Source organism: Gambusia affinis, linkage group LG24, assembly GCF_019740435.1.
Source record: "Gambusia affinis linkage group LG24, SWU_Gaff_1.0, whole genome shotgun sequence".
Taxonomy (NCBI): Eukaryota; Metazoa; Chordata; class Actinopteri; order Cyprinodontiformes; family Poeciliidae; genus Gambusia; species Gambusia affinis.
This window is the reverse complement of record NC_057891.1, coordinates 6903011-6975099: the sequence shown is the minus strand read 5'-3', so window position 1 is coordinate 6975099 and position 72089 is coordinate 6903011. Positions and strand designations below refer to the sequence as shown.

At 37.6% G+C, this 72089-nt stretch overlaps 1 protein-coding gene and 1 long non-coding RNA gene across 2 annotated transcripts; both read left to right on the top strand.

Moving 5' to 3' along the window:
- The first annotated feature begins 31591 nt into the window (after window positions 1-31591).
- On the top strand, window positions 31592-63617 carry LOC122827172 (E3 ubiquitin-protein ligase Midline-1-like). The gene is made up of 10 exons (XM_044109804.1): window positions 31592-31854; window positions 44411-45198; window positions 49458-49553; window positions 54370-54477; window positions 56391-56539; window positions 56819-56946; window positions 57943-58086; window positions 60896-61057; window positions 61137-61344; window positions 61419-63617. Exons 2-10 carry the CDS (start codon window positions 44479-44481, stop codon window positions 61765-61767), a joined length of 2064 nt encoding a protein of 687 aa, XP_043965739.1. The 5' UTR covers window positions 31592-31854; window positions 44411-44478; the 3' UTR covers window positions 61768-63617.
- Window positions 63618-64834: 1217 nt separating this feature from the next.
- On the top strand, window positions 64835-70513 carry LOC122827176. Its single transcript, XR_006369982.1, has 3 exons — window positions 64835-65051; window positions 67563-67846; window positions 70436-70513. It is a non-coding gene; the product is annotated as an uncharacterized LOC122827176 (long non-coding RNA).
- The last annotated feature ends 1576 nt before the right edge of the window (window positions 70514-72089 follow it).

Here is a 72089-nt window from a genome sequence, read left to right as displayed (position 1 = left end):
GAACTCAGACAAAACCAAACAAAAAGCCCACAGGATCACCTCCTCAGACAGATCATCAGTTCTATAAACATAGAAAATTTCAAGAATCCTACAAATGACACATTCTGTCAAAACACCAACAGCATCACTCATGACCTTTTTCCCCAAAGAGAGAAAGTGTCAAAGGTAACCCGTCATCCTTGCATGGCTGTTTGACATGCATAGACTGAGGTGATGACAAGTCCCCGCTACAGTGTTCTCAATTTAAACCCTAAGCTCTCTTTCTTTAAAGTATCTGGACATTTGAGCTAAGAAGCGTAAAATTGAAGAGTGCTCTAAATTGCAAGGGGAGGTCAAAGGAGACAACTACCTCTCCCCACAAAAATGGTCATACTTCCAATTGCAACAATTTATTCAATAAAACAGCCCAAATAATAAAAAAATATCTAAGAATCAAAACAGTCATATAGTGAGTGAGAATTGAATGCAACATTAAAAAGAATATATTCCAAAGCAACTCCAGTGTGTTTCAAACTCCTTGTGGCTACAGGACCCACAAGGCGATGAAGAAGCAGCATTATTCACACCGTGCATTCATGAATGTGACAACTGCAGTCATGTGACATAGGCAGCAGTAACCAGCCAACCAGAACACTGATCTGCCCCAGGAGGTGATGATGCACACATGTTCCTACACAATTTGGCAAAATTCAAAACGCACATTTGCATTTGAAGACCAAATGAGACCTTACTGTATGATTTTTTTTAATCTACAGTTGTTCTTTGTAGCTGGCGGCACACAAATATTCTAGAAAAAAAACAACAACAAAAAAAGGCATTCAGATAAAGTGCTATAATCAGTTATTTTTTTATTGTCTTCAATTCAAATTGGGTGTTTTGCATATATGACCTTCTGTTCTGTGCCAACAACCTAGTTTTTGTTGTTGAGGTACATCTGAATGGCTGCAAACAAAGTCATGAAGCAAGGTGCAAAAGGTAAACCAAAATCAATAGCAGAGCAAATCTGGCTGCAATCAATGAGCAACCAGTGCACTTAGGTTTAATGAGGAAGCACTGCAGCGGTGACCTAAAAGGTATGTCAAGACAAAAGAAGCTAGACTAAAGAGCAAACTCTAAAGAGCCTATAAAATATAGCCCCTCTAAACCTGGAACATCAGAAAAACTAATGTTCTAAAATATTTAGTTAATTATGTTAGATCCTTAAAATCGTGCTTTAATATTTGTTCCAAACCTTAAAAGGTTTTCAGCAAAGAACAAAAGTTGAGGAGTTTTAGAATATTTTCCTAAAACTCTAGGAGAGCATCAATATGTTTGATGAAAAAAAAAAGTAAGACTGTTGTCTGAATTCCTTCCTGGTTTTGGGTTTTTGCCTCCATCATGGATGCTACGTTTGCCCAATCATATGTTTGAATCATGAACGTGACCTAAGCTAAAACTAATTAGGCCTGCAGTGCTACAGAGGTCATTCTGGCTCAATTTTTAAACTCCTGGTTGTGTCATTAGCATGCTCTTAGATTAATTTTGGATTGCCACTACTGGAAAAATTCACCACTTTCAAATTTAATATTTAGTCTATTTGTGAATAACTGATCTCACTTTTGTCTTAAATGCTGACAAATGGCTTTGTAATCATTTGTTTCTTCTTTCTTCTTAATTCTCTTAGATTGCTTGTCTTTGAGATTTTTTTAGCCAAGTTTATGTTGTCAAACAGATTCTCTGCAAGTGATTCTACGTGTCATACACAGGTGAAGTTGTATAGGAGTAAAGGACAACAAAGGATGACCCAGAAGCAGAAAAGAAGCAAAAGATGAAGGACACAGTAACTCTGCTTTGATTGGTCCTCATAGGCATGTAACCAGGAGAGACAATATGACTGATGTTTATTGCTCTTTCGCAGAGTTTTTTTTTAAAAATAAAACATAGTTGCTGAATTAAATATTTGAGCTGAAATTGAAAGTGATGGATTCACATTAACAATTCTTATATTAAGCCACATCAGACACCTATGAATGTGTAATTCCATCCATCAACCTACTGAATTTTGTGATGCCTGGCTTCAGCATGTGGACTTTACTTCTTAACTTCCCTTTAACATCTACAAAAACACATTCCTCATGCTGACCTTTGAGCAATCTTCTAAAGAGACAGATTTTCATCACCCGAGCTCACGTTTAACAGATGAGCCTCTTAGAGAGACGACCAGCTGGTTTTTGTTGAGTCCTTTGTGGATAGAGCTGTGCAGCATGCCGAGACGTGATATTGAGAATATCCTGTTTATAGCCTGGTTTCTGGTGACCATTTGGTTTCAATTCATGTCTTCAACTCTGTCGCCGCTTTCCGAGTGGAATGCGGCTGACATTACATCATTAACTCAGAGATAACCAGGAAACGACTTGAAAGTCCTGTTTTAGGATGTGAAAAATAATTACATTCTGAAGGCTTAAAGGTTGTGGCACTAACGTTGATTTTTTTTTTTCTAATTGTTTTCAACACTTTTTATTAGGGCATTTATGAAGCTGAATGTTAGTTCTCCAACAAAGGAGATCCATGATTAGTGAAAAGGGAAGACATCACAGCTGAAAGGAAAGAACAAAGAGTCTATGTAGGACAGAGAAAGTATATTGACTAAGGTTTGCCTCCTTAGCAATGCCAAACAAATTACAGAAGAAACTAAAACAATCAGTAGAACCTGAGGTGATCTGATTTGTTTTTTTACAGATCTTAGAACTATTTTATTCCAGTTCACATTATTCCTTGCTTTTGTAGTTCAGGAAATGTGATCTTTCAAAGCTATTTCAGTCTTTAACAGACGTTTTGTTTTTCACTTTAACAGACAGGAGACCGTAAGTGCCTTGGGCAGCGGTGTCTAATTTCAGACCTCAGTCCTACAGTCCTGCATGTCTCAGATGAACGTTCCAGGGGGTGAATGCATTCTGGAAAGATGGTTCTCCCGGGCTTTGATGCTCTCACGCCTCATTCTAACAGGTTTTGTTGTCCTGAGCTACATCTGGAGTCCCCCTGGTTAAATAAAGAAAAAAATATATAAGAAAGCTATGCTTTGCCTGCAGAAGGAAACACTTTTCCTCACTATTTTCTTCTACAACTACTCTCAGATTTGCAATATTTGTTATTTTGGCTATTAACTTTATGGTTTCTCTCAGTTCTTTTTCTCTCACATTTTAGCACAGAGCAGGACATCACTAAAAATCCTTATTTGTGAGGTAATGGAATCGAAGTTTTTTTTTTTTTTTTTTTTTTTTTTTTTTAGATAATTCTGAGTCATGTTATGGTAATCCTAATGGCAGACTTATAGGTGTGATACTTGTCCTGATTTATGCCTCCATTAACAAAATTCTCCTCCAGGGTCCACTCTAGGAGATCTTTAAAGTCACTTTGGGTAAAGCGATTGACATCCACTGCCCTCATTCCCATCTAATCAATGAGCAATCGGCCCCACATCTAATTCAAAGGCTATTAAGTAGCCAGACTATGTAACAGTCCAGACCCAGATGATACACTGATTGAAGCAGAGCGATCCTCATCTCATCCTGTTAGAAACCTTAGCACACACACATTGTTTAAGGTCCATGCCTAATTACACGCTGTGAAAAGACATTAGGGAAAAACCTACTAAATGCCATGAAGCATTAAATGTCAAGTTCATTAAAAATCTGCAGTGTGATTTTGAGCCATTCTGTTGAAGCTTGACTATGTTAATTGGATACTTAACATTACAGTCACAGTAGAGACTGAACTATTTTATGGCTTGAGCTTTGTTGCATAAATACTTAAAATTTCAGAATAATTTACTTTGACTTATTATATGCTAGTCATGTCTGATCATTACCATTTATTCACCTGTCCTGACCTGCAACTTTTAGATCCCTACTGTTAACCAAAAATTTAATGGATGGCTCAGTAATAGACTGCTGTCACTTGTGCAAAGAACATAACTTATTTATTTGATGCTCACATTGTCTCCATTTTATATTCTTTACAATGGATTTTGGGATTGGTTTTTAAAATTCTCACACTAACATATGGAGCCCTAAACAATCAGGCCCCAGATTACTCATCTAATCTTCTTACAAAATATACTGCTGTCTGCCGTCTTTGTTCAGAGGCACAGAATTTTCTAGATGTTCCACTCACCAGACTTAAGACCGAAGAGGACAGAGAAATTCAGTCCAACAAGCCAGACTTTGGAGCTAGAGATTGATGCTCCAGAGAAACTCTTGGAAATGCTCTGTCCTGTTTTTTTAATGCGATTCTCATACTTAAAAACACAGATACCAAATAAATTTTGGTGGGCTTATATGTGAACTAGAATTTATCCAGATAAAATATAAACAATAACAATAGCAGTGGGTTTGTTTGCTTGACTCATTGGCATTCTGTCAGGCCGAATGGCTTAAGGCACAATGATTTTAGGAATGATAATGCAGTAATGCATTATTCAACTTGGTTAGCATTAATGTACAAGGGACGGCACAAAGTTACTCAGAGTACCACAAAGAAAAAAAAAATCAAGGATGAAAAGGCAAGTGTTCTGAAAGGTTTTCTTATCTGAAGTGTGGTTTGGGAAAGTTGATTCCCCTGTGCATCTGAGTCAAAGAGGACTGAAAGAGTGAGAGATGAATAATGCAGTTCAGGATCCTATTGTTTGGTGAAGGCCCTCTGCTCACAATGCAGCACAGAAGACTGAAATATTGATTCACCACTTACAAGTTGTTGTTTGGATGTTGTCTGACTTTTAGGAAGGGTTAGGCTCTTTTTACTGGATTCTCTTGTGGAAAGTCCATACAAGATATAATGCATTTCAGACTAGATAAGCATGTTTGAGGTAAGTGCTAAAGCCAACGATTATATGAAATATGATAAAAAACAATTTTGTCCTTGAGAAATTGAAATGACAGATTAACATCCATACCATGCAACTCCAAAAGACCAAAAATATGTTAATTTGCAACTAGAGTGTTGCAGCAAGTTAAAAACTAGTTACTACACAGGGACAAGGAAATTATACTAATGAATACATTCAAATAATTTCAAGTAAAGTTGTACTTCATTGATGAATTAATGTAGTATAAAATTTTAAGGATAATTTTGTCTGAATTGTGTCAGAGTTTATGCATGGATACAGTGAACTCGCTGATATTAACCTGATATTACTGTGCGATAATGGATTATATTACTTTAACTACTACAATAGGCTGCTAAAATTGTTTTAAAGGGGATTTTAGATATTTTAGAGACCACAGCTGCATATGAATATGCAGCTGTGGTCTCTAATCTCTAAATACCAGGGGCTTACTGTACCTTGTGTCCTGCAGTATGCAGCAAGGAAATCTGTTTTGGTCACTGAAACTCAAACTTTACCATACTGTGCTGGAATCTGGTGAATTTAGATCTAATTGCCAACTTTTAATGAGCAAAAATTAAAAAGAAAGGTAGGAGTCTATATAGAATTTCATTAGCGTTTTAACGGCATGCTCAAATATGATCTTTGGTATGTATTGCCATAAAATGTTAAAGACTAATTTTTGCAGGAATAACAATTATTAGAATGAAAATCTTTGAAATAAATTTCTATTTATTATTTTAAGATTTTAGTATTTTTAAACAGTAAATCTCAGGGATCAGTAGCTGCACTAATTAGTTTGTATGTAATTTGGCTCTTGCCAGGTTACGTGTGACTCATAAAACAGAGGTCTTCTTACAGACTGGATGCGAAACAAACAGAAAAAGTATTCCCAAGGGTGAGCTCAAATGTCAAGTGGCCTGGGTGACTCCAGAAGGAGCTGAGAAAGTCACAAGAAAGAGTGTTATTAAATGACAGTTGACAGGGCCGGAGGAAGGAGAATGTGTGTTGTGATTGAGCAGAAGTGTGAAGCCGGGTGTTAAAAGGAGAAATGACAGGACAGGAGGTTAGGAGAGGATATGAGGTGGTGGAGCTGTAATTATGGGATATAAGGAACCTGGCTGTCATTTCCACTCCACTTTTAGTGTTGGGCTTATTTTCCATTACGCTTCCTTTTTAAAAAAAAAAAAAAAGTAGAAGCATTTTATTATCCTGGTTGGATGCATCACTGATCCTAAATTTAGTGTGCCACCATATTGGTGAGCTTTTATTCCCCCCTAACCACACGACTTAGATTCATTGTCATTTGTGACGTTAAACATGCCGTCTTTTGGCTCGTCATGTTAAAAATACTAACTGCTTCAAGATATTTAACATTCAACGTTTTTGCAACTGAATTAGCAGTGAGTTTTCAGTGGAGACTATTTATTTGGCAGAAAAAAAAACAAAAAAAACAACAAAACTATGCATGCTACAGCATGGTTTATACCTACCACATCAGTGTTTGTGAAAACACAGTCAGACTTTATCAACATATTTCAATATAGTCTATGGAATAGCTTAAAATCATCTGACATGTTGACTAACCTGCTTCTTCTCTAACCTTGCAATTATATATTCAGATATTTCCTACATTTCTGATTCTTTCTGGTGTTTTATGATGACTCCTAATAATTTTCCTATCTTTTCTGATCAAATATGTCTGCTTGTTATATTTTCTGAACAGAATGGCTGCCCAGAGATTATTGTAGAAAATACTTTGCATTTTTATTGTATGCTCTTTTTCTTTTTTCTCTTTTTTTTTTTTTACAACAAATCAAAAAACACACAAACAACTGTTTCTTTTATCCTTTTTTTTAAAGAATATGACAAAAAAATATTTACATTACTATTAGTATCACAAAGTTCTAACTTTTTGAGATGTACCTGTGCGATGCTAATGGAAGTCTGGAAAGGTCTGGAAGTCTCCAGTTTAACATTTCATGCCAAAAAAAAAAAAAAAAAAAAGGATCTGTTTGCTACACTAAGTGAGACATCTCTCTTTATGCTTTGGCTCAAAAAGCAAAGAAAAAAAAAACTAAAAAAAAACAAGGCCAGTGGATGACAAAAGCCTTTGGCAGCAGATTCATCAGGACAAGGTCAAAAAACGTTGGCCTGAAACTGTAGACACAACCATCCAGCTGAAATTGAGCTTTTTATTCTCATATAATAAATCAGCAAGATAACTTATAGCTGTGTTTGGGCAATTTTACAATTTTCAGAATTAATGGCTATATATTAAATTGCTTTGCACAGCACTGCAAAGATTGAAATGTATGTGGGCATGTTGTTTCAGTATGATCAAATTGTTGCTGCAGCAAGTGGAGAAAGTGGATTTCTGTATTTCAGCAGCTGAAGTAAAGCATTTTAAAAGCTATTTTTTGTCCCCACACACCAGAAATAAAATAACAGAATGCAGGGACAGAGGCCTCATGTGCGTCTGTGGATTTATAAGAAACCAGAGATTGTTCAAGGCAGCTGAAAATGATGTAGAGCTCAATCTCCTGAGCTTTATAAATACTCCTTACTGTGTAGTAAAGGATGACAGAAGCTAATCTGTTTCAGATATTACTTGAAAATCATAAAATACTTCTGAAAGTTCTACTTCAGTTCTAAAGGATTTAAAGAAAACCACTTCCTCTTGTTTTGTTTGAAATACTTTGGTTCAAATTCTTCATGTCCTCTGTGAGTGGAAACACTTACCATGTGGTTTATAGCAGGGTGTGCCGGTGCACGTCTGTGGTCTAGTCAAAACTGACTTAATCAGCATCCACTCTTTTCCATTTCACCGAACCAGAGCAACTGACTTATTGTTTTCTCAGTGACCACAACCTTAATGATGTAGGCTTCAGATATGTCAAACATTTGTTCTGTCAGTCGCTGATGGAAATTCAAACTGATTATTTGGTAGAGCTCTAAAGGGCAAGTCCAACACATCTGCTACCAATTTTAGTCCAAAATCTATCTTCCCAGGACCTTGGTGTCAATCCCATTCTGTTAAAACCAACAATGGCTCTGGAATTACCTTTGTAAACTCCACTGAAATGCAATTTTCTCCATAAGGATTTAAAGCTAACTGACAAAACTCAGCTTCTCCTGTTTGCAGAAGTGAAAATGTGGGTTTAGTTATGACTTACTCTCATTGGCTGCTTTATTAGGTACATCTGTTTTACTGATTGTTAAAACAGTTGGCAAAATTAATAAAAAAAAGATGACAACTTGACGTGGTAAAGACGATATGGCAAAGTTCAAACAGAGGATCAGAATTGGAAAGAAAAGAGCTTAAATAACTTTGAATATGACATGGTTGTTAGTGCCAGACGGGCTGATCTGAGTATTTCAGAACGTGCTGATCTACAGAGGCTTTAACACAACAGCTGTGAATGCAAAACAGGACCATAAAGCGGCCTTTCCGCCGGCCTCTCAGAAATACAGAAGAACGTCTGAAAATAACGTCAAAGTAAAGGACAAAGCTGACTTAAACATGCTAAAAATCTAATTATGGAATCATCAACAGTTATAAGGTTTTGCAACTCTCTTCCTAGTCCTTCTATTCATTCATTGTTCCATCATTTAATATCCAACATGGCTGAAGTAGAGGCTGATACAACAACTAGCAAGTTTGTACATGGATGCGACTTTATTACTCATGGAGGCCAAATCGAGACTCTATTATACATTGACAGTCTTCAACTGTTACTGGAAACTGACATCAAAAATGTTCACTTGTGTCACATTGGGCTAAATATTCTACGTTTAAGAAGATTTCTGGAAAGTTGGAGCACAAAAGCAATCCTTGGCTTTTGACTTGACAGATAGAAATGTAAGCTAACCGCCAACAAACCAGAGCGGAAAAAGTGACTGAGGTGATGTGTGTCTGCATAAGTGTTGCCCAAAGTACCGCAGACCTCTAATGGATTGGGGATTTCTCATGTCTGCTGAAAGATCTTGCCATTTCTTTTCCCTCACTCTTGCCTGAAACCTTTGTTGCCTGTTAGGGTAAATAGAAGACAGCCTGTGCTCCCTCTTCAAGGAAAATCAATAGGCTTCAAGTGTATCCAACAGTATGGCGCTTTGATAATTAACGAGGCAAACAGATGTTTTACCGCCTGAAAGTCAGGTTGAGGTTTATTTTTCACATTATTCTGTGTTCCAGCGTCTCTGTGTTTTAATTAGCGTCTTACAGAGCAAACCAGGTCATTAGAGTGGGGAAAATTTATATTTTCCACAGAAAATATACTTTTTCTGGGGATTTGTGTCTGGGATTCGGATTATTTAGCAATCTAAGAAAGGAAACACAGATATTTAATATCAGTTAAAGGTGTATCTGATGGAAAATCTTTCAAAATTCACCTCAGGTAGCTTTGGCATTTATCAAAATGCAAAACTACTTAGAGATGTGGACTGACCAAAGTCCAGCCACAAAAGTACAACAGCTTGATTTTTGGTTAAGGAAAACTTTTCAATCACATTCATTACAGCTTGTAATCCTAGAAATCCAAACCCCAAAAAAGTTATTGTTAAAAAGGAAATGGTGAACTGGTGTACTTATCTGGGCTCCATCATGTCTAAAAAGGTTATTCTGGAACAAAGAACCCAGTCTTGCTGAAATTAAGAACTTATTAAATTATGGATCATCTAGGCAGCAGAGATTTATCACAGCTTCTTTTTTCCCCATATTGTCACGTCAAATCTGAAGCAAACTTGAGTGCCTGTGTTGCTTGTACTCCTGTGGCAAGCAGCATGATGGTAAAAACAAATGAGGCTGAAAATCATAAAAGCTCATTCATTAGAAAGAGTGTTGCCTGACACAATGTAACGTGATTTTCAGCTGTAAAAGAGACAAAAACCAAATCTGTATGAAGTTTGATTAAATCAACTTAAAATCAGATATTTCAAATTGCAACCTAATTCAGGTTCTGCCCCAAATGCAGCACATTTCTCTAGAGACGACATACAACTGTGGTCTCGTCACAAACCCTTTGGGTTTGCGCACTGCCTAAACCACTTGCCAAATAAAAAAGCATGAAAAGTGCTGGTCTGGAAAGTCTTTAAGATTTCATGGGGTCTTTTGAGAGCTCTTTCATTTGCCCTCAAAATATGACTTTTCCAATTCATCTGACAGAGGCTAATGCCTCCTAAGAGCCAAAGGCTGCATTGTTCCAAAGCCTGCTGGGTAAAAGTAAAAATACAGACTTCTACAGATGTAGAAATACAGTTTGAGAATCTGAGAAGGTCAAATATGCATGAAGGGAAGTAGAGGCTGTGGTTTGCCTTTTTATTTGAAAAGCTCTTAACATGATCTCAATTGGGAATTTTTGGAGGCAGACGAGATGTCAAAAAATAGAAATGCCATTTTACCCTGTAATATATCATCATCATGGATTTTTAAAGCTGAAACAGAACAAGCTACTGGATAGAGGGGGCAAGGGGACGATTTTTTGATAAATCACTTTAAGGTGAAAGTGGCTGAGAATGAACTCAGAATGAAAAATTATGATCAAAGAAATATTTGAATATTGTGAGAAAGGTAATCCCACCCCACAAAAGACTTTTTGAATAAAATAAAGACAAATACATGAGATTTAATAGTGAATAAAAATGACAGAACTGACATAAATAAAGTCTAGAGCCGGTTTTATGAAATAATCTTTCTATTTGTGTCTTGTTTCATCACACCCTTCTTGTTTGTGAAAATGACTGGAAGCAGAATATACTGGTAAGCAGAAACACGATACTATCTTTCATGTAATGCCACGAAACAGCTTTTAGCCATCCTTTCATTTAGTAAACTCAACAATGCCAGAAACTGAGAACAAAAACAAACGATGGGAAATCAGACCATGGCTAGAGGTACTTGCAAGTTTACTAAAGAAGCATTGACGGAACCAAACCTAAACTTAGCTTGTCATGTAATGTTGTGATGAAACTTACTTGAACACCCCCATCCAGTTACTTCAGTGATTGACAAGTGACTTTCTGTGCTAAAGTATACCTTTTGATAGTGATATTTTAAATTCTATGATGTGTAATAAACATGATTTTTTTTTTTATTCATAGCTTTCTCTGGTCAGAGAAAATCCTGCTATCCATTTCACCCAATGTTGTCATCTTACAAAAATGTTCATTACATCTTACAAGAACGAAAATGAGTGAGAACACATATTTTTATGTCTGAAGTACTCCCACAAAACCATCTGAAAGGTTCAGATTCAGGTTGGAGTACTGTACATTTGGGAAGCTTTGTGACGGTTACAAGCAGGTGAGGATATTCATAATTGAAGACTTCCAGTAGAAGACAGATGTTGGCATACTGTAAAGCTGGCAGCACAGTAATCCTCTCCCATGGCTCAGCAGTGGGACGCACATAGAGCACAAACACATTTAACCAGAAAATCATATCTGCAGATAGAACAGCTAGAACTGACCCCATACACAAACAGCTAAACCAGCCATTACTATTCACACACTCACACACCTGTCTGTATCAGAGCGGTTTGGTCTTTGGTTGACCTTTAATCCTTTACTTTTAGTGCTGAGGGGAACAATCCTCCAGCCTCTGACCTCCTACTGGTGGCTGGATGACCTAGCCAGTGTGTGTGAGTGGTCCTTAGGCAAGAAATGTGCAGTCCCTGCAAATCTTTGTGGATTAATTTTCATGACTGGTTGCAGGATTTCTCTGAAGTTTTAAGTCAAACCAGTCAGTTTTTTTTCAGATTCTGGTACTTATGGGAAACAGCATAATATTGGAGGCTTAGGGGATGAGAGCTTGACTTTTTAGCCTAAAGGCAACATAGACAGTGTAAAAAAGTCTGATCACAAATAATCTAGAATGTTTTACGCTTAGCGTAAGCTAATTGAATTCTGAATCATTCATTGCTTTAAAAAAATGAGATTTTCATAACTCTTTCCTCAAATAATAGGATATGAGGTCTTTTTAATAAGAGGCCAGAGAAAGCAGCCAACATTCAATTTGGATCTAGGATGAACCGATGAATCAGTATGTTGGAAAGCATTAAACCTTTGTCGATGGCCATCTCAACTCCTACATCTGAATCTTGTAGAAAAGAGGATCCAGGAATCTGGACAAAACACTTCTCTGCACAAACAGTAATCTTGTTTGAAACCGCAGGTCACCCAAAATCGATGATATGCATCCTGTTCTTTACTATCTCTTACAATTCCCAATCACTAACAGATTATTCACAATTTTATTTCTGCTTTTAGGTCCTAACTCTTGTTAATTAACCTCGTTACTATCAGAACTATCCTATGGGAACTCAGTCATCTTTGAGCTGCATTTGGTCTGATAATAACCCTCAGTTTTAGCAAAGAAATCCCAAAGTGGTCCAACATTTGCCCAAGTACCATCCTTAGTTAAAGACTGTCATTTAAGAGTGATAAATAGTCTCCTTGAGGACTGTAATCTGATGCACACATGTGCACACAATGGCTTAAACCACAAATGCTGTGCAGTCAATGAATGTGTCACTGTTTTAGCAATAAGTGTTTAGCCTTTTGCACTGATAATCCCTCTTTAATTCTTCTTGGGAATTTTTTTTTTGCTGTTTATGTAAAACTTATGAATATTTAGTGGAAAAAAGGCCAGGTTTGACTTTCTAAATGCAAATTGAGTCAGGATGCCGCCAGGGGATTCTGCTCAGCCACTCAAATGAGAAAAGGAGAACAAAGAGCAGAAAAGTCACCCTTTTTATTAATTGTGTTTGTTCTAACAATTGCCCTTTAGAAAAGTCAGAGGGCTTTATTAAATTACTGCTCATGCTCTGTGGAGTTAGTGGTATGGAAAGACATTGTGAGACAGGGTCTGTTATCTAACAACGAGGGCAATAAAGATGGCTGGCCCTCAACCATGGATTGTACCTCAACCATGTTTCATAGCTACACACTGAAATGTCTTAGAAAATTTCTTCAAGCTCAACCAGATGCCTCTGAAGATCACTTTTCAATTCAATGCTTCTGAACTCGACTTTGACTAGGCCATTCTAACATGATTATGCTTTGATCCATTGTAGATCTTGCTGTATGTTTGGAATCTGAATCATACTGGAAGGTAAATCTCTGCCTGAATACAAATACATTTAACATTTTTTTCAGATTTTTGCTCATAAAGTAAAAATCTTGTTTTTCTACATAATTATGTGCCACTTTGTGTTGGTGTTCCATAAATCTTAAATTTTGTGGTTATAATGAGGAAAAAAATGTTGGGCACACAAGATTTAATTACTTTCACAAGGTACTGAACATATAGAGTCTGCTGTTCTGCATGAGTTACCAAACAGCAGCTCATAGCATTTGTTACCTCATAGCAAACAAGTTCAACTGAGTCTGATGGGAATGATGTTGCAAATACTTGAAGGCCAGCCAGCTGTTATCCCTTATAGCACCCTATAAACCCTTAGGGCCTTTCAGAGTTGAGGCATTCTTTTTCCAGGTCAGCACACTTGTTTGTTTCCCACAGCTGAGTCCATCTCTGGCTACAGTTGGTAAAGCATGTATAGGGTAATTAAAGGAGATCCCCGGGTGGAGGGAGCAAGGCGGTAAGGGCAGGAGCAGAAGAGTAAGTGATCGTGACATTCTTGGCCCTCCCCCTGCACACACATGTTCCTTATCCCTGAGGCGTCGTCATGGGTTATGAAGGCATGGGGATGAGACAGATGCATGCTTAGTAATGTGGCTCATGAAAGTCACATACGACTGGGTAAAGCGGATGTAGAGCTGAAATGTGTTGTAATGCTGTGTTGGAGTGGTGGAGGAGAAAACTGCAACAAACTGCAAGAGACAGACGAGGATGAAATTTGCATGTTTGAACAGTAGGCACTTTCCGAGATTTTTATCATTTGCTGGTAGGCAAATATATATAACAAGTATGCATGTATATATACATGTATATAGCATAGATGCATGTATTTGGATAGAACATTTCACTAGGAGTTTCCCTTATTTTAAAGAATGCAGACCAGATTCAAAATCATGAGGAAGTAGGTCATCCATAGGCTATTGTCAGTTAACATCAACACAGAGTTTAAACTACATCCAGCTCGACACACAAGTCTTGTAATTTAATAATACAGTGACAGTAACTGGTGCCCCTTGGGCTCAACCTTCAACTATCATGTTGTTTCTTTGTAGCTGCTTTTTTTAAGTTACATAAAATTCCAAGTCAGTAGTTGTTCCTCATTATGGTTCATCTGCTTTTTAGAGCAGATTATGTAAAATATCCTTGTTGTTCCTCCAACAATTCTTTTTCTTTGTTGTAGCATATGGCAGTTCCAATGTAGTGGAAACCTTTACCCAGAAAATGGCTTATAAAATACAGAAAATGTCCACATTTTCAAGAAATATACCTAAACCTGAACAATGCTGACATATGAGTAACATTGATTTTTTTTTTCTTATCCTCTGCATTAAAAGGAGCACAAATGATTTGAAAACCGAGATGTCAACATTTTAAAACCAAGGTAACTTATGATCAGCCGTGTCATATACAGAACTGGCATCCAGTAACACTGGCACAAATGTTTTTTCTTCAGAAACCAACTATAGTTCTATTAAAGGTGAAATATTTAAGCCCTCATTCATTTACATTCGAAGAATACCATATCTAAAAATGCTTTAGGATTTATTGTAAGATCCTGTAAATATAGTAAATATCAACTATTTTTTTCTTCAGAATGTTTTTTTTTTCCTCTTTTGATGTGAGTAATGATAGAAAACATTTAAATTGACGCCGACAGTTTTCTTGTCAAATGCAAATTTAGGCCACCTGTGCAAATAATATATGCCATCTGACACTCATAATATTTTTTCTTTTTTTTGGCAGATTCACGTTGATGTTTGACTCAAAATACTGCTGCCTTGTTGTGAAGGCTGATGATGTATGAACAACATTTTGATGAAGTCTCAACAGGCAGTTCGGCTCAGCTGATAAAGTGAAATTAACTATCATGTTGTAACAGTCCCCTCTATGATTCATCTCCAGGAAAAAAAACAAAAAACAAAAAACTTTCTTGTATTTTTTTCCTGCAGCACAGATGGGCTAAATGGGTCAACAGGCCTTGCATATATGTCAGTGATGTCCCAATGGTATAAAGCTGACCCCCCACATGTGAAGATGAAGCAGAGAAAAAAAGCTGCGGATGCAAAATTTCAAGCGGCTTTGACCCGTTTGCTTCTCTTTCAAGCTGTGCGCAGAGCACACCTGGGATGTGTGAGCAAACTGTCAACACAGAAATAAACTTCAAGGATTGGAAGATATCACCTCATTCATCATTATCATTGAAGGATGTTGAAGGTGTTCAACTAATCCACAGTCAAGCATTAGAATCTGTTCTCTAAATTATAGCCTGTGTTTTCAGGATGACCTAGGCATAGTGTACCAAAAGTTTTCAACGCAACAATTGAAAATACACTATGTGGATTCTTCATCTATAATCTTCAGTATCTTTATACATTGTGAAGTAAAAGGGCTGGTCTATAACACAATACGCCTTGTGGTGACTGATGGATATTACATAAATTAGAAATAGAAACTTTAAAAATAAAACATGCCAAAAGTGTAAGACATCTCCATTATTTTCTATAAGACAACCATAATCAGTAGTTTGTCAGCAGCAGAGACACAGCTCCCAGTGATCGTATTCAAACTTTTTCTTTTCAAGATTCAATGCAAGTTTTCACAGTAGAATCCAGTAATCTGACTTGTTTCGCCGCATTGCAGTATAACATGTCCAAAGTGTCTTAAAGGCACTGACTGACTCATATGAATTTGTGAGGCACACTGGTAACACTGATAAGGTGAGGACAGAAATAAAATCAGGTTGAATGGGATGTATACATAATATTCATGTAAAAGCTGATATTTGTATTGCAGCACAAGTAGCTATTATATGACATTTGAAAAGAGGTAGTTTAAAGCAATCAAAAATGGGCAAATAGACTTCTTCAACAGAAGGATAAAAATGTTAAAAACACAGCAAAGGGTGCAGTGGAATGCCTGAGGACTGAATTTTAGAGCTTGGGGGAACAATGAAGACGGCCACAGCCCAGTCTTTATTGTTTCCCCAATGAAGAATGAAGCTGGTCGTTTGGAGCTTCAAAGGAGTTCAAATGAAAAGCAGCTTTGAACTCTGCCTCATCTTAAATGCACTCATTGTTTACAGTGTACAAAAAAAACCCCATATCAAACCAATATGCAGAATAAGACGTTTCAGAGGCAGAAAAACAAAAACAGATTTCTCCGTGACACAAATTCTCCCATCAGGATTATGGCCATATTCATGATCAAGCAATTACACGGAAAATCAGCCAGACGTCCTCTGAAATCCTCACGAAGCTCTAAACGGTCTTCTCTAAAGAGAACAGCGTATCTCATTATTCGGTGTAATCAGTCTTCTCTTCCATCACTGAATCAGTTGATGAATAGGAATGTCTTCACTCATCAGCAGGACACAAACTCTTTGATGAGGCTCAACTTGGCGACTGATGTTGTTTAGACCACCCTCCGTCTTTAAAACCATGTTCCCTGTCAACAGGGGGCATAATTACTGTCCTCATTCAGAACAAAGGGGTTAATCTCTTCTGTTTAGCCATATGGCTTCAGTCCATCTCTAAACATATTTGAGGCAACTTTAAAATATGGCTGTCTGGAACACTCGTGCATTGCTGTTGAGTTTTGTATCATATATTGATTTCATAAAAGTTTTGAAGGAGCGTTTTACCTTATATGAGCTTACAAAAAGTGCACAGTATGCCATAAAATATCCCCCTTGTAAACAGATTGTATATTTTGACATTTTTTCTACAAGAACTCATCCATTTGCAGCATCTGGGCCCACTAAAATACTCTGAAAGCTCAACACGGTATAAATAAAACAGCTGAGTGTGATAGTCTAAGACACCTGTCAGTCAAGTCAACATGCCCACGCATCTACCCCTTTTTTTTTAACCGCGTCACTGACATCCATGAAACAGGCAGAGACATTTCCTGTCTAAAAATAATTATGTCAATACTTGAGACATCATCATTTCATGATATTATGACAAGATGTGTAACTGAGTCAATTTTCAGCCATGTCAACAAGTCAAGTATGGCATTGTTTCGGAAAGTTGGGACATTCACCCAGAAATTCAAGCTGTGTAGAAAGTCAACAAAAGTGACAAGGATGTAGTCCTCTGAACACACTATAGTTTTTAAAATTTGAATTGCTTTCTTGGGTGATGCCTAGTTCAGTTGTATTTGCTTTGCTTAGTTGATTTCATACAATGCCATGAAAATGTGTATAAGCCTTAGATTTTTCTACTCTTTAGTCGTTTTTATTTTCAGCCTGAAGTACTCAAAGTGAACCTGGGGACTATTAATTGTTCTGTTCAGCTGCTCCCCTCTGTGACAGCCACTGAAAGTTAAAAGCAGGTTGGGGAGGGGCAAGCTTTAACCAGAAAAGAGGCAGTTTGCATCATCGTATGCCAGTGACACAGTATGCAAAATGCCCACCCCATTTAGTAATGAGTTGTGACCAAATTGAGGAGTTTTAAAAAAATACATCATCATGTTTCTCCTAATAGAAGTATGACATTCCTGATCTCGAGACTAAACCTCGGTTTCTTCAGTCCGCTTCACGCTTGCCTGAGCCGGAGCAGATGACAAGTCAAACCTGAAGGCGCGAGTTGTGGTGGGGGGGGGGGAACAAAGCTGAACAGAAGGAGGAGGAAAACAACCAGAGTGCTTTGATTTGAATGCTGTGTCTGTGGATGGATAAACTTGCTTCCTATTGCTCTCACTTTTTCTTTTCTACCAAAGTCTCCAACTTGCCGTATTTCTCTCCCCCTCACATCCCCCAGCTCTCTTGCTCTTTCTTCAATGTTTCTATTGTTTTCTGAGAGTGGAGTGACTGCCCGGTTCCTTTATCTCCTGGAGGACCAAGTGAGGCTCTTCAATGTAAGTGCCTCTTTTGTTGCCTAATTCACATTTACTGGGGAAAAAAATAAAATCCTCAATAGGCTGTAGGTTTAGAAGTTTTTCTTCCCCTTTGTGGCACATTACAATGGGATGTCATACATCTAAAGGTTGGAGTTGGTCACAATGGATGATGGGAAATTGAGGGGTTAATTACTCCATTTGGTCTCAGCTTGGCAGTCGAATGTGCGTGGCTATCATTGTTCCAGAGCAGGTTTTGTCTTTGGGTGTGTACTTGAGCTATTTTGCCATCATTAGCTGTAAAATGCGTTTTTTTAAATTGATGCTTTGCTATCCATTCCCAAAAACCTCTCAAGCTAACCTTCAATATAGAAATACAGTTGAATATCAGCTTGCTATATAATAAAAATATGTTGTTACCCTATACATTGTACAGCTATTTTTCAGAAAGAAAAAACACCAAACCAATGAAGTTTCTGTTTCCTTCAAAATGTTATTTGTTTTGTTTTATGTTCATAAAAATGGGTAAAGTGCTTCATTGGACAGCACAGTTCCCTTTTAATCTTTGTTGTTGCCATCATCTGCAAATTTAGAGTATATGCATTTTTTTAAATGTTCAAGTCAGATACAGAGTGTGGATGCAAAAGTGGAGACTCTTATTTTTGTTATTGCTTAAAAAACTAATTTATTTTTAATGAATATTTATTGCTATTTTGACTTTAATAGACAGATTTTTTCTCCGTCTGCAGCAATAAAAGATACCACTATATGTAATTCCTTGTATTTCATGTTTAAAATTCCCTGCATTTAAGATTTTCTGAGTTGTGATAAGAATTATTTAGGTCTCTTCCAGCACATACAAAAAAAGTCTCCTGAAAAACAGAAATTATTTTAAGCTACATAAACAAGACTTTGGACTATTAAACGGTCAATAGACCAACTCTTGCAAACTCATACAGAAGAAAGGGGCAATGATTAATAGACAGTTTCCACAGCTGCTTCCAAACATAATTTATTCATCAAGCCTTCAAAAACATTTAAAAAAAGTAAATCCCTCTACATGATTAATTGCTCCTTCTGGCGTACATAAGACTCAATGAGAATTTAAATACTACCTCATTCTTCACTATAAAGCAGTAAAAGGCACATGACATGGCAAATAAATAATACAAACATGGTATATGTGCTCCTATGAATTATGGACAAGTTGGCTAAGATCTTCAGTAAGATTGTTTCAAGTTTAGAAGACAATATAAGTGTTTTTCTTTATCGATATGCACATGTTTGCAATCTGGCAACATTGCTGCAGCAAATCTGTGTGGGCTTAATTTGTCACCAGCACAGAAACACATACAGAGCTAAGTATTGAATAATGAACTGGAATGCATTTAGTTGGTGGAGCAGAAAGTATTGCATTTCTCTGTCAGTAGCAAAGCTGAACTGTGCAGCAAGATTAATTAAATGCATTTATGCTGTTGGTTAGCAGCGCGTTTTCTTCACTCGTTTTTCAACTTGACAGCCTGTGTTTTATTTATTTTAAATGAGATTTGTATCATGCTACTTTGATTGGACTGTGTTTTAGAGACTAGAGTTTTCAAAGTAGAGTTTGACACACTTTTTAAGTCCGATGGTAATAATTTGGGAGAAATAAAAGCTTCAAAATGTCACCCATTCACACACACATTCACACACTGAAACTAATATATTAGTTTCACCTGCTGATGTACCAAATCAATTTATTTTTACTTCAGCATATGAGGAGATTATAGAACACTTATCTATTCCACAACAAAATATTCTGCCCAGACAAAAATACATTACGGTCTTCCAATACTAATTTACATATAAACTTGTCCGCATCAAGAATCACAAGTTTTGATGTGTAAATGTACTGCTAATGCATAACTCTTGTAAAAATAAAAAAAATAAACCTAACAGAAGTGGCGTCCCTGATGATTTTAGGCACCTATTCAGTGGCCTAGGTTGCTCATTCCTTAGGCTGGCTGCACATCACTCAGTTGTACTGTATTAACAGCTCCAGGCTGCCATCACAGTCTCAGAAATTGTTGCTTATAGCATTCCAAGTTCATATTTTCTATACTATGAGCCTCACTTTCTTATCAGCTCTGACATGTGTGGGAGGGAAAGTGTTGGTTGAAAGAAGCAGGAGGTGACAGTGGGAATACCTGGAGCTATGGGTGCCAAGCTAAAAACAAGCAGCGTGTCAAACCAACAGTATATATTAACTTCTAAGCAGAAGCTGTTGGAGGAAAATTGAGTAGAGCGAGTAAATCTCTTTAACTCTCTTCACTACGTTTTGTACAAATGAGAAATCATTTTCAGCTAAAATGCAATTGGAAATACAATCCAGATATTTTTATTGCATGTTTGATGTTTTTAAAAGCTTCATATTCTACTTCCCTCTTTGATATGCTGAAATTACTTCCAGTTATAACACCCTCTCAGCTATATTTGCTGCTCAGCAGGGTGTCAAGCATTGGGGCCTTGGCATCACTGAGTGCCAGTGTGTCAAATCTTTTTCATGCCCGGCCAACCCACCCCCCAACATTCCAGCTATAAAATCCCATCCATCTTGGCATTCATGTTTCAGCTCTCCAGCAGCAGAACACTGGCTTTGAGCCACTTCCTTCCCTTATACCCAAACCGAAGAAAGCAAGTTTGAATGGAGAAGAAAAGGCGTCGTGCCGAATTTGGACAGAAGTGGGTGGCATCACAAATAGAATTTGCGGCAATGTATTTGCAGTGGTCTCTTTTTATCCACCGGGGGGGGCACTGGGAAATATGAATGGACTGGTTTGTTCTTCGGGTGACCAAACATGGGACTTGAATGCTAATCTGCGCTATGACAAAGCCTTAGAGAGCCAAAGACACTCAGTGATAAGATGAGCTGTGAACTAGTCAAGTGCTCTGTTCAGTTCCATCTCTGCCAACCACACAGCTTTTGCAAAGCTGTTCTTCAGCTGTGCTGGGAATCTGCTTCTCTCAACATATTGTCCTTTTGTGCGAGCCACTACAGGACATTAGAAGGGTCTTACGAGAGTTTAAAGTGTTAGAATATTTCTACAAGTGGAGCTACATCCATGGGAGCTTGCAGCTGAGACCGACACTGAAAGACAATGGAGGCGAAAATGCGAATGTACTCACCCAACACTTGATGCACACCTGTTCAATGGCTTGTTAACACAATTAGCCAAATCAGCCAATTGCGCCAGCAGAATACCGTTAGGGTTCTTGATGTGGTGAAGATGACCTTCAAAATTTCAAACTGAGTAACAGGATGCAAGTAAACTTTGAATGTAGCACTGTTTGTGCGAGACAACCTAGACTGAATATTTCAGAAACTTCTGAATTTCAATGCACAAGAATTTCTCAGCCTCCAAAGGAAGAGAAAACATCCAGTGAGCAGCAGGTGTGTTGACAAAAAAGTTAGTCTCATGCAGGTTGGAGGAAAATAGATAGACCAATTCATAGAAATGGAAAAAAAGCAGCTTGCATAAACAGTTGCAATACAACCGATGCATGTGCAAAACAATATCTGAATGCACATTGCACAGTTTAAGTATTCAGGTAGATGGGCTACAGCAACAGAAAACCACACTAATTGGATGGTCAGCCAATCTTGCTAACTAGGAACATAATACAGTCACCGAAACTGGACATTAACAAACTAGAAAAAACAACCAAGTCCAATAAGCATCAATTTTAGCGATGACTTTCAGATGAAAGTTGTTTACTAAATGATACTTTATAAAGTTTTTAAATTGAGTGTCTGATTTTGTTATATGAATGACTGCAGAATTTGATCATTGTAGTTAAAATAGTGACTTTTGTTAGCGTACATTAGCATCGCTGCACACCACAAACCAAACATTGTGAAAGTTGGGTGTTTTTTTCAAACTTGCAGTGAAACAACCAATTACAGAACTTGTGCTTCTTGAGGACAACAGAAGATGGTCTAACATGCAATACATGTATGAAAAGGGGTTGAAAACACAAATCAAAGGTTGAAGTTGAGTGGAATAAAAAAAAAACTTTTTTCCACAAGTTTCACATTTGAAGAATAATACTGTCTTTCCAAGTGCAGCACCAGCTGACAAACGATGGCCTGAACAAATTCTGTGCAGCTCAGTGTGCCAGTTATCAGATCCCCTGAGTGCACACTGTACTGACAGCTTTAATTGGCTTTTTGTTTAGCTGGAGCAAAGATTCAACAGGCGTCCTACAAGCTGGTCAATGTGTTCTGGTTGGACTTACTAAGTAAGCAGCTATGGGAAAGTGATTCCCCTTGTTGCTAGACTTCAGTCTTATATTCGCAAACTGTTGCTATGGATTTCAGTGCTAGTTCTTATAGATGAACAACTATTTATATTCTGTGTTTGGCACATGTTTAGAGTCCCCTGTTTTCTTGGGAAGTGCTGTGAGGATTTTTTATAGATTGAAAATCTGCAGTTTGTTTATATCAGAGTTGGAAAACTGGGTCTCTATGTTTGTTCCTCGTGGTATTTATCTGCACTGATGATAGGAAAATAGAAACAAGGTGTTGGTTTCGCCTGAGGGGACAATTCAAGATGGATCGGAAAGCAAGACACGTAGAGCGCCCCAGCATGTTTGTAGCAAATGTCAGTGACTTTAAGAAGCTGTGTTTCCTGAGATGCTCCTCAGTTTGACAGCATAACTGCCTGTTGGCATCACTATCTAAATACTGCATGAGAACCGTCTCAGAGTTTTTTTCTATACAGCTTACAATATCTTTTCCTCTTCAATTAAGCTTTCTTTGAAAACATTTAGCTGCCGGAAAACTTGTTTTCCTGAGATCGCACGTCATGGCCACACTACCCAACAACAAACACAGGAAAGAAAAAAAAGAATAAAAAAAAGAAAAAAAACTTCTAAAGATTTAACTACCTACTTTTTCTCCACATCACTTCAAAATGTCCTTGAAGAACCAAAGGTCTTGTCATTACTTCTTTTTGCCTCATGAATCTGCAATAAAACAAAAAGTTGCACATGGTCAAGTTGTGTATCCAAACTAATTCTCCTCATCAGCAGGAAAAAAGTTGCTTAATATATATATTTCTTTAAATAGTTCCAAGTTATTATGTGATTAATAACATAATAACTTGTTTTATTGAGATTGCGCCTCCGAGTTCAAATGATAAAAAAAAAAAAAAAAAACATCTTCAGTGGTGAGACATTTTCATTTCATTTTTATTTGTTTCAAAATTGGTCGGAACCATTTTCCACTGTAATTATGAGATTAAGTGATAAAAAAATGCTTTAATCTGATGTCTGGTTTCACACATTTTATAAAATTATTTTATAAATGATGTGAGAAAGCAAAAATCTTCAGCCACTGGGACTAACAGTTTTGTATGTCTTGAACAGGTTGATCACTAGACAATAATTTCAGCTTCATACAAATCAAGCCTGAGCCAGACAGATTTGATTAATATTTCATGCCAATAATGATCCAACTGAGTCCATCACTTATGCCATTAATTATTAATCACCAGCTCTGAAACTATGTAAAGCCACCTGCAAACCCTCATACAAAATGCATGTCCTTTGATTAAAGTTCCGGTGTTTAACTCCTGCCAGTCACTTTTAGTACATTTTACTTTCATTTGCAATTCCCACTTACTTTCCTTTCCCAAATGCAGATTCCATCAAAGGAGATGTTACCAAAATAGGAGTAAGCGAGTTTGTGTGCATGTCCTCGCGGTCACAGGCAGTGGCACACCCATAAATCAGAAAATTCTCTGTGCGATAGGAAGCCCAAAGGACATTAATCATGGCATTAGATGAACCACCACACACATAGTCACACTCTACACAGCAGGGGCGACAGCCATTGGGGCCCGGGAGCTTGACTTTCGCTTATAACTTATTCATACTCCATGCCGTCATTCAGCACACCTGGGAAAAAGTCAATTTTTTCCACAGCAGGAAAGCTAATCTTAAAGAAGCATGACTGTAAAAATATGTGGCTTTATAAATAAATATACCAGCTTTAAATCATCAAATATGTTTGCCTGAATTAGGATGTACATTTTGTTCTGTGTGGGAATCTGCATGTCAGCTCGAATGGGTTCATTTTCAGTTAACTGTATCATTTTTAGGCGAATGGGGACTGTCTTCTGGAAAGGTCACCATTATAGAAATGTCATTTAAAAGGGCATAAATCATCACTTTTACAACTTTTTCCTTTTCAGATGTATTCAGGCATGTAGCTCATGATAGCTACAATAATTTCCATATCCAAAATAGAGAAATATACAAAGAGAAAAGGTTACCAAAAGGCAGACATGGAAATTGCTGCAAGTTGAACCAGGGCATCAGAGCACAAAAAATGGCTATTCGAAGAAGACGTAGTGATTGCAAAGTCTCCTGCTTAGAATTTCAGATTATGAAGTGAAGATTTCTATGGTTAAATCTTAAGTGAAGTGAAGGAAATTTTTTAAATAGCTTGGACATCTATTATACCAGTTTCATACCTATATACAACTATTCTGGACACAATTCCTGCATAGATTTTCTGTAGCACATCAGTTATCCTTTACTGTAAAATGAAGGCACGTTTATATTCAAAACACTGGGATTTTTTTTGTCAGGAAAAACATGCATTTTGATTACACCAAGAAATTTCAGACATTGTGGTTATAGATGCTTGTTTATCATCTGGATGTGTTTTCATGAGCATATCTTTAAAAAAAATATTTAAAAAACAAAACAAAAACCTATGCATTGTTGAAAACTATATTTTAGAAAGACTTAATTTTACTTATATGCTTTTTCAACTTTCTCAGAAACTGGACAGTGATTTACTAAAATGACTCCCCAAAAAAGACAATTACGAATAAAAAGTATTTTTCTTTTGCTCTGATGCCATCAGGATTGTGGGTATATTTTTTGCAGGTGACCACCTTTCAGGTAAAATAATGCGACAACGTTACTTGAACTTCAAGCATGTTTTTAAAACTCAACAGACTTTTAATCTTACCTAAGAAGGAAAACAGCACAGTTTTATGCATCATTACACCCTATTTTGCCCTATCCAAAATGGCAGCCAGATGTTACTTTTCAGTGGATGAGAATTTTAATATAATAAATTTATGCGGTGGTGCTTGAAATAGCATATAAGCTTAAAGGTAAGTTTGCCTCTCAGTGCAGCTTTTTATTCACTAAGTAGTTTCTGATATGAACCAGACATGTTTGGTTTTCAGAAACATTAAGTCATCCCAGCATATCACAGATTTCTGGATATCGGTTCTAGATTACATAATGCTGGAAATATGCACTGAAAGTCTAACAATTGGTAGAACTTTAGACTCAATAGAAGCTAACTGATGAGATGTCCAAGTTAGGTGAAATCTGATTAAGATTTAGGTTTTAGATAATGTGATTAAGGGTTCCAGTCAGTGACAGAGAAATGTAATCTGTCTAAGCTTCGCTGCGATACATCACATTAGTTATATTTCACATCCAGCATAAAGTTTATTAAAAACAAAATCAGTGTGGAAAATTGTTGGTCATTATAAAGCTAACATTTCAGAATATGTTTGGAGGGTTTAGAGGTTGGAAACTATCCCAATGTTGTCATTTGTGTTTTTATGCATGGAATAAAACTAAATACCATTTTCAAACATTCTAGGTTTGAAGATTGTGAAGCACTGCATTTGTAAATCATGTCACCGATAATTTGTTCAGTAAATTGGAGCCACTGGAGTCTCCTTGTATAGTTTAACAAACTTGAACCATGAAAGTCAAACATCATGGCAGTACAAGATGCGAGTATGGAAAAATTAAATACATGAGGCAAACATTAAAGGGATTTCCTGTTGCATAAATAAAATAGGTATATTTAAAATTCTTCTCTTTATATAAAACCTTCACTAATCCAAATATGGTGAGTGATTTCTACAATTAAAAGAATATTTTTGAAGGTTTAAGCAGTTGCCATCTGATGCAGCGCGGAGCCGCTTTGGGCGGGGGATAAGAGGTGATGATGTGACTTTTCTCTAGACAGTTTGCGGATATGTTAGGCATGCTAGCGGCTAACGATAATGCTGCCTGACATGTATAGATGCAAATGTGCCAGTTTGTTTCTTATAAACAGCCCGTTTTCATGTCTACACACACATATTTGTGTCTTTAGGCTTAAAAAATGAGCTTGTCTTACTGTAAAAGGACATGTTCACTGGTTAGTGTGTTGTTACAGAGAATTTGCTTTCAGGTACAGCTACACTCCAGATCTTTATTCTTTTTAGCTATGATTGCAAAATATGATGATAATCCTCTCTCTCTTAGAAGGAAAAAGTTGCCATTGGTTAAAGAGAACCACAGCTACTGTTTACTCAAAGAACATTATGATTCACTATGATCTCAGTTGCCTCATGCTCCTTATTAGGGACACAGAGGCATGAGCAAATCAAAATATTTCCATAAATTCTCTGACCTCAGTTTGAGTTAGTGAGTCACACTCATCTCCTATGACTGTTTGCCTATTTTTTTGATGCACCTCAAGCTTTGCTTTCCCCGTTCTCTCTACAATCAGCTCATAAAACTAAGTTTCAGCTCTAGTTATTCAAAAAGCAAGACACAGAAACAAAGTAATCAACTTTGTTCTTACAAATTTTAAGAGATTCTCCTGATGACACCTAAGATTCTTTTCTCCTGTGCCCCTCCCTCATTTTATTTTTTTAATCCGTCTCCATCTGCTGCCTTCTTTAAACCTTTTTAGAGTATTTAATTCTCCTGGGATGAATAGTTTACTCTAGAAAAATTGCTCTAAAACAAAGAATATAACTACTTCCCCTCCACCCCCCCTCCTGGACCAGCTGTAGGTCTTCCTGGTGCTTATTAAAACCAGACCCTTCCTGTCATGAATGTAACCTCATGCTCAGGAAAACTAGAGGTCAGCTTGACAAAAAAGAACATCAGGGATCGTCTAGATAGACACTGATACAGAATATTTCAGTATGCATGACTGTATAAAGATTTTTACCCCAGTTTCAGCAAACAAAGTGTTGCATCTCTTAGTTGTAAAGATGCCACATGCAGATGGAGTCAACATATTTGGTGCACACAATGGCCTCCAGTGTCTGTCCATTTGTATTTATTCAACCTGGGAGGCTGGTGAAGAGCCGTTCAAGGCATTAAAGTCCTGTGGGTGTATCTGCACATATGTGCAAGGCAAATCCTTCAAATCCCAAACTACCCACTGTGCACATGGCCCCAGGAAACGTTTTAAGTCGTAACCCTGTCGTCCTGTATCTCCGTGATGGTCTCACCCTGCGAGAGGAGAGGCGTTCTGCAGCATTCCACTCATTCCTGATCATTAAAAATAAGGTTGCGTTTAAACTCTGAGCGTATTGCCTTTCCTAAATTGAGAAATGTATGCGTGGGTGTACCGGGGTTAGGGGTAGGTTTACAATAAAAGGCAAGTGCAAGACCACAATACTTTTAAATAATGCAGTTAGCTTAAAATAAATGAGCAATAGGGCAGACTTTATGAAAGACTCAAATGTTTGTGTTTAGTTCTGTTTATGCTATAAAACACTTTTTTCATGTTTTGAATATTTAAAGTGCTGTTTACATGTATGTTCATTATTTGATTAATTGATTAAAAAGATAGGTTTTTGCATCATAAGTCAAATCAAAACCATCCTGAATAACTTTTCAAAGTACCATACAAAATACATACTGATCCTTAAACCACTGAACACATAACTTTGGGGGCAGATGCCAGCAGAACCAACTCCTGATCAATTCACACAATGGCTACTAAGTGGATATTTTTTCTTTAAAGACCACTGTAGATCTACAGTGTGGTACAGGGCTTTTTAACAGATTAATTTTTTTTACACATAAGACTTGAGAAAAAAAATCTATCTTAATTTCAACTCGACTATCCAATATTAAATATACAAAGCCTTAAATTACATTGTTGAGTAATAATTTCATTATTCAAAACTGAAAAAGGAGGAACCGTGTGCAATTTTGATGCCTTAGCATCTGAATTGTACACTGTTGAATAACAAAAGGCTCTTTTGACTCCTTCAGATTGGGAAATGACAAAGAGCACAGGAATCTCACACCATGTGATTGGCTGATTTGTTTTGTCTTAAGAATCAATAAATGAAGATTAAGTGGCCCCACACAGTAAGCAACAAAAAAAGTCTGTTTTCTAAAGAGGTAGGACAAAGAAACCTAGCATTCAGTTATCTATTGTGTTCCTTAGATGAATGTAGAGTCCTTGTGTCATTGTCCTTTAATTCTAAAGAAAGCTTTTGGAAACCTTCCAAAGAGAAAAATTATAGAACACCGGACAAAGCTAGACCTGCACCTCAATCTATGAGATGTAGCAGTGACAAAATGGAATCAGTCTGCGACCTTTAAAGCACAAGACTCTAATCGAACGAAACAAATTTCCTCACTGTTTTGAAGTCAGCGTGCAGCACTGCCTGAATTGAATCCAACCTGGAGAACAAGTGCAACTTTTAAAAGAAGACATGGGAAGCTGGCCAAGTACCAGAATCCAATTGAATAAATGCAAAAGGAGTGAAGGAAATTTCTCCGCCATGATCTGAAAGTCTAAGAGGAGACGACACACATAATGCAAAAGTCTGGGGGTTTCTCTATGTTGAGGTTGCCTGTTTTTCAACATGCATGTATGGACTTTTTCCAGATACTCTTGCCTCCTCTTACAGCTACAAAAACACCAAGTACAGTTAATTGGTCAGCTGAGAAACATCAAATGATCCAGTACCTGTAGAGGCAATGCAGTGCTGTAATGTAATTGGCAAAGCAGTAAAGAAAAAACCCCAAAACAAAACAAAAAACTGCAGGTTTTCCAGATTTGCGGTCAAAAAAATGTTCTAGTTGTCTCTGAGGTCCTGGAGATTCAGGGTGGTCTAATTACTTAATATTGCTAACTACAGCTAATGCTAGGCCAACTCCACTGGTTTTCCAAATTATTGTAGCTACAAAAAGGATACCAGAGTTTTGTTCCAAAGCATATTTATTTTCAATGAGCTAAGGGTGCTTTGTGAAGTGGAGCGACCTATTTTTAAATAACATTGTTTGTAAACCTAAGTGTCATTTATTTTGTCTTACTGATGAATTGTATGATTGGTTTGGAGAGTCAGAGAGTGAGTATTGCTCTACTAGAGAACTGACCCAAGATGGAAACGGTTTGTGTCCCTTTCCAAAAGAACATTCTTTGGCAACCTCCTCACCTCAACTGATTCCACTCCGACCACAAGACACACACACACACACACACACACACACACACACACACACACACCCAGAATACTTACAATGTACAATGATGAAAGACTGAGTAATAAGGAATTAGTTAAGATCACCACTCCTTCAGATAAAACAGATCAAAGCATGGGCGAACTTAAATGTACAAAGAATATTTTTCTGTCTTTTTAGTGGTTTTAGGTTTATAATAGCTTTCTGTCTGGTAACTACCACATTCAAGCCGATATGTTTAACTCAATCTTATCCCAGCAGAACATTTCTGGTACAAAGAAGTTACTGTACTGAGCACAGAGCAGAATAGACCCACAAACCTTTGCTAAGTAAAACCAGGCTCCACACTTCTATCCACAGGACTCATTTTTCACCAAGCCAAATGCCAGGGATTATTCATTATTCAGCAACCGATGTGCTCCCGGCTTAAATGCTTTTGTAACACATGAGCTGCAAACCTCAAAATAAAAGATTTAAGCAGATTGTTTTTATTCATTTTGCTTGTTGTTTTGTGCAATGCCCAGGATGAAGAGAGCTGTGATGTCCAATCATATAGCTGATTAATGTCTGGGATATTCAACAAAACACTGCAGTCATAGTGTGCAGCTTGCCGACTTGCATCTTGGAGATTATTTTAAGCAGCTTTTCTTGTAGGCCATAGAAAAAAAAAACAGTGAGGAAGAGTCATGAGTAGCAGCCAAAACAGCTGAGGTTTTAAGGTGGAGGGAGAGCCACAGTGACGTCAGGGAAACAATGGGAAAAACTCTAGTGGGAGATTTGTTTTACTGATGAGGGGGTGACTCCTTTTATGGCTTCTATTTATTTCGAATCTGAAGACAGCTTTATTTGACAAAGCTGTGCATCTTTTTATTTCTCAATTTGTTTTCACTTCAACAGCTTAAGTCATGTCAGCTCTCAGTTTATTAATTTGTTCAATATAAAAAAAAAAATAAAAAAAAAACATTCCCAAAATACCATTCATCTTGATGCATAAAATCATAACTTGATCTTGCTTCGAGTCTCCCAAACATAAACCTCATTGCAGCTGGTTGTAATCTGAGTTTAATGGGTCTGCTGTGAACTTGAAGATGTATTATCACATTTCAAATCTATAAATATTAATACACGTCAGTCACAATTTGTATTTGCATTGTTTAAAGATGAAAGAGTTGAGCATCTGGCCGACCAAAAGCAGGAGGTTCTACCAAACAGAGAACACAGCATCTGTGTCAGTCCCATCTTGAAGCCTATTAAGTTATCAGTATACAGATGTTTTCTTGATAAAAATATATTTTTTAAAGAATTTGTTCAATGGATGTGTGACCTGTTGATTGTATACATCAGATTTACAGTGGTGTCAGAACAAATGACGCCAGAATTTTAGTTTTTAGCACAGTTCAGATCCCAAGCGGCATTTCATCCAGCTTGACCTAAACACCGAGCTTTGTAAGTTTCTAGGTTGTTAGGTTTACAAGGTCCTGAAAGCAGGTATGATATTGATCGAGTTGTGCACTGGAGACCCAATTTGGTCACTTTTGTTCTTTCAAATAAAAGAGACAACATGTAAATGAACATAACTATCTTGATCTGAAATCAAAAACAGAGATGAAAAGAAAAAGCTGTTCAAATGTTAAATTACTCTTTAATTTGTATATAAACCATAAACTCAAATCTGTGTGGCAATTTAACTGCACATACAGAGAGCAAGATGATGCATCTTTTACAGCAATTCAAGCAGTCAGTTCTTTTTTCAAAGGAAGTGGCTATGCTTAAATCTTTCTGTTTATCAAGAGCAATAAAATTTGTTGCCTTACATAAACAAAAACCAGCCTGTTTATCATGGCAGGTGACATGAAATAAACCAAGGTCTTTTGCATAGCACAGTCCAGAAGACAGAAGGCTATTTGCAATCAATATAATCATCCTGATTTAAAAATAAAGACTGCGTTTATGTTTCGCTAATATTTTTCCGTTCACAATTAGAGAGGCCTGAGTGTGCTCTGTTTTAATTTGACAGTTTAGGAGTAAACATTTTGAAGGCTTGCAAAAGTTAGCAACTCTCTAGAATCCAGTTTGTTCTTAATTTAGAGCGTCCTATTTATCCATTGACTTTTCGTCCAAAGTCAGGCAAATGTCATTGGTCTGTACCTGGCTTTCAAGAGTGCCTAAATGTGCTACATCCGCATATCCACACAAGTTTCCATGGAAGCAGACGGATTAAAAAATGAAATAAAATCAGCAGGCAGGCACATCATGTCGCAAGCACATCGCCAGATCAGAGTTCACCTCTCTGAAGCCAGTGATTGGCCTATTTAAAGGCAGGGCAGCTCACTGGCACATTTGAATACAGTAAAACAGGGAGCAGGGAATGAACAGACTGAAGGGGGAAGGAGGAGGGGGAACAGTGAGGGGGCGGTGCACTAGTTTGTCCCGTCTCTCTCTCTCTCTCTCTCTGGGTCTGGATGGAAAAGCTTACACAGGCATAGGAGGAAACATGTCATGAGAGGTGATGACACAGCCACAGAGACATACTCACATCCTCACTGCCTCCTGGGATTTCTCCTCGCTGCTGTTTTAGCCGCCACCGTCAACCTTCCTGCATCCCACAGAGAAGAGAGAGAGGAGAGAGAGAGCGTGAGATAGAGCAAAAGAGAGCTGCCAGTCTCCCTCTACAGCTCTCCATCTTCCCGTCTTTTTCACTTTGTTTTTGGATGATGGGATTTTAATCATGTGGAAGGTAAGAGCAGAAGAGGTTGTGTGGGTTTTTTCACAATGGGCAGTTTGTGATCTTTTGCTGAAGTTTGGAAGTCCCTGGGGGGTTTCCCTCATGCTATAACCCTCCTGACTGTATTCTCAGTGGAACTCAGGAGAAGTGGCAGGTTTACAAGAATGATAATAACAGAGTGCTGGCTTTAGAACTTAACCATTCAGCTCCGTAGACCAGGAGGAACTTCTACAGAAACAGTTGCTGAACATATGTACAACACAAAGTCTGCTTTCATCACAGGAGGTGTGAGTCATTTCTCTCGACTCTATACGGCTCCGCAGTCTGTCAGCGTCTTGACAACTTAATTCAACCCCGATTACCCAATTTCTGGTGATACTTTTGATTTTGGGGTGGAGTTTGATTCTGGGTTTTGTGACCCAGTTTCATCTGTGTGGTCTCTCAAAACTCAGATCACACATTTGAAGAAGGAGGGGTTACATATATTGTTTGTGCTTAAACTCTGGTTTTGCAAATTATTATTATTTTTTGTTTTAGTCTTTGAATTGTTTGACCTAATTTAAATGCAACCTGAGACTGAGTGCATCTGTTCATGTGAATATGTAATTACGTATGTGTGGGATTATTTATATTACATTTATGTAGAGTACAGCCCACTTGATTGTGCAGAATATTAGCCTCAAAGAAAGTCGGACGCTCTGTGCTGAGGCGTGTTTGGTGCGCCTCGCTGCACGCGTGTCTTCTGTGCTGAGTGTGTGTCAGCTGGGCAACACAAGCTTGGTGCTACCACTCATCAGTCTCACCTGCAACGAATCAGAGAGACTGAGAAAATTGTTGCTTTTGAGCATGTCTCAATGAACAAAGACTAAATCCAAGAAGAAAAAAAAAAAAAAAAGCTTTGTGGGATGTTTGGTTTGAAGAGGTTAGAACGTCGACCAATATAGCAACGACAGTAGTGTTCCTGTTTCTTTTCCTGTTTCCACCAACATGTCTCAGTGAGACATTGTCAGCCTGGGCAGCCTTCAGAGAGAAGCAGAGCGGCACTCAGATCCGTCTCTTCCCCCTCCCTGCCCCACCTGGATATGGACCGTGGGAACTTTGCAGACAATTATCTCAAACACAGCCTTTTAAATTTGCTTCTATTCCTTACGGGACTCTTCATGCAGTTTATGCAAACTTATCTAAAGGCTAAGTTACTCTATCTTATTTAGAATCAAGGCTGTAACTTTGATCATTGTTGCTTTGATAATGAGGAAAAAACGCCCTATTGCTGATAGCATTTCTACCAAAAATATCTCTTTATCTCACCAATGTGTGGCTAACGTGATAAACAGGGAGGTAAAACTAATGGAATGCTTATCACTCTAAATGCTTATTTTAATCTTCAAAGTCAAATGCCTAGTCAACGCTGGAGGGACGCAGAACTGTTAATTGCTATCTAAACATCCTTGAAATGGGGGTGAACACGCTCAAATGCAAGATTTTTAGTCTCATTCCTCTCCAATTCACTTCATTTTATCCACTCCAGTGGGTTTTTTAATCACCAACCAAGTAAAATGAGTAATGTCGTCATGGTAACTTCCAGAAGTGAGACAATGGGTCCAACTGGTTTATTCAGTAGTCCTGTGGTGGGGATAAGTAGGCCCTTCAGCTTTTTATTCTAAAGTTGGAAGAACTCTCCACAGTAAGCTGCAGAGCAGTGCATGCAATACAGTATGATATGCGTTAAAACAAATGGCTGCCTTACCAGATTGGCCTTTTGTTTTTCCATTTTGAATAAAGGCCAAGAGAAATGGACTTCTGTTTTTCACAACACAGTCATACACAATTGAAACAACTTATAATTTATTTGGCAAGTAAAAGCAAAAAAATAAATAAATTAAAAAAAAAATAAAATAAATTGTGTCAATAGATGTTGGAAATACATTCATACAAAATTCAGTTTCATATTCAGAGATTAAAAGTTTTATTTTCTTTTTATGCCATTGCAACAACAGAGGGTCTGTAAGGCTTTTTAGACATCCTTATAGGGTGGGAGGGTAATTTATATAATGGAAGATGTGCTATTGAATTGCAGATCAAGAAATTCAACAGTGAGAATAATACTAAAAAAAAAATGGTCTGAAATGAAAAACAAAAAACAAACAAAACAAAAAAAAACATCTAATGACAAACTAGAACTGGTAAAAAAACTATATGCATCAGCAAATTTTGTCACAGTGGTGCATATGTGTGGTATAAGCATCGTCTAAGTAGTAAGGAATTTTTCTTAAATGCCCAAATAAAGCTGTGGCAGCTTTATTTGGGCCTATGTGGTGATCAAATGATGTATTCTGAAATGTTAAATTGAAGGAAAGGCAAGGCTGAGTGCTATTTACTAGATGTGCATTTTCCTTCAAATGCAACAAAGTTGTGGTATTACCAGCAGCCAATGTTTCAAAGATCAATGAGAATAATCACTATAAAATTATGGAAACCTTTTGAGTTGTAGACCAAGAATCTGTGTTGTTTTAGGCCTAATTGGGTCCTTAGAATTTAAAGTGCTCAACATTTCATTATGTACAAAAGGTAGTAAACAATTCAACGAGAGAAAGACAAGATGCTGTTCCCTGAACAACAAGTTGGAACAACAAGTACAACCAATTTTTTGCAGGAGCAAACAATATAAACATGAACAAAATTACAACCAATTGTTTTTCAATTAACAAACAGCTGCTTTTAAAAAGCATCTTGTTCTTTTTGCAACTGGTAGTAAAGATCTGGTTGGTCCAGGCCTTTTCTGCTACGAATTATTAAACACTCTAAGAAGAGACACTCCAACAATGGCAAGCCTGCCAAATACTTGATGTGCAGCAAAAAAATAAATAAAATAAAAAATAAAAAATTCAAATCTTTGGACAAAAGAAGCAGTTTGTGCACACTTGGGCTGCTCTGATGCTAATAAACCCAACTCAAACCATTGTTAGTTTGTTCAAGATATACCTTTATTCTCCTGCATTCAACTCACTGTATGTTTTTGACAAGTGGGAATGACGCTGTAGTGCAGTAAAATCAATACCTGAGAGAGGGAATGCGAAATTTTAGAAATTTAACCTTGCTCTACTCAGAGGTGTGAGACTGAGTGGCATGGCATTGACAAAACCAGATTTTGAAAATTATAGCATTAGCTTTAAGCTCAATTCCCACAATCTGTGTTTAAAACTTGTGATATAAAATACAAAGTAGTTATTCTCTGTTGTTGACAGGGGTCACTCACCTGGAATATACTTTTATGTCTAAGTCTATGGAGCAATACCTGGTAGCTAAGCTAAAGGGCACTAAGGAAAACAAGCAAATAATGTCTCTTTTTCTTCCCTGTCCTGGTTGAACACACATATTAACACAATTGGTGTTAATTATGAGATTTTGGCAACAACATTTCCAAAAACTTAACAAATTGGAAGTACGAGTGATTTATGCTGCTTAAAAAGTCTGAAATATAGGTGATAAAATAAAGTCTGCAGATACAGTGAGATAATGGCATTGATATTTAACACATGTTTGTCGTGTTAGTTTTGTGGGTGAGATTTTACATCATCATTGCCTAATTTTGTTCTTCCAAAATAGAAAAGAAAGAAAAAAATGTATATATTTTTCAACACAGACTGATTGTAGCTTGCTGCTATTGATCATTATATGCAGGTGTAGCATTGGGGAATTCCTTTTCTATATACACTGTCAAGTTAGCAGATAAAAACAGGATATACTAAATCATAATAAAGTCTTCACCACTTTGTTTATATGGCAGCATTTATATATATATATATATATATATATATATATATATATATATATATATATATCAGTGATAAGCAAGTTAATCATATGGAAGAAAGAAGAAAAACAATATTGCCATACAGAGCTACTCACTACTGAAACTCAAGTTAGCATCCAACTCACTGGTTTTAGAAGTGATTGCAGGCTGTTTTTTAAGAACAGTTTGTAATTTGTGACATTTTTACTCTACTTCACAGAATTCTTGCAAACATTTTTTTCATAAGCTAAATTGTCTTTACACTCTATTAGATAACATTAACCTCAACAGGTTTGGACAAACAAGCTAAACTTGCAAGATTAAAATAACTCAGTTTCAACTAACTATTTTCAGACTGCAGTTTGGGACCCAAACTTTTCTGTGCAGAGATTACCAAAATAAGTCCAAATTCATTAAAACCAGTCAGATTCCCACCTTTAGAGTCATTTGCACCTTAAGTTGCATCAATGTAAGAAATATAGTCTCAAAGACTTTTATGTTTGGAGTTTTAATCTAGTTTTACTTCATACCAGTCTGGCTACATTTGACACTTTTCCATTTTTTTCTCATAAGGAACATTATGAGAAAAAACCAACTACCAACTTTGAAGAACAGTCCAGTTCTTCAAAGTTATTAGAATACGCTCTGTTCTTGGCCTTCTTCTAAAAATTCACTCTAGCAGAGATCAAAATCAGAACCCCACCAAGATTTATCACATCCTGAAAGAACCAAACTTCACTTGAAATAATGCCAAATGAATTTCACTTAGTAGCAAAGATTACTGCTTCATTCTCATTCACCCTGAACAGTTTACATCAAATGTATGTTGCGTGACACGAGCCACATGTGCTGGCCTCATCCCCTTCCAACACTCTGCTCATGCATACTCATGCCACACAGATCTTTCAAAACATTTTATTAGCCAATCAAAGCAGCCAAGATAACTTTCTGGGAATGAGTGCTACATTATCACTTTCATCAAAGCATTACTGAGTAATTGTGGTGATGGAAGAAAACTTCAACCAACTCTTAAAAGTGTGCGGTGAGGTTTCTGTTCTGTTGGTTTCTCCCCTATTTCCTAAACACAGTTTATCTCACGTTAAATGCAAGCAGAAGAGAGCAAATCCCAAAGCTGGATTGTGACGCAGGTAGAGTGTTAGGCAAAGGAAAAGTCTAAATGCATATTTTCAGAACAAGACATCATTTCCACAAAACAGCTCTACTGAAAATGGTTGAACTCCTACTGCAAAATTTAGTTTATTGGCTAAATTAAAACTGTTCAGGTGTATACAATGAACAAGATAACCCAAAATAGTTTAAATTCACCTCAAAAGTCTAGTTTAAGGAGTGTAATTTCTCTATAAATTGGTCAACCCTCCAGATTGGCCTTAAAAGTGAATATCTGCAAATCAGTTGTGGTCTCAGGCACAAGTGATGCAAGAAGTCATTGGTTGTATTTGTGTATTTGAGACAGAACACTATAAATACCTGGACTGTCATTTTATTGGATGTTTGATATCTGTCAAGTCAAGAGAAATTCTAAGAGGATACAATAAATCCAAGGCCCTGAATGTTCCTACAAGTATAATTGGAAGCATAGATCACAATTGACAGTTAAAGGAATTGTGGCTGCACCACCTGGTGGGACATAGACGAAACGATCATCTGCTGTCATCAGACTGCGGAGGAGACAGGTGGCTACCTCGATTGACTGCAAATAAGATTCAGAAAGACTTTTTGGCAGCAGATGCATAAGGCAAATACTGAATGCTAAAGGGCTCAATGCTTAAACTCAGGAAATGCACTACTACAGACCCAAAAGCACAGGAACTGTCAGTTCCAATTTGCTCACCGCAAAATAAGAATAACTAAAAAGGTTTTGGGGTTCTGTTCCGTGGAGCGATTAATCAAAACTGAAAGAAAATAGAATGGAAACTTTGTGAACTGGCATCTCTGAAGGAAAAGAAAGGGACTCAGTGATGCTCTGGGCCAGCTTTAGAGTCTTCTGGCACTGCAAACCTGCAGGGGGATGAGGACAAAATGGATTAAATCAAGTACTTGGCAATCTTAGGTGGGACCATCACACCCTCTGTGAGGAAGCGGACCTTTAGAGTGGACGTTATTCCAAAATTTTGTTAGGATTACAGAAGTAATCCTAATATTCTTTCCTGAAGCATATGGCTCAATATTTAGGAAGTGTACAAAACAAACATGTTTACTTTATTGCCTCGTGAATCTCTTTGTTAATGCCAGTGAACATCAAACCTCCCAATCAAACATATTGTCAACACCAGACTTGTTTCATGTCTCCTATAATCTCCTGCCCCACAAACATTGCATTGAATTTTTTAGCTGTACCACTGAGGCTAATCTGGGTCACACAAGTGAGATCCCAGACAGACCTTGCTATGCACAAACAATCACAAACGTCTCCCTCCATTATCATCACTAATAGCCTCTGCATCCCAGACTATGACCAACCAATCCTGTTAAAGTGTGACTGGCCACTTCTGACCATGAAAGGCCTGGATTGGTCACAGCCGGTGTGGCAGGAAGCGGATTAGGGATAAAAACGTGGCAGGGTTCCTGAGAACTGAAAACACAAGTGCTGGTGTAGCATTTGGCTATTTTTAGTGTTGGTAACGTTATAAGACCTGGAAATGAAGAATCATACAACAGAGGAAAAGCAAAGGGAGGCCAAGATGGAGAGGAAAAAAGGTGGAAGAGATGAAAGACATCCAATTCTCTGCCGAGTTTGACATCTAAAGCTAAAAGCTTTTGATCCCTCATCTAAAACTCCACTTTGGACCTCGTTAGTTTTCACTCTGGGCATGTTCCTTTCCAAAATACATTTCCTCATCTTGTGTCCCAATTGGACTTATTTTACAATATGTGCAAGCAAGACTGCAGACTGTATAGAAATAAGTTCCTCTAGCCTATACTGCAAGAAATGCCACCAACTTTCTATAAGAAATGCTTTGGGGGAAAAAATTTAGGATCAGGCTTTCCACGTGATTAGAAGTGCATGGAGTTTTGGAATAAAACCTTTCCTGTAGAAATCAATTAGTATGTCACATTTTTTGTAGCTTGGGTCCGGATTGCGCGACCTCTTGTAAAGCTAACTGGTTCTCAAGCATGAAGTGGGATCAAGGGTTAATCTGGCATTAGCCACCCACTGCTGCTATGGAGGCAGATTATGTTATTTCCCCTCCACCCCTCCGATTTCCTCTACAAATCCAGTAAACAGTTGTGGGATCTATTGAATTCTTCGAGAGATTGATGGAAACTAGGTGTCGAAAGGGTGAAAGGTTGGAAGAGACAGAGGAGTACAGTTGACTCAACGATGCACATCAAGAGCTGAATTATTTGGTATTTAGAAAAAGAAACATGAATTATTTAGTGACAGTTCTTTTAGTGCATCTTCATTCTGGAAGTAGGTTACATTTAGGGGCAAGTGGTGCGCTTAATTCAACAACCCAACACTTAAATCGTTACTTTTCTTTGCAAGGAAGTGTACAGTTTGTGTACAGTTAAATCTGTCCCATCGATTTTCTCTGGGCAAAGTTTGTTTTAGTCCTGAGACATGACATTATGAACGTTGACAGCCAGATATGTTTACCCTCTGAATTAGATGCCTTTGCCCTCTTCTATCATTCTGCCGTGTGCTCCGCTATATTTTTCCGTCTCCTCCGAGCTGAGCGAGATGGAGAGAGAATTGGAACGCCGAGATCATGAAGTGACACACACAGTGTACACTGATTATGTGAGCCAGGTCAATGGGAATGACCTACTTCTTGTATCTACATCGCGGACTGCCACAGTTGCTCCCATCAAATCACAAAATGGATCCCTGCACACATGTTTGCTTTTGTTTTTAAATTCATACCAAGGTTATGTAGCTTTAGTGTATTTACTGTAATTACTGCCAAGATTTGGCTTTTCCACTCAGTTTACCTAGACAATTATGAAAAATATAAAAGGCTAAAAGTCCCTCTTTCCACTAGTTAATAGCAATTAAACATGCAAACCACATTAAATGCAATATGCAAGCATTTATTATGTGCACTGTAAACCCATCCCAGGCATTCCCTTTTAACAAACACAAGCTCAGTCCCGCCTGTTTTTGCCCACATTGTGCTTCTGTCAAATCAGTTTTTAGAAAATAAAAGGGTGCCCATTAAAATTTTATTCCAGCCTAAACTGTGAGTGGAAGGGAAAGCCGCTACCTTCCTGGATCCACATTTAATGAAAGATTTAAGAAGTGGGGCCCAGACTTTGTGGGAGGGAGGCGGCCCAGATATAAACTGGAAGTGAGATCAAAAATTGAAAGAGGTTTTAATTTCTGAAAAACTCCATGGTTCTGTTGTTCGAGTGAACATTTGTTTGTCAGGTAACCTGTAGATTACAAGCAAAACAACAAATGCTAGATGAAGATGTACATTACACCAAACGTTGTGTTGGAATTTATGGATAAGAGGTTTTATAGAAGATTTTTCTCAAAGTAACTACGACAAATGGCAACAGTTTTGCCATTTCTATAAAGACAAAGGAACAGACTTAGAAACTGACGGGTTCATATTTCTCAGTTTTAACCCTGTGGTTGAAATTGAGACACATTTTAGAAGTTTTTACTGCCATCTCTAAAAAAGAGGCTAATGGATACTTTAGTGAAAGAAAAAAAAATCAATTAATTTCTTTTCTTTCTTTTTTTTTTTTTTGCTGAAGTTGAAATTCAAGTGATCAATCAAGTGATACAACTGGATTTAAATCAGACTTTATAATTGTCCTGTACTTATTTGAATTAACCTTATATAGTCAGAAACTGGGCCTAATTGTAAAGTCCCAAGAAATATAATTTGTAGCAGATATGCTCTGTTTGGATGAACTCATTTTTTAAAACCTATGTTAAAAAAAAATACTAAAATAAGCTGTTTCACCAATTTTTGCATGGATTTCTATAATCAAAATTCCCACTTGCAAAGTTGTTGGTCCCCAACCTAGTCCAAGTTTAAATTCAAAATGGCTACTCTGGACGTAAAATATTGCACACAGTAGGGGGGGAAAAATTGACCATTTATTTGAACTTTTATTGTTTCCATAAATGTAAAGTATTACACATAATACTTCACATTTAGACTCAAAATTTGTGAACATTTTCCATTTTTTGTTGCTTGAATAATTGAAAATTCTGAGAAATTCCTTGTTTTGGTTTGCATTACTGTAGCAAGTAAGGCATTCTAACTCCCAAATCTTAGCTAGCAGCAGCTTTATGGAACAGAAATAAAATGATTCCGACCTTAATAGTTTAAAATTCAAATTTTACAGCTACTTTTAAATCTTCAAAAAACATGCTGCATTTAAAGCAGAAATCCAGTTTTATTTGACAAAACAAATGGCACAAATCTAACATTAAGAAAGTTTTACTCCATTTGAGGTGGCTTTGTTTGGCTTTTACCAGCAAGTGGCTTGTGGACTTAAGCCCCTGGAGTGTGCAGTTTGTACTTGGAAGTTGAATTTTTCCAGTTCCAGGTCATAAAAATGCAGTTAAGTGCTCCCTGAAGTAGGAATTACAATCCTGGGTCACTCTAAATTGAAATCCAGCATTTTTTTAAGTGGCAGAAATAAAACGCTTATTCCTCCTGCTCAGTTTGTTTTATTAAATCAATCTCACAGGGCACATTCAAACATATATTTGTGATCTTTTTTTCCCCCTCACTGTTGCAACTAGAGCACAGAAAGTGGGGCGTGAGGTTATTCCCAGATTTAGCTCGCAACAAAACTTTTAAGTTATGTTCCAAACACAAGCATGGAGACACTGACATCAAAAAAGGCAAGAAACATTGAGATATGCTTGTGAAAACATGTTTTTCATTAAACTCTTGCCTAAACTGGAGTAGTCAGGTTGAAGCAAATTCATTCTCAGGAAAATAAGCATGGTAGGGGGCTAAGAAGAATATTTCATACATTATTTGCATTATACCTGTCAAAGGATGCATGCTGGGTAATATCATATTAATGTATAAATAGGTATGAAAACAACATGCTATAAATATCAGCTTGTGATCAGTTCCAAAGATAAATTCTGTGCATAGGCAGAAACTGCAGTGAAGAGGAGGTGGAACAGCACTAAAGCATTCCTCTAATCAGTTTTGTATTGCCCCCCACTGAAGACTATTGGTACTGACATTGCTGAGGTGCCAGCATGGCAGACTAGTCGTTAACATACTGTGACAGCTCTGGCAGTCCTGCGGCACAAAGTGACGATGGAAAAAGTAAACAACATAGACTTTTGTAAAATCATATACACTTTTCTCCCCAGCATCCCCACAATTTTTTTCCTCCTTCCCCCCCGTCTCTCTTCTTTAGCTTTGTACTCAGTCACCTCCCTGCACGGTTCAACAGTGTCACCTACGGTATGGTTAGAGGCATTTCACCCTCTCTCGGCTGCCTGTTTCAATTTGTGTGAGTCTGTGAATGCATAAGAACAAACAAATTGGTTTAAAGTGTTTTCATCTGAATTCCGTCAATCTACTCTCTTTGGTCAATAATGCCTTAAGGATCCCTCAGTGCCAAGCCCAAACTAATCACAGCTCTATAAAACTTTACCATTCCAGGCTTTGTTTGAAAGATTTTTTTAAGCCTTACTGCTGCTTTCTTTCCTTCAAGAATGCTGTTGGCGGTTATAATACTGAACAAAGTGACTGCATCAAAATGGCTCGGGACATTTTCAGCCAATATTTACTTAATCACTGAAGTAAATATTTACTATTTACTTCAGATTCTTTGGATTTTGTCATTTTCTGCACAACACTCCCTGCTTCAGTTGTGCACATATAGCTACTTCAAAATTAAATATGGGAATAAAAGAGAAGAAAATCAGTAAGGGTGGAAACTTTCTTTTATGGCACTAAATATTAAATATTTTTTTGCAGAAATATCTTTTAGTTCCTTTCCGCCTTTTTTTTAATCAACACAAAACTGTTATCCGCCTTCACATGGCCTCAAAAATGCTAGCACTGCAAAACTCTCAAGTGGGGTACACTTTATCTGCAGCACTTTTCCCCCTTCTTTTAGATCAGAGGAAACCATGCATGAGAATGAGAGAGATACTCTGAACTCTTTGCATCCTATTGTCTGACGCACCAATGCTTTAATCTCAGCTGACAGTGACATCTGCTGAAAATCCTGCTTGGTGAGATAAGACTGGGCACATTTCCTGCATCAGAAATGCATGCATTATATCACAGAAGCGCACTTATTCTGTTACCTCTCTTGAGCTTTATGGAAGTTTGACTTGTGAATAGAAGAAACATTCACAAAATTGATGTTATCCGACGTTTTCGAAATTGCCAGAGGACAGTTTAATTCGGCAAATGTCCAAGTGTTGTTGTTGCTCTGTGCGCAACACTGGCACTCTCCAGGTTTGATGTTATCAGTGTTTACTGTTACTTCTCGATGCAATTTGACTAAGGCCTATCTACACATCCATTTGTGTTGAAATCCACTTTTAGGAATAAACAGCATTGTCGATTTAAAACCAGTGCTGCATAAGTTCTCCGGAAAGCTAATTCAATTTTATATGGTTGTAACACTTCAGTTCTTCCATAAGAAACTACTTGCATATCATGTTCGTTTGCACATGCTTACTTTGTATTGGTGCAATTTCTCAGAATTTCAGTTTGCCTACACCCTTGAAGAAAAAGACCCACTGCCTGAGATTGAGGAGATTATACAGAATTTATTATACAAATTTTATCAAAGACATTAGCTGTATTGTTTTCTATTTTAATCTGTCTGTGAATAAAAATGTTTGAGATGTTTCACTGGAAACCATGGTTATTGGGGGAACTGGGGACACAATATCAGCACAAACATTAACTAAAACCGCCTGACGGTGACAACACGCCGAAATCAAGAGCCAACTTCTCTGCAGGAGGAATAAGTCGACACATGCACTAATTACTAACTGGCTACAGCTGTAGCAGCAGCAGCTGCTGGCACTGCTGCACCTCATATGAAAAACATCCTTCCTGCTGACATGTTAATGCTGATAAGGAAATCCTTTTCAAATTTATTAAAATAGATTCAAATTTAAGTGTACTCCAAGATTAAAAATTACTTCTGAAGTGTTGTTATACAGCCACACATTGCAGTAAATTATAAACCAATGCTGAATGCTAATGAGCAACAGCAGCAGCTTGTGCTCCAAAAATAAATAAATAACTCTTTGCATCATAAATCATTTAAGCATAGCTTAGGTTGGCTTTGAGGTTTGTTGTGATGCAGTTTTAAGCACCTTCCAGCCCAACAAACTCCTCCTTGCAGCTCTAATGTAATGGGAAATTAACACACTCTAGTCTGCTGCCAGATGATAATTTTGGTTTAGCTAAACCTAAAGTGTTGGTGCTGGCAAGCAACAAGGATCTTTAAAGAAAACAGAACAAAAAGATGTGAGCATTTTCTAATTGTTAATGACATTGCACAGCTTCTGGCTAAGATGATCCAGAGTTCTGCCTATTTTGTAGGTCTGTTGCTTCATTTGTTGTTTGTTGATGGGCTTGGCAGAATCTACAGCTAACTTTTTACAGGCTAAAAAGGAAAAACTCAACACTGCAATTATTTAGCAGTTGTCAGCTCCATCGAGATATAAACCCTCCCAAGAAAGCTGTGGAAAATAAACCATTTCACACAATTTAATCTCAAATCCCTCTGCTTTCTTTCCCTCTTTTCCCCTTTCTATTCTCCTGGCGCTATCTCTTTGTCTCTGGCCTCCAGATATCCGAGCGGCTCTTCTGGATTTTGATGACGCTGCACCCAGTCCCGCCTGGCCTCTTCTGAGCAGGATGGACACTCTGGAGTCAGAGCTGACCTGTCCAATCTGCCTGGAGCTCTTTGAAGATCCGCTGCTGCTCCCTTGTGCCCACAGCCTGTGCTTCGGCTGTGCCCACCGCATCCTTGTCTCCCACTGCGCCACCAACGAGTCTGTCCAGAGCATTGGCGCTTTTCAGTGCCCCACTTGTAGGTATGTCATTTCCCTGAGTCCGGAGCGTGGATTAGAAGGACTCAAGAGAAACGTGACCTTGCAGAACATTATCGATAGAGTTCAACGGGCCTCATCCTCGGCTGGCCTCCCACTGCCGTTGGCCGGTCCCCACAGTGGGCCCAACTCTCCCATTGAGGAAGGGAGCAACCGGCTGGCTCTGGTTCCCGTCAGTGCCGCCATGTCCAGCCCAGAAACGCCACCAGAACCAGTCCAATGCCAGTTCTGCGAGCAGGACCCACCCCAGGATGCCGTCAAGACGTGCGTGACATGCGAAGTGTCGTACTGCGAGGAGTGCCTCAGGGCAACTCACCCGAACAAGAAACCATTCACCGGTCACCGGCTCATTGAGCCAATGCCTGATTCTCACCTTAGAGGGCTCCAGTGCCTGGAGCACGAGGAGGAGAAGGTGAACATGTACTGCGTCACTGACGACCAGTTGATCTGCTCATTGTGCAAACTGGTTGGGAGGCACAGGGATCATCAAGTGGCAGCCCTGAGCGACCGCTATGAAAAATTAAAGGTATGTGTCTGTTGGCTTATATGGTTAAAAGTTAAATAAAAGAAGAAAAGAAAAGAAAAAAGACTTTCTGCTGTTTTCAGTGTTTTACTCAGTCTAATTATAGATAAGTATAAAAACCCTCCAATGTCCTTTATCGTCTTACACATATAATGAATTTCAAACTTTAATTTCATTCTCCTCTGAAGTATGAAATTTCCTGATATCCTCAGTCAGGTATCTAATTTGATTATCAAGAGAGATTTCATAATTTCATGCTGATTTACAATCTCTCTTGAATAATTAAGCAATTAGCATAATGACTGCGCCACACCAGGAAGCCAGGGGGTATTCACAGGCAGAGGCATGTCTTTAGCAACAAGGCATGGTGACTTTGGCGAGGTTGCAGGTTAATAAACACCACTTGCCTGCTGGGTGCAGGTTGGCTTAAGTGAGAACTGACTTGTGCATCATAGTGCTAATGGCCACAGGGGCAAGTTTTTTTGCGTTGTGCATCCCGAGAATGATGGATTTTGTAATAGCAAATACTGCAACGGTCATCACCTTTACTCTTTCTTTAGAGTTATGTTTCTATCATTTCACTGACATTGATTTGTGACCATGCCTTAGGGGTAGCCACCAACACCTTGTATTACCTGATTTCTAAGATACAATGCAATTTTAGCAGATGCTAGAGTGTAACACTACAAAATGGACTTTGGCTAACAAGTCAGATTTTTAAGTTTACTGAACACTTTAACTTTTATTTAAAATCTTTTAAAGTATACATTGTATTGGTACTGGTGAGAACTTAATTAAATCTTACTAGTAATCTCACATCTCCCACCTTAGTCTCAGATTTTGACATGCTTTAGCTGTTCTTCTGCCATTTTTCCAGGGACATTTCATTAGTATTACTTTTTGCCAATCAGCTGAATACAGGATACTTCCACTCTTCACAAAATGGGACAAAAAAAGTAGTAGATTATTGGAATAGTTTCTCTTTTTCTCTGTTAGGCTGTTGGTGTGCTTCCGATAAGAACCATGGAGGTTATTGTGGGAACACCCATCCTTTTTTCAGAGATAAAATTATCCCCGTCACAGGAAATTGACAGAGGAGGGTGCTGGGAATGGCTTCTAAAATCCTTAGCTCAGGGTCTTACGAGTAAAGCCCTTCAGGATAAAAGATAGGAGCAGCTGTTTGTATGTGTCAGCCTTGGTACTAAATCACTGGTTTGGTGTTCCCCTGTCTCTGTTTAAGTTGGAACAGTTTGTATTCTTAAGAGCAGTCAAATATAAAACAATTTGGGGGATTTTTTAGACTGCACATAAATAAACATGTTATATTTTACAGATTATCTGTTTATTAGACTTGCTTTCCCTGATAGATGGTCACAGAATTATAAAGTGGACCAGCTGTGAAGTCTGTTACTCTTGAAAGGGTGAAAAGTGTATAAAAACTCCTTCTGATTTAAGGTAAAACTTATTAAATAAACAACAAAACAGGCCCAGTAGCATCTCAATCTCTCACTCAGGATTGCAGTGCTCATGGTCATTGATGTCGAACTCCAGTCCTCAAAGGACCGGCGTCTAGATGCAGTAAAGACAATAGGGGTTGAACAACTACATATTTTTTAAGGTCGACTACATCATGATAATAGTCGAGTCGATGTCGACTAGTCGCGGTGACGTCATAGTGACGTAAGCGCAAAAACCCTTCACAACTACTTGGAGGCTTTATTAGCTATTTTCACGGCACACACACACACACACACAATCCCACTCCTGCATTTACTAAGTCTATTATGGAGAATTAAAAGAGCAATAAACGTGAGCAGCGGGGAAAAGTTTGTTGCACAAAGTCGGGTCTGACTTTTTTTTTCTAAACACCGGCTGAAGCTGATGATCTCTGGATAGTTACTATAGGAGTCAAATTATCACAAATGGTGCTTTTGTAACATCACAAGCCAAACTTGTTATGAACGGATCCCGTTTGGTTACAGCTGAATTCAACGAAACCACCTGCTTCTCCTCGCGCTGGCAGGAAGCTCTGCTGACTCAGCAGATTGAACGATTTAAGATATTTTCTAGTCAACGCCAACATGATAAAAGTCGAGTCGATGTCGAGTTGACTAGTCGCGTGACGTCAGCAACGCAAGACGCAAAACTTTGGAGTAACGTACAGGCTTTATTACCCGTTTTCACGGAAAAATACGGCATTTACACAGAACAGCAACAAGTGAAACAACAAAACATCAGGATAGTTTATGATAAATAAGTTGCTGGGAAACCAACATTCAAAAGGAAACACACATCTTTTAGATGGCATTACCACAGATCTTTATTTAATCAGCAACATAACATCATAATGTATTGTTAAGGACATCCAATATGAGTTTTAGACGGATCCTGTTTTGTAATTCTGCAGCTGCAACTCTATCTCCTTTTAAAAACACTGTAAAACCACAAATATGCATCCATCTACATATCATTTAAACTAATGTATTAACTTATTTTTGTTGTGTTCAGACGATACTGTGCTGTCAGATCAGCACAGGCATTGATGTCGAACTCCAGTCCTCAAAGGACCGGCGTCTAGATGCAGTGAAGACAACTTGCTTAAGTTCAAACAGGGCATCAGATTGGAGAAGAAAAGTGATTTAAGTGGCTTTGAATTTGGTCTGGTTGTTTGTGTCAGAAGAGCTTGACAGAGTATTTCAAGAACTGGAGATTTAGCTTTTTTACATACCACCCTCTCTTGGTATGCAGCCAACTCTAAATCAAGATGCCCATCCACAACCTGTCAGAAATTCTCTCTTTAGAGTAGGCTAGCTGAAATGTTTTAAAATCTTCTCATAGCTTGAAATACAGAAATACATAGACGTTAAATGAAACAAACACGACCTCTTTCATCTAACTAGTCAACTCGTGTTATTTTGCATCCTTGGGTTTTCTATTAGAATAATCCCAGTCCACTGCCTCACTGCACTTTGAAAATTCATTTAACTAAGCAGAGATTAACTGTGCTGTACAACACAGACTTTTTTCACTCAAAATCTAGCTCAGTGTGGTGGCAGAAAAAAAGGGTGTGGGGTTGATAAAAAGAGACAGATTACGCCACAGAAAGATTGACGAATGATCAAACTGATGGGGGCTGGAAGGCGCTCCAGCTCCAACAAATAGATACAAGCTGGCAACAAGGACATATTTTAGGCTTAAATCCCTTTTCTTTATGTTTGTGTCATGGCATATTGCATTGAAGTTCAGTACACAGAGGATGGCTTATTGTTGCAATTCTTGTCCTCCTTTGAGAGATCAGCTTTTCCCCCACTGTTACCAACAACAGGGTCATATTCCTGTTAGAGCAGACCCTTATGTCACTTCTGTGTGCCATCTGCGTATTAAGGTCATCCATTAAGCCCCCTGTGGCACTACATCACACTTGCAAAGGCAAAAAAAAAGAGGCACCATGTCCACCTCTGTGGACGAGTAAGAGCTTTTCTGACACCACAAAGAACTGTCGCTATTTAAAACGTGGCTGAAGAGGTACAGTCACGTAAATTACAAAGCATATTCTATAACTTTATACTTTGGTAGTTTTCACTCTCAGCTTTGAAACCATGCAGAACATCTTAAAACTTTGAAAAGAGGAAAAGTGACGACGCATCAGAACAGCTTAATCATGCCTGATTTGGCAATTATGTGAAACATGGCAGCAAACGAAACAGCCGGGGCTCTGACATTTAAAAAAAAAAAAAAAAAAGCTATGTAAAAAATACACAAGGGTGAATAGAAAGGAGGACAGAGAGGGGAATAAGTGAAGGGAGGAGCGTCGAGGGGCGGTACTGACGTGCTTGTCACCTGTTTGCCGCTTCGTTTGCCGCGAGCGCTGCTCTCATAGGGAAAGCTTTTTGAAGCCCTGATTTATCGCTTGGCTGGATTTGCGCATGGCTTGGTGCTCAGTGGAGTGACTGTCCCAGTCACATCCACGTCTAGAACTAGGATCTGCTGTCTGAGGCTTCGGACGGGGCAGGATGAGGAGGCAGTGCAGGGATGAGGGATACTACCCACGGTCAGAGGTACGCCACCTCCAAAGCTTTACAAATTTAGAGATTGATCAGGCTAAAGAACTGCACAATTTGCATGTCATTGCTTTATTTTAGAAGGTTTCTTCTTGTTTAGTTGATTTGATGCCTCGGCTTAAGCTTTGTTTCTATTTCTATCTTCTTGCATCTGTGTGACATTTCTATTTTTGTAGCATCTCTTACTCTTGTTCCCAACAGCAAGCACTTGATTCCAACCTGAGCAACTTGATCAAGAGGAACAATGAGCTAGAGTCGCTTATGGGGAAGCTGATCCAGACTTGTCAGCATGTCGAGGTGAGTCTCAATGGCCCTGTGGGGGTCACCAATGACCTAATTTGTCAAGCAATGCAAGTGGTGACGTTCTGTGTGAAAGAAAATGCTGATGTTTGGTTATTTTTGCCCAAGAGTAAAAATGTCAAGGCGACAAATTTAGAAACTGGACAATTCTCTAAAAATCAGGCCACGTCTTGTGATTGCAGCTGTTATTAAAGATTAAGCTCAATATCTGACATAAGGAATGTGAAGGCATTCTGGACTCAAAAATAACTGGTTTACACTAATGCTTCATTTTATGAGCGACTTTGTAATTTAAAAATTATTTTAAGAACACCCATAAGCTGTATGAAATTGTCACTTTCTGTATAAATAATGAAAACATCTATGATTGTAACTTGACATTCCTTTATTTCCCTGGTTTAAGCCTAAACTATAATTTATTGCACAGTGATTATCTGCATCTACTCAAAATCTGCATGGAAAATTTGCAATAAATGTACAATAATTGCATTTACATTCTCATAGCGTTTTTAAAAATAATGCTTAAGCAAATTTTCACATTTTTCTGTCATTTGGTTTGGTTTACCATATTTATTCCTGCATTAACAGATTTGTGTTCATGTTTGCATGCATGCAGTCTCTATTGAGGGCAGTTATGTACCAAGCCTGCCCATTTGCATCACATTGCACCACTAAGATGCTTTAAATAAAGCAATGCCACAGGGTTTTGGAAACTATGGAGGGCAGCTTCGCAGCCTGCCAAGACATTTTGCAAAGTAGATGAATGTATAGGATTAGGCAGTTTAATATTTTCAGAATATTAAATTACAGTTGCATGCTTGTTTTGCATGCATATTAAGGTGTAGTTTATGCAAGATAAAAGGGCATTCTAATGAATAAAGGATAGAAATAAATGGCAGTTCTGTGATCACAATTTTGAGATAGCGGTAATGAAAGTTGATAAATTGTAGAAAGTACAGATTTCACCTCATTTATAAAGCAATATTTCTTTTTTAACTTTCCTTTCATCTAATATGCATTAACCTCAAAATGAGAGAAAAATGAGATGGGATAATGTTCAGTGATGGTGTGCGACAAATACAGGTAGGAGTAAAAGTCAAACGTATAAAATACAAAAATAAATTGAAGTACTTATGAAGAACAAGGAGGCTCTGCTTGCAGCCACTAATAAGTTTCTGAATATTTAACATCAGATTATCCCAAAACAGCTGCAAAGACATGTCTTGAAGAAGATTGCCAACTCGCATCCGGTTCCTCTGACTCACCAGCTCAGCTGAACCCATAAATCTGCATTCCTGCGGAACACTAGATGTGTCTGCCTTTTCAGCTGGCTTCTTGTTTTTAGCTTTTCCATGTTAGTACCAACACCAGCCCACACTCCAAGCACGCTCAGGCACTTATCGCATGTTGAAAAATGTGGACACTGTCTAGGGGTTGCTCTGGGAGAGTGGAGTGAATTAATTTAACACTGCTTAATAAATATGCATAGACTGACAGGGTCATTTTAGTTTTCGTTTTTAAATACAGTACAATAAAGGATTTAACACAAAATCCTTAAGTACATTAAGTCACAATTCATAATAATTATGTCAAAATTCACAGTTGAATATTTTTATTTTTCCCATAACATACGTTATTAACCCTCATGGACTATTTACGTTACGTTAGTGAGGCTTGAGTTACTAGACAGTTGAAGACCCCCTGTTAGGACTGAATCACAGATGGATAAACATCAAGAGATGTGCTAATCCTAATCTACACAGCCAGATGAAACAGACTTGACACAAATATGTGCATTTCAGCAAGTGTAAAGATACTAAGTTTGAAAGTTTGCTTGCACATATTCTAACTGTAGCTGATATGTTTTTGAAAAAACTCAACAGAAAATGTGTATTTTGTCATACCATGAAGCATTAAAATAACACAAGGCCTTTCTAAAGTTTTGATTTCTCAGATTTTCTCTTAGTGATTACAAACATTAGATTTTACTGGGATTAGGCCAACACAAATTAGCACATACTGGTGAAAATGCATTATTTAAAATAATAATAATAATCTGATCCTCAAATCCTTAATTAAAAATAGAGTCTAGCTTATTGCCTTCATAAGTCACCCTACTAGAAAAGAGTCCACCTTTGTGTGTTATAATTTCAGTACAAAAGCAGCTGTTCTGTTGAAGGCCTCGGGTTTGTTAGAGAATATAATGATAAAAAACCACAGAAGCGTCATCAATTGAAGGACTTCTGCTCTGGTGTGTCCGTATAGTTTTGAATTCTTCTTTGGGGTTCATTTCACATCTCACTTGATTCTTTTGGTTCTCTAATATTATTATCCATTCATTCATGTATTTATCTTCAGTTATTTTCCCTGTTGTCCCTCTGTTGTGTTTACATGGTCTGTCATTTTGAGTCGTTCTCCCTCAGTGCCACAGTTCACAACTACAGCTCATGTAATTGATTAAACTCACTTGTTTTTTTTCCCCCCACTAATCACACCTCCCGGTATACATGTTCCTCCAGTTTTTACTACTTCCTGGATTCAATTCTCCAGTTCATCACATTTCCTTCATGGTTCACTGCCATCTGGCTGACTCTTTGTGTTATTTTGGCACCTTGGTTTTCCAGCTTGTATGTTTTTTGGACTTTGTCTAAGCTACACTTTTCTCAGGATATTGCCTGCATGCTGCCTGTCTTTGGGTCCTCATTTAGCACAGGTTAGGATATAAAACAACTATTCCAAACTTTGGACTTCTTTTGGAACTTTGTTCATCTGATCTTCTGAACACAGAAAGAGTATCTCACAAACCTGTCAGCATGGAATGAACAGGGCAAACATTATAAAATATCTGTTACACGGTGAAATACTTTGCCGAGCACTGCAGCAGCAGAGTTAATCCAACAGTAAAGTAATGGTGTCTCTTTGTAGAAGAGTTCTCCCACATGCTCCAGGCTAAGATAATTTAAGACGCTTTGTGTTTAAATGAAACACTTAATGTTTCTTATAGCCGACAATTTGTCACACTGAATATATCCTACATGGGGCTTCGGCTTGCAGTAGATATTTTACATCTGTACAAGACATGATGAATTTGGTCACAACAGGAGCACTGACATATTTCGGGCTGCAACATGGCCTCCTCAATATTAACGGATGTTGTCTTAATAGAACGTGGAATGTTTAATTCTTCTCAAAGAAAGAGTTAACCAGAGTTCAACCATAAGTTACACCTAGCCTTCAATAGTTGCAGTTTCTGGTTAATGTATGGCATACACACACACACACACCCACAAAATTTTGAGTACCAAATCCAAGGTGCAAGCATTTCACATAGTGCAAAGCTTTTCATTGGTGTCAAAGAAACCAATTAGCAAAGTTGTAGCAGCAGCTGCCGAGGCTGCCTTGCTGGGCAAAGGAACCGTGGTATTTGCTCAGCATGTTTCACATTAACACAGATGTACTCCAGGTGGCAAATTGTTGCTTTTGGCAACACATTCCCAGAAAAAAATGACATAAACGCTGTAAGGAAGGACTGAATAGTTTGAGTATTCAGTCAAAGTCCTTTACAAGCGTATTTGGCTCAGTGCAGGAAATAAAAGTGACTTTCCATGATGTAATTATTAAAACTTCTGTCAGCACACGGACAGACTGAGTTTGAATGAATAACTGCACTTTAATAATCACTTGGTAACTCTCAGCAACAGACTTCCCTTTTATGGCTCCCTGCGCTATCACTTGGTTGCAGCAAGAAAACTTTACAAGGTGCTTAAAGGACCACTAGGAGATTACTACAATAGGAAACTGTGAGTTATGCCAAGACCAGCAACCTTATAAACGGACGAACAGGTTTCACAACCTGCTCAGTGTGCGAAGCTACCTGCGAAGGGAATCAAATGCTGGAGAGAAGCAAGCCAAATGCTTGTTGTTTTCGGCAGAAACGACACACAAGTGCTCTGAATGGTTATCTGAATTTGAAAAATACCCCCAACTAAATTAAATTATTTATCCCCTCGAATTTCTATCATTGGGATCTGGATTAATAAAGAAGAGTACAAATCACACAGACAGTTCCCCTTCATAAAATATTCACTGTACAATCTTTGTCAAATCTCACATGTTTATGTACAGAAAGGAATCCAGATCCCTGTTTCAGTCTGTTGACCTATAAAATACCATCTGGACAACAAATAACTCCTCCCGTTGCATATGTCATTCTTTTAAGTTGATCAAATTTCCTTAGAGCTATTTTTTTACATAGAAAGTATAGAAAATCACTTTAAGTCATCAGTTACTAAAGAAGAAATTAAACTGCTGGTGCGAACCTAACTGAACTCGAATGAAAAGTTTTAGCTGGTAAATGTCAAAATCATGAATATTAAAAGCAACAGAGGATTTAAATGTCTTAATCTTAGCGTAACAAATTTTTTAATACAAAATAAGTGCCAAAAGTATGAATTTTTTCCCCTAATATTCTAATTGTCTGAGATACTCCCATTTTCATCCAGTAGAAACACAGGAATTATTTATGGCTAAAACAGCTCAATCTTAGGTCATGGTCCCATGTAAATCCTAGAACACATATGCAAACATGCATATTTGTGCTGTTAAGATAACACGGGTAGTTTTGTTTTATCACTCAAGGCAGAAGCAAAATCTAAAAAAAAGTATTCACCAAGTTCTTGCTTTAATAAAATATGGATGAAGAAAAATGTTTTCTTGGTACAATATATCACACCACAATATAAATGTACACACTGTAAATTTTTCATGTTTCCTGTCTTTGTCAAACTGATGGCATCTGTGAATTGATTTTCAGGTAAATGCATCACGCCAGGAGGGCAAGCTCCTGGAGGAGTGCGACGTCCTGATTGACATCATCCAGCAGAGGCGGCAGATCATTGGCAGCAAGATTAAAGAGGGGAAGGTGAGGTGAAAAAGTAAAATGGTGTGACCTCAAATAGCACACAATGTTTTTATTGTGTCCTCAAGCTCTTTAAAATTTCAAAAGCAAAACAAACAAAAAACAACCACGAAAATCTTAAATTATTGAAAAGCCCTTGTTAAGAAGTTGCATAAGAGTATTTAAACAAGCAGAATTTGTGAGCAACACTAACAAAAACTGAAAAAAATACAAAAAAAAAACATGGATGGTTTTGAAAGACCTTTGGATTATCGCCTTATGGTTTAACCAGAGTGTGATTGGGTTTAAGATTCTGTAATGATGGCTAAGCACACTACCGCACAATGTTCTGGTAGAGATAATAGTAGTAAATACTTACTTTTTCTTTCAAGGCTCAGGCTGGTTTTGATAACTTTTGTTTCTTAAAGAAAGAAATTACCACTTGCAAGTGGCTTTTTGTTTTTACGCAGGTTATCTTTTGAAAGCATAAACATTTGTTATTTCACTTCAAACATTACAGCATGAAAAACCCCCAAAAGAAATCATTAAGGGGGCAAACTCTTTCACAGCGATGTATGTCTACATGATCCTTTAACTGCCAGCAGATGGCAAACTACTCAGATGCCTGAGATTCAAACCCTTCTGAACAGACGGGAGGTGGCAGATTGGCCAAAGAAACATCCCATAGCATATGGAGAAGATGTTTGCTTGTACTCTCAACCCAAATGATAATTTAAGCTCCATGTAATGAGACTTGGTCTGCTTCAGAGATTTTTTTTTGTGTGTTTTTTCCCCAACCATCTAACTTCAACCATCTCAACATTTAGCACTGAGTGCACAGATGCTTGGCATTTTTGTCATGAACTGGATCCAGAGGTCATGGCTATGGTGTAATCTTTCCTGGGATACAGTTTCTGTTCTGTGTTTATTTTGGTACAAGCCAAACTGCTGATGAAATGTCGTTTGACCTCAATCTAACCAGTGACCTAAATCTGCCTCTTAAAAAGCAGAGGGAATGAAACTGGACGGCAAACAAGAGAAGCTGAAATCTCAGATTTGCATGCAACAAAAATCACCAACATGGCTGATTTAAAAATAAATGTTAAGAAAGTTTGGGATTTCACAAAACGATTGCTTCATTACATTTTGCACCAGTTTATTTGTATTTTTTCCTCAAATTTCGCTCTTATAATCCCCTAAAACCTTGGTTGATAATACAATGTAAACCAAAGAAACCAAATTATTTGTACTGACATAAGCTTGAATAAATGTGATTTCTTTGTTTTGATACAATATAAAAAAAATAATGTTTTCATCTTGTCACAATGAGGTAATTGTGTATAGAATTTTGAGAATAGAAATTAAATTAATATAATTTGAAACAAAATGTAACAAACTGTGAAAAACTGAATCGCCATAAATAGTTTCAGGCTGCAGGGTAAGTTTGGCTTTTCTACACATGGTAGAGTAGCCAAACAGTTCTGTCAACATATGAGATACTGATAGCATTTGTTTCTAACCGGTAGAATTTTATATTATGGATATCACATTTGGAAAAAAAAGGAGATTTGAAATAGCTTGGTCTCATTGTTTACATGACAAAATTTGGCAGTCAGCAGGTGCTTGTACACTGTGTGTTTACAGAGTAATTTACAGGTTCAAAACTCTAGAGACAAGAAGGTTAAAACCAATCTACTCCAAGTCAGTGTAAATTTAGCTAAAAAAGATTGATGTTCTTAAACTTGTACCATTTTCTACCTGCTCTTATACTGATATAAATGAGAAACCATCAAGAAATACAGAATTTCCTAGTCTTGACCTTTTGTGCAAATGTCAATATTTGTCTCCATGTAGCCACATAAAGAGGTGCAGTCTTGCCATTTTCGATTCGTCTTAAAAGTCAATCTGCTAAAAGTTCTCAATTTCAATGATTTCAGGCTCAAAGGCTTCGGAAGCTGGCCCAGCAGATTTCCAACTGCAAGCAGTGCATCGAGAGATCCTCTGCCCTCATCACACAGGCCGATCAGACACTGAAGGAAACGGATCACGCTCGCTTCCTGCAGACGGCCAAGAGCATCAATGAAAGGTCAGGCTGCCTGGCGGAGATTTCAACTCGAGCCTCACCAGCTACAAAGTATTGAGTCCCAATCGAGCATTTTTTCGACCGATTTCAACAAGTTGGGCTTGTGTGCTAAATTAATTTTCCTACTGCTAAATTCAGGAACTCTTGTGAATTTGATTTTCATATCTGAAGTCTATTCACAACACTTGGTCCATGCTTTACATTGTGACCAAAGAGTGAATATCAGCACAGATGAAACATAAGGTGCAAAATCCTTTTCCATTTCTATGTATAATAATCTAGGGTTTCCATGGCAACGGCATCAACCCAGGTACTGATACCAGAGATCCACCTGACAGACACGTTTGACATGTTTGCTCTGGATTTTACCAGAGAGAAGAAGTTGCTGGAGAATCTGGATTACCTCACAGGTTAGAGACATTTTACATCAAGAATGTATTCACAACCAAAAGGAAAATCTGATTTTTTCTGAATTCATTAACCCTTGTGAAACTTAGACTTTACAGAGAACTAATGACGTTTCTTTCAACTTTAGGTTTAATTTTCCTTAATTTAATTTCTTTCAAGCCTGTCTTTAAGTATTGCTTTAGTAGTTAGACTTCAGCCAATTAACTCCTAAATTAATGTCAAACATTACCTTCCCATCTTTCAATTGGTTGGACCTATCAAAATCTCACTGTTATTTGATCCAGGGACAGAAGAAAAAAAAAAAAAAAAGAATGATGGGGTTTGTTGGATTTGAAGCCTGGTGAAAATGGTTGGCTCATATTTATTCTCTGCGACGCATGAGGGCGTCGCTGGAGGGTATTTCACTCAGTGAATCAGCCTGAATCACTCCACTATGTGCAGCCACTCATGACAGAATGCTTGGGAGTGGGGAGCAAGTGACAGGCACAAAAAGAGATAAGAAGTGGCTTTACAATCATTTCAAGCTGTGTTTTTGTATCTTTGTTTTTCTATCTCATTCTGTTCTCCTGCTAGAGGCTCAATGGACTTAACACAAAAGGAGCCATTTCCAACTAAATTCTCATAACATTTGTTTCCCCCATGAATCAATGCATCAGTGAAATAGAGCCAGCAGTTTCTGTGATTATACACCAAGTGACTAAGATTCTGTGTTTTTAATGAGGTTGTGCTATGTTCTGTTCCCGCTGTGTTAATGTGATTTGGAGATTTATTTCTATTGCCATTATTATTGAACCTGTAACTCTTGCATCACAGAATGAGTTTCAACCCCCCCCATAAAAGTCCTAAATTAGATTCTTGTGCACATAAGGAAGGTTTATTAGCCTGAATTTTATTGGAACTACTAAAAGCTGGTGAATCACCAGCTTGGGACTTCTCTAATACAATCTCTTGCATCTGGAGGGACCAAAGATAATGTTCCTGCTCTCGGTTCTCTACAGCTCCAAGCGCTCCATGCATAAGGGAAGAGTTGTGCACAGCTTCCTATGACACAATCAGTGTCCACTGGACATCTGATGATGAATTCACAGTTGTGTCCTATGAGCTGCAGTACGCCATCTTCACTGGACAGTCCAACATCGCCAGTAAGTGCATTATGGACATTAGGTCCACTTTAACACTAACTGTAGTACAACTGTAACTATTTTATTTCTATATTGCCAGAATTTATGTCCAATTATACAATGAAGGAAGAAAAATGCCTTTTTATTATGAGATGCTAAGGCCCTATTTACATAACGCCCGGGCAGTAAATCGTTAACATTTTGGCCGCTTGTGTACACGGTTTTTGGCTGGACAAAACCGCAAATGTTTGACAATGGCCTCCATAGGGAGACGTTTTTAGAAATGAAATATGAATCGTGTCTGTGTAAACATAGATGGTTAAATATTTGGAAACAATTTCAATCGCGTCATCTTGCGCTTGAGAACTCTGGCCTAGTTTTCACATGCACAACAACAGCGGACATCCAACTTCTGTTTGTCTCGCTGCAACTCTTCAGATTATCTGACAAGTTAAAGCAAAAGCAGACAAAAAATATTGGTACAAATATTTACCCTACATGATATTCTTTTCCCACATTTTACAAGCACAATGTATTTTATTTAGGTTTTATTCAGATTCTATGTAACAAACCAACCCAAGGCAGCAGAAACATGGCTTTCAATTACTTTTGAATAAAAACCTCAAATGTGGGGCAAACATTTGTATTCACTATTACTCAAAAAAAATATACACTGAAAACATTTGAAAGTTATGGATCATTTTCCATCATCTTCAAAATCAAATGCTGAATTACTTTGAGCTGACAGATTGTATGTGCGCCATCTGTACAGGTAAAGGATTACAAATCACCTCTCACATTTATAAAAAAAAAGACTGTTTCTTTTCAAAAAAAACATTCTGCTTCCTGGATATGAAAAGTACGGTAGCTTTGTTTTATTTTTCTGTGCAAGAACAGATTAAACCAAGAGGATGCAGGCATTTTTGTCAAGATGACAGCTAAGAGAAAAAAATAATCTAGTATCAGTCACTTAAAACATAGAACATCTTATGGAACAATTGCCTTATAGTGTATACTTATATACACATCAGTCAAACACCCACAAGACCTTAGAAATCTTGAGAACGACTGAGTGAGCAACAACTACATGGAGGGAAATGGGGTCAAGGCACCTGAAGACAAGCTCCCCTGCTGCCTTTCAATCATACCGCCTCATCTTTGTCTTTCATCTGCTCCAGTTTTGAAGTGTTTTAAAGATTCAAAGACTTCTCAGGAAAAGGTTACCTTTCTTAGGTTCATCATTTTCTTGTTTTATATGCTTGGCATTTATCTAATAAATCATTCCTTTATAAGGTGGTCTCTTTTTCCACTACGACCCTCATTACTTTAAGGCTAAAAAAGTATTAAAAAGCAACTCTGTGACTCTTGGGTTGTGACTCTTCATTTCCTTATTGCTGTCGCATCCCAGTCTCTTTCTTCAATAAGATGTAATGTTTACCGCACTCACTCTTATCACATTCACTAATGACAGAGGTGTTGCTTTCAAAGTGGCAGATAATTCTCCCTGGAGCCACCAAGCAGGAAGTTGAAGTCTTTTAAATATAAACTATTTGCTTCTTTATTACTGTTTGAGAATTTTTAGACTGATGTGTTTTTACCCACATTTGAAGGTAGCTGTGATGTGCAGTCTAACAAATCAAGTTTTACTTTAAGGAGGTCATTGGCTCGATTTGCATTCAAATGTGCCAAAATATAAATTGTTTAGCATTACATTCTAGTTTATTCTAGCTTATGATATCCTTTTAATCAAATGAATATGTTGATTTATTAGTCAACTAATAAATGAGATTGTAGCAAATCTGTAGTTTTTCAACTACAGATTGAAAAAAATAGTTGTAAAGACCATAACTTAACAGTCTTTAGGTTTGCTGTTGTCTTGTACTGTTCATATGTTCGGTAAAGATTAAAAAACAAACAAAAAAAAACTAAATTCTCAAAGCAGCTTGCTTAACCTTAGCTGTTTATTTGTTGTGATTGGAAGATGTTGTCCACCTTACAATGGTGCAGTTGCGCTGGGATTAGTCAAACATTTTACCTCAAGTCAGAAAATATCTTATTATCAGGCTTGTCAAACAGTGAAAGATCTTTACCCTGGTGTAAACAGTGTAAAAATGTTACAGTTTACATAATATACTTTAGTTTTAAAACGAAAGCAGACTTTGTGTTAAATTTTTTATGGCTTTTTAATAACAGGAATGCTTTCAGACAATTCATTTAGCACACAATTTAAGCTTAATCGCAAGGCCAGCATAAGCATGCTATTTTTAGTTCAATTTTCTATTCCATTTTATAAATCACATTGTAAATATGACAGGAACATTGCTCTTGTGGTCTTTGAACACATTATACGAACTACTTGGAGCATGGTTTGACTATTTTCACTTCTGAGTGACTAGCAAGAAAAATAAAATAATAATAATAATAAAAACAACCATGTCAACCTCTCAGGAAAAGAAGAAAAATGACATGAAGAGTATATGTACGCTCACAGAAACACTTTGGCCTTGGAGGCACTGTGGAAGAGCAGAGGTACCATTAAATAAACCCACACTGAAAACACTTTCAGCAGAAAGTATTGTGCTGGTATAAAGCCAACGAGGTGTGAATTGTTTCCTCTTGTGCCTTTTCTTACCCTCTTACCTGCTCCCACAGCCAAGGGCTTGCACATCCTTTTCAATTTAGCACACTATGCTGTCACATAGCAGTACATTGATCTTCTGCTGGCTGTTTTTTAAAAGAAAATTGTTTTGTGGACTAAAAGTATGCCTTCAGTAGTAAGTTTTAGGAAAGTTTCTTGTTACTTTATAACTGCTTTTCTTCTTCCACCTAGGTCTATGTGACTCATTAGAAAGTTGGATGATTGTTCCAAACATCAAGCAAAACCACTACACAGTGCATGGTTTGCAGAGCGGCACCAAGTACATTTTTGTTGTCAAGGCCATTAATCAAGCAGGAAGCAGAAGCAGTGAGCCGGGGACTCTAAAAACCAACAGTAAGAAATCAAACATTTTCCTTTGTATGCAACAATAAAGTTCAGCTCTTAAAATAGTCAAAATATCTTTCACAACCAGGCCAGCCATTCAAACTGGATCCAAAATCTGCTCACAAGAAGCTCAAGGTTTCCCATGATAACCTCACAGTGGAGCGGGATGAAACCACGTCCAAGAAAGGCCACAGTCAGGATCGGTTCTCCAGCCAGAGCAGCTACGGCGTGGTAGGAAATGTCTACATCGACAGTGGGCGTCACTATTGGGAAGCTCTAATTGGAGGGAGTACATGGTAGGAAACATTTCTACAGCACCTAAGTAAATGTTCTTTGTTAGAATCTTAACCTGTTTTTTTATGCTAAAAAGGTACGCTATAGGCATTGCCTACAAGTCCGCCCCCAAGCATGAGTGGATTGGCAAGAACTCGGCTTCTTGGGTCCTCTGCCGCTGCAACAACTCCTGGGTGGTTCGTCACAACAGCAAGGAGCTGGCCATCGAACCCTCACCCCAACTGCGGCGGGTCGGGGTCTTGCTGGATTACGATGCCGGATATGTGGCTTTTTATGACGCCGTCGGTTCCCAACACTTACACACCTTTCACGTCTCCTTCATCCAACCTGTGTGTCCGGTGTTTAATGTATGGAATAAATGTCTGACGATACTCACTGGTCTCCCTATACCCGACCATCTAGAGGGACTAGAACCTGGTAACTAAATGGTACAAAAACATAATGAAAACTCAAAGAAAGTCACTACCTTCTAGCTGCACTGGACAACACTTATTCAAACTATGCTTTCTGGGTAGAGAGCCAAAGAGTGAGTTATCCTCTTCTGCTACAATTAGCCACGTTAAATTCTGGTCATGGACGATTATGCATCCAGAGGTAGGGACGAAACAGAAAAATATAAACTGTCTTTTCTGATCTCAACCATAAAACATGCTTAAAAAAAAACAACAACAAGTAAACATGTCTGTGTTTGATCTATTTTTCAAGCCTATCTGGGTCGTCACAGAATGTTTGTTTCCTGGTATGCCACTAAAACTAGTCAGCATATGTTCACAGTTACCCAGTGCAGCAGCAGTGCCTTGAAAAAGTACATACACTCCTTAATTTCTTTAATAATGAGACAGTTATAGTGAGGTTTTTTTTAAAGATCAACTTAAATTAAACACTGTTTGCCATTTACTAGTTAGGTGACTTCTGAAAGCAATTGGTTGTGTTTGATTTTATTTAGTTGCGCAAGTCCTAATGAGACGAATACAACTGCATGCCACACTTTTTAGATTCACATTCAAATTTTGCATCTTCTTTATTGCACAGTGCAGTCATGTGCTATGTTGTATTGGTCCATCATTTAAAATTTGAAATACACTAAAAATTGGGGGTGTAAACATGAAAAGATTAGAGGGATGTAGAAACTTTAGCAAGGCACTGCGTAGAGGTGTTAGTTTCAAGCTTTCCTAGAATATGTTTAAATATGTTCCTAATATGAAGACGCTTGTTTTCCTGAATTCTTACAGCTCTGCAAAAAACAGAGGATGGAGATCATATTCTTTGTGTTTTGACAGAGATATTTGAACTATTGCAAAAAGGAAAAAAAGCCACAACTTAATTTTTAGTTTTTTTTTTGTTGTTTATTATTTTTTATAGCTCATCTCAATGAAAATAGCACTTTGAAATTTCCATAAAGTACGCAAAACATACAAGTATATTTACTTTTTAATTCGCCTTGGTTGCTGTGAAATCCAGAACATGTATATTTTGTACACTTATTGTATCCCACAAAGCCCTTTTTATTTTTTCTCAGTTCATTTAGCAAGGAACCAAAGTAGCCATGGCTGTTCAGATAAATTTTATTCTATGAAAAAGTTTGAGATATTTTTAAAAAAATTAAAAGATAAATGGAAAATATTGATTGCTGTATTCCCGATAGACTTTTTTTGCACATTGTTTACACTTTATTCATGGTTTGTAGCCTAAAATGCTCATCTTTTTGTGCAATTTATATGCATTCATACTGGTGAGATGTGTTCTGTCTGACCTAATGTGTTAATTTTGTTTTGTGATCCTGAGTTTATGTGTTGTATAATAGGCAAATTGTCAAACAGTTGTATTCCCCCAGGATATTATTACATACAAACGTAAAAATGCACATTGCCGTATCGATTTCTGGTAACTGAAACAAATTTTTGACATTTTCCACATGAATTTTACCGTTAATAATAACGGTAAAGAGTTTCCTCTGCAATGCAAATGTAAAAAAAATGAAGAAAAAAGTTATCTATTTCTCAATAAGATCAGGTTTTGTACACAATACAATTTACCATTAACCATATGAAGAACAACTGAGGTTTTTGGGACATCTCTTTGGTAATCCACTGAGTAAATAGATTATCATGTCATCCCATCATCTAATTAAAGCATAGTGCTTTGTTTAATGTGTCCTTTAAACTTTTTAAAAATGGTGATCTATGTTCAGTCTATGTGAACACTTGTGAAAATCGGGTGCAACACTGTTTCCTGGGATAATAGACAACGGGAAATAAACGTTTTTTTGTTTTCACTTCAGGTTTGTCGTTTCATATGTGCAACTGAGCAGCTTTGGGACTGATAGATTATGAGCAAAAACATTACAGGGGATCCTTCAACATCTGGTAATGTATGAAGAAATATAGACTTTTATATTTCTCATGTGTTGCTAGCTTAAGAAAAAAAATACAAAAAATCAATCGATTTCAAACACTTCATGGAAAAACTGAAGGGTACCAACAGGATTTGAAAACCTTCGATATAAAACTATGCTGGAGATTAGGCTTTGTCCATCAAGCCATCTACTAGTTTTTTCCATCAGTCAATGTGACTGTCAAAATGTCGACAAAATTTCGAAATTAAATTTGACCATTTTTGATCCGAGTTGAACAGCGGCACTGATTAGCATCGTGTCCTCATTTATACATCCAACATTTTGTCAGAGTAATCTAGTCTGCATTTTGGTTGACATCAAAATGCAGAATTCACCCTACTTTGGGAATTTCCTGCACAAGAGGAAGTCGTCAAGTTTATTGTGAACTTCCTGCACCCAATCAAGGTCTCTTCCTGGTTTTCAAGCAGTGATTGTTTTCAGACAGCAGGGGTTCATCCCTAAACAGATATGCTCTGGTGTTAACTACAACTTTGTCTGTCATTCACACAGCTCAGTGTGTTCTCTCAGTAAGGATTGTCCAAAGGAATATTTGACAAGCCTCAACTGATGCTTCTTGAAACACTCATTAAAATATTACTTATAGACATGGGTTGGTATGAGATTTTATAGTTTTAAATTGACTTAAGCAAAAAGACACTACTAGCAATTTAAGTGCTTTTTGCACAAAACATACATTTATGGCAACATTGGAATGCATGTAGTTACAGCACCAGTCTGTTTTTGGGGGGTCTATGGATAAGAAATGGCAGATCTGAGTTACTCTATGTTGCATACAGCCTGAGAAGACTCTGTTCACTCTGGCACTTTCTAAAAAAAGAAAGCAATTTTGACTTCTTATCAAAAACAATACTATATACTGAAACCAGAAACTAACCTAATCAGCAGAAGCAAGAAAACAGTAAAGAGAATGCTACAAATGTGACACCTGTAAATGCTCCTGGCATGTAAACTATGTCCTCAGAGCAAAATCATCTCAAAATTAGCTCAGAATTGTTGTGTGTAATCAGAACTGTCAGGTGTAAAAGTTCTGTTGAAATTACTTGGAGACTTGTAGAGAATTTAGTTAGCATGTGGTTGGATGAAGCTTCTTTTAAACAAAGCATTTTTTAAAGTCAGTGAGTTTACCAGGTGTTACCAGTTTTGACCACTGGTGCACAACACACCTGCCAGTACTCTATGCCAACTGGTACCAATTTCTGTGTATTGGTCCCCAAAGAAAAGCTTGGACGTTGCAATATGGATTTCCCAGTGACACTGATCTTAAAGATTCAACGAATCCTGCTGCTTTGGAAGGTAACCCTGTGCCAGACAGGACACAGGATAATTACTCATTGCTGTTAAGTTTCACCTTTGACTTTTTATACATATTATAATACTTGGCCTCTAAATTCTAACTTTTTCTTCCAGCTCAACATTATTATTTTGCCTGCTGACCTGCCTGTATCCTCATAAAATACCTCTACGTGACATTTTGAAATAATCAATATACTAACATAATACATCTTGGAATTTTGCTGCACAGCTGAATCATCCTGCAGAGGTTGAAGACGTACCGTTTTATTAACCTTTTCTTTATTGGGGAGGATTTGCTGAGCTCGTGTTGTTCCTCTGTGCAACCTTGGCTCGTGTGTGCATCCACATGACAACTAGTGTAAGCGTCCAGCTACTCAAGCAGCCAGGGCTCCCTAAGGGCACTTTCAGTGTGGTTTAACAAGACACAGATAAAGTGACTCAGTTTCTCCTCATGGGAAGTTAAATCGTTGACCGTCCTTCAAAAGAACCGCTTCACCCTCCTTTAGGCAAACACTGTCCCACTTTTGTGCAAAAATTAAACCAGAGCTGGTTTAGTGCGTCGCTGTTTTGTGCTTGTACAAACGCAGCTGTGGCCAAACAGGCAATCTGGAGGTTGTCAAGTCCCTCAAAATGTATTTATATATTTTTTAAATAGAAAGGCCACCACTCTGGAAGCTTCTACACGTTGTCATATGTGTCAATAATTCTAGGTCTGTGCTTTATAACATGTGCTACAAAATAATGTTTACTGTATGAACCATTTTACCTTTATCACAAACAGCAATATACTTTAGTGTGAGTTTATGTGATAGACCAATGCACAGTAACACATAATCATGAAGGGGAACTAAAACGACATGAAAGAGCAGTAAGAAGAAACAGTAAAGGTCTTAGAAGTCCTATTCTGCAAATGTGGAAGAAGGTGCCCCAGTGAGATGGAGGTACAATAAAATAATTCTGGTCTAAATGCAAAAAGCTATGTGTGGGGCAAAAAAAAAAAAAAGGATTGTCCACATCATCCCCATGGTAGCCTGCTAGGAGGAATTATTTTCTTCAGCAAGAAATAAGGACCTGATCAGAGTTAATAGGAAGTCGTGCTAAATACAGGACAATCCTGGAAGAAAATTTATTAAAAGCAGTGGATAAATTAAGACTGGAAGGAAGGTTAGCCCATCAGCTGGAGAAAAACCCTAAATGCTAGCCACACTTTTCAGTCAATTGATAAAACACTGAAAAGCTTACACTACTATTGCCAGTTACTTTTTCCCTATTTTGTGTTCACATAAAATCTCAATAACACATTGAAGTTTTATGGCTTTAATGAAACAGGCTTAAAAGTTAATGGTTCTACTAATGCTTTTTCAAGGTCCTGCAGATTGCATTTCAAGCTAATGAAAATGATTTAAAATAAATGAAAAAATTTTCAGTGTTTGGAAAGAAATTACAAGAAAAATTGCAAAAATTAGCACGCCAACTGTTTATCAAATGTTCTTCCAAAGATCCATCCATGGGGAAACTACAAGATATTAGACTTCTACACAACCTAATTAAGGGATAGTGAAGTATAATTTTTAATTACAAAACAGAGTTATTAAAACTATTAAAACTTCATTCTCATTCTCATTTTCTGCTGGGCAGCTTTTAAGAAAAAAAGAAGTCCTTCCTCTGAGTATCCAGTAGATGTCACTATTAGGATTCAAGAAAATATGGACATGTTGCTGAATAATTCACAATAATTCCCATCAGAATGTTTAGATTATTTTCTCCGTGGCCTGAATATAATAGGAGGCAGTTTTTGGAAATTAATACACACCATTTTAGGTGATGTGTTGGGATATAGATCTATGAATGGGTGTGTTGTAGAAAACTGTAATGTGTCAATTGATATTCCATAAGAACTTTTATTTACATTTAAATATTTCACTAGTAGAGGGATGCCTCCCAGAAATTAAAATAGATCATTTCAATTGATTTGACTTCTATATCTTTTTTTTGATATGCTCTGATTTGGTCTCTATTGTTTGAAAATAAGATAAATCTTTGGATAGATTTCTTCTCCATCTCTCCTTTTAAGTAATTATTTCCCAAATTTCTTACTTTTGATTATCACACAATTCATCATGGCATATCCCAAGACACATGAGCCACACTCAATGTTTCTGACAGGTTTTGAGAATGCAATCTATATGCAATTAGGAATTTGTCCATCAATTTCTTTACTCCTAAAGGGATCCCAGTTGCTTGGTTCAATCGGTTTACATTATCCATTTTAGGTCTTGCTGGATGCTTTGAGCAAAACACACCGAACTTACAGCAGATTCGAGCAGATGAAGTTTTAAGTCCAACTGAGGAATTATTTCCAAGTTTTTGGAAAGTTTCTGACAAGGGGAAAGGATAAAAACAAGTCATATTGAAATAATCCGTTATATTTAAAGATCAAGACAAGTCTTGATCTTATTGGTCAATAACTAGTGCTACTTCTGAACCTTTTTTCTTCTTCTTTGATTTCAGGTACATTTTCCTGCTACCTTCCATTGCCCTGTAGTCCAGTTCTGGTGTTCAAGAGCGCAATGTCGGAGCATTCATCTGTGGACAATAGGTCGGCATGGACACCATGACTGGCCTGCAGCCCCAAATACAACCCACTGTGATCCACTGTGTGTTATGACTCACTTCTCTCAGGACCAGCATCAGTGAACCTTGGTGGCCCGTGACCCTGTTGCAGATTTATCTCTGTTCCTTACTTGAACTACTGTTGATGGATACTGACAACTGCTGACCGGGGACACTCAAAGGTAGCAACAGATCTGGAGATGTTCTGACCCAGAAGTCTAGTCGTCGCTATTTGTCAGAATCTCTTAAATCGATTAGCTAGCCAATTATTCCTGCTTCTTGCACATCAACTTTGGGAACAAAATGTTTAAATGTTACACATCCCACTGACAACAGAGTCTCACAGGGTTATTCACTTCACCCATGGTTAAAATGTAATGTCTGGTCTGTATATTTTACTGCTAGCGCTGCTGTAGCAATCAGGGTTTTATAATCTGATGCCGACTCCTAGACTTCGGACACATTCCAAGCCAAAGATAAAGAATGATTTATGCCTTTTGCCTTTAATGATGCTGCATGGGTTTTGGAGGTTTCAGCCAACACTACTCAGATTTTTTCTATTATGCTGTTCTGTTTTCTTGCTTTTGTCACACCCAAAAAATCCAGCTAATTTAATAACCGACCAGAGTGAAGGAAAACACTGTTTTAAAACAAATATATTCTGTGTAAAATATAATTAACTTCAACATATAAAGTACTACTGGGTCAGTGCTTTGGGTTTTTGTTGAGGATTTCTGTCTTCTCAAAACTGTAGTTGGTGATGGCAGATGACCGCTCACACTTTTCTGCTGAAGGTTTGTTCCTGGTCCACAGGGTGCAACACTTCTATCACTCATTGTTATGGAATATAAATATAAAAAGAATGATGACTTTATTCTGGCAAACATATATTAAAACTCACCTATAAGCTTTGGTCTCATTTAAGAAAATAAATAAATCTCCAACTGAAAGGACAGCAGACAAGAGGGCATTAATGAATATGACGCCCAGCTCAGCAGAGTACACTTGCCAGCTGCTACTTTTCAAATGAAATTCAAATGTTTCTCGCCAAATCTTATGTTGACTCGTGCTTTTTTTTGTGAAATAGTTTCCATCACTTCTGTACTAATGTGTTTCATCAAAAAGCTGCTGTGTGCTTCAATCTTGAACTCTTATCTGTGTCTGCCAAAGTGCCAATTGCCTTAGGGATGCACAAAGTGAATCCATTGACCTGGCAAAGCCAGGGGGCAAAATTCAAGTTAAAATTACCAATTTGCAACATATTAATTATGCAACTTGAAAGTTAATTTTTTGAGTGATAAAAGCCATTCTAACTATTTAAGACTAAAACAAATTTGCATTTGATTTGCTTCTATTGTTATTCGGTTTTCAACCTTTTCCCAGCTATCCTGTGGCCACAAGCAATCTCTCTTCTGAATTTCTCCTTTCTTGATCTTTAATTTTTAAACTTTCTTTCCTCCCAATCACTCACTCCATCCCTCTTCAATAGCCTTGCAGTTTCATCCAGACAGTCAAGAAACCAATTAGTCTGCAGTTCTCAATCATAACATTAGCCAGGATGCAGCAAAGTTGGACAGACAGGCCTTTAGCGCCTTGCTAATTAAGAGACAATAATTCATTGCACTTCAAATGGGGAAAGGCTTTTGTGCTCTCAACTAATTGGAAGAAAATGTAAAAGGGGAGAGAAGAGAGCAAGAGCAACCAAGCAACAAGAAAAGATAAAGGTATAAAATAAAGGTATACTGGCTGGGTGTTAGGGAGGTGTTAGAGCCTTGACTGAGAAAAATTGTCATTTCCTTTTAGAAGTCAATTGTTTCACAAAGTATCAGGCAGTTAGACAGAAAACACTTTGAGGACAAGGATGTGTTTTTTTTTGTCCTTTATGCTGGACAAGATTGGTGACAATTGTCTATGTTTTCATCACATTTTTTCGTCTGATGTTTTGCAATGCAAAATCTGTTTATGTATAAAACTATGTAAAGCAAAAGATGGAAACAAAAACCAAATTGTGGGACAAGCAGATTGTAAAGACATCCAATTACTGGAACACAAACTCCAGTGTATCTGGTGGTGAGTCTCTGAGGTGTTGGCAAGTCAGTTGTAAGAGGCACCCCACCCTAAGCAAGTACAAAGTCTGCCAAGTGGCATGGCTCAGTGATTTATGTCTTACATCTTCCTAAACAGGATACAGAAGTCATTCCTACCCAATGCCAGTACATCCTCAACTGGCTTTTACAATCAGGGGATGTGATGACTCCTCTCCAGGCTTCAAAAAAATATCAAACTTCTTCAAATGGTCCATAAGGGTACACAAGCCACCCTGTAAGCACCCATCAGTGACAGTACGTAGCCAAAGATGGAGACTCGAAAGCAGACTAAATAGTAAATTAAGATTTGCCTTTTGGCTTCAATACAATAGTCTCCCTTCAGGAGTCTTCTGGATGTTGGAACTCTTTCCAGTTGCCCCCCCACACACACACACATATCCATCTTTTGTTTAAATGGAGTGGCAACAGAGGTATTTGTTGCTGTAACACTAGTAGCTCTCTTCCCTCACCATCATTCTCACTGTGTGTTAGCAATACTTTAAGTATACCAGCAGATAAATAAATAACATTTGAGGGCGTTTTACACATCTCTACCAGGGATGCCAATTATTTATCTAAGACACTGTGTGAACTTTTTTTTTTTTAAAGCATGTTTCTTATTTAAATAAACATTCATTCTACAACATTGTTATTCCTCTATTATTGTTGGTTGTTTTTCTAAAGGTGCTGCAAAGACCCCCTTAAGACTGAGAATAATTTCCATGGGAGAGATTCCAAGAAAAAAAGTCGACTGCCAAAATGTAAGAGAGAAAAGGCGAGTGATTTTGTGCGAGCAAGACAAACAGCAAAGAGACAATGTGTGATATTCAATGTGTTTGTTTTTGAAGGAGAGAGTTGGGAAAGGAGAAAAGGTGAGAAAACAGGCCCATTTGTATATGAATGTGGAAATGTTTGCAAGGTTGTAGTTGTGTGGGTGTGTGCATGCTTATACCATTGTTTGTTCTTGCCTGAGTGCGTTCGTGGACAGGGGAGCGGATATGACGGGCCTGTCTGTTGTCTCCACAGAATAATTGCTTATGGATTACCTGAGGCGAGTCCCACTGCAGACACTTAGAAATGACACACCCAGGTGACTCCTTGAATCGTGTTAATATCCGGTCTGAGCGAGAGTTTGATTTTGTTTTTCTTTTTTTCCCCCCATGTGTGTCTGCATCCTCCCGCGCATGCTGGTTATCTTTGTGTGAGGGCGTTTGCAGATCCACGGGGATATGTTGTCTCTCTCATCTTCCTGACTCACACAGAAGTAATTCCACTATGTCAGAGCTGTTTATTATACAAACACGTAGACTGTGTGTATACACATCACCAGCAAACACATATGCCCTTCAGATCCATCATCTGTGCCTCAGTTCAGTTCCATTTGGTAACAGCTGACAAGCTTAAAACAGGAACAATTTGGGGCAAATTCTAGTGCCACTTAAATCCCAGGTACACTGCTCAAGACATTTTTCCTAAACAAATATTTCTCTCCTCTGTTTCTGAAAAAAAGAAAAATCTATGGATTTCAATAAAATATGCACTACCTACAGCATCAGTGGCTACAAATTGTCATCAAAAACTACATTAGAAGCAAAATGGTGACAATTCTGAGCATAACTAGGTAATAAAGTCTACCAAAATAAATCCTTTCAAAGAGCTAAGGGGTCAAACTGAAGATTGTATTTCCAAGATTAAAATTTATGGACATCCAGTGATAAAATCAAGTCAAAAAAGTAAAATTTCTGTTTAAAAATCTATAATAGGAAAGTGATTTTCTGCAACACCCCAAGTCATCCTCTGGACAACAGAAAAATGGATCGAGACAGATACTCAGCCGGACTACGCAAAAATAAAATACATATAATTTGAGTTACTCCTCATCCTCCTAAATTTCCCTGCAGGGAAATCCTGGACTTGAGACTAACATAACCTACCAAAAACATAACTGTGCAACTAAAATTTCAATTGTCACATAAAAGCCAAATCACTTAGGTAGTAATCATTATTCAAGAGAGAAAATTGTTATAAAATTTCTTCCTAAAGCTGACTCAAACAAGTAGAAAAAATGGTAGAAAAAAAACTCATCCTTCATCTGTTTTGTAGTTTAGTGTATATATCTATTTACCACTGCATTTCATTTTCTACCACAGAGAAAGTGAAAGATATAGCTAGAAGTCTTTTATTTGATTGATCTCTTTAGGAGCTTGTTTATGGCTATGGGACTTTATAGAGTCTCAGTCTTCCAAGACACTGTTGGTAATAAAAGGTACAGGTACCATTCAATTACATCCCTCCATAGACTCGGGATGTATTGAACCAGGGCGGTCCTGAAGTAGAT

What these genes read in the sequence shown, in the direction of transcription:
- LOC122827172 (XM_044109804.1), top strand. Translation starts at nt 44,479, where the DNA reads ATGGACACTCTGGAGTCAGAGCTGACCTGTCCAATCTGCCTGGAGCTC. An exon ending in AGACTTGTCAGCATGTCGAG is followed by an intron (nt 49,554 to 54,369) that starts GTGAGTCTCAAT and finishes ATTGATTTTCAG; the next exon opens with GTAAATGCATCACGCCAGGA. An exon ending in GCCAAGAGCATCAATGAAAG is followed by an intron (nt 56,540 to 56,818) that starts GTCAGGCTGCCT and finishes ATAATAATCTAG; the next exon opens with GGTTTCCATGGCAACGGCAT.